The 69538-nt window shown below is 47.7% G+C and overlaps 4 protein-coding genes across 6 annotated transcripts in view; 1 reads left to right on the top strand and 3 right to left on the bottom strand.

The window, feature by feature from the left end:
* Positions 1–314: 314 nt before the first annotated feature.
* On the bottom strand, positions 315–5356 carry Dok3 (docking protein 3). The gene is made up of 5 exons (XM_051194201.1): positions 5246–5356; positions 3872–4177; positions 1567–1666; positions 1297–1469; positions 315–1189 (listed from the first exon to the last, which is right to left on the bottom strand). The coding sequence occupies exons 1-5, from the start codon at positions 5309–5311 to the stop codon at positions 500–502; spliced, it is 1335 nt and encodes a 444-aa protein (XP_051050158.1). The 5' UTR covers positions 5312–5356; the 3' UTR covers positions 315–499.
* Positions 5357–7072: 1716 nt separating this feature from the next.
* Positions 7073–12600, bottom strand: Ddx41 (DEAD-box helicase 41). Its single transcript, XM_051194200.1, has 17 exons — positions 12441–12600; positions 12256–12366; positions 11890–12049; positions 11736–11810; positions 11561–11621; positions 11325–11461; positions 10703–10775; positions 10437–10590; positions 10222–10358; positions 9280–9442; positions 8751–8882; positions 8443–8514; positions 8229–8325; positions 7942–8091; positions 7784–7855; positions 7550–7660; positions 7073–7380 (listed from the first exon to the last, which is right to left on the bottom strand). The coding sequence occupies exons 1-17, from the start codon at positions 12465–12467 to the stop codon at positions 7244–7246; spliced, it is 1869 nt and encodes a 622-aa protein (XP_051050157.1). The 5' UTR covers positions 12468–12600; the 3' UTR covers positions 7073–7243.
* A 3369-nt stretch (positions 12601–15969) lies between these two features.
* Positions 15970–48695, bottom strand: Fam193b (family with sequence similarity 193 member B). 3 transcript variants are annotated; one of them, XM_051194197.1, is made up of 11 exons: positions 47417–48064; positions 42181–42241; positions 33330–33572; positions 31498–31732; positions 30102–30489; positions 27189–27372; positions 26081–26320; positions 19722–20727; positions 19497–19572; positions 18432–18529; positions 15970–16348 (listed from the first exon to the last, which is right to left on the bottom strand). In XM_051194197.1, the coding sequence occupies exons 3-10, from the start codon at positions 33441–33443 to the stop codon at positions 18433–18435; spliced, it is 2340 nt and encodes a 779-aa protein (XP_051050154.1). In that variant the 5' UTR covers positions 33444–33572; positions 42181–42241; positions 47417–48064; the 3' UTR covers positions 15970–16348; position 18432. The 3 variants fall into 3 exon arrangements, with proteins under 3 accessions (XP_051050154.1, XP_051050156.1, XP_051050155.1); XM_051194199.1 differs by lacking the exons at positions 42181–42241; positions 47417–48064 and adding an exon at positions 48421–48695; XM_051194198.1 differs by lacking the exon at positions 42181–42241.
* Positions 48696–69168: 20473 nt separating this feature from the next.
* Positions 69169–69538, top strand: part of Tmed9 (transmembrane p24 trafficking protein 9) — a 4570-nt gene continuing 4200 nt past the window's right edge. The window contains exons 1-2 of the mRNA XM_051194206.1: positions 69169–69379; positions 69533–69538. The exon at positions 69533–69538 is cut by the window's right edge and continues 95 nt beyond it. Of these exons, the coding sequence (XP_051050163.1) occupies positions 69196–69379; positions 69533–69538 (190 nt within the window). The 5' untranslated portion in view covers positions 69169–69195. The remainder of the gene's footprint in view (positions 69380–69532) is intronic.

Genomic DNA, 69538 nt, shown 5'->3' with positions numbered 1-69538 from the left:
GGCTCACAGCCTGCCTGGTTGGACCATGCTTACCCTTCTGACTCAGTTTAGGGCACTTCTGTAAACAGATCTCATGTCTCTCCTAGTTTGGCTATTATTTCTGCTGCACAGAACCACATATAGCCCACGCTACCTGTCTCCTGTCCCTCTGCTTAAGTAGGTTTTAGCCCAGTGGTAGCTAAAGTCAGGCTCAGGGCCCAGCATAAAGGCCTGGAGGTTGCTATGGTGAACACAAGGGTGCCGTGTGCCGGCAGGGACCCAGGAGAAAGTGAGGTAGTGTGCACTGTGGGCCACAGGAAGAACCCAAGGCAAGGTGGAAGACAAGCTTTATTATTGGTCAACCTGTACACTGTCAGATGGGAGTGGATAGGGCAGTGTGCGGCTCCTCTCCGGGCTGCCTGGCTTGTCCCTGCTTGTCAGAGTAGGCAGGGATATGTTTGAAGTTGCTCCCTCTGTTTCCTGGGACATCACCTCTGCCCTGCTGCCCCTGCACAGGCCTTCAGGGCCGGTCACAGGGGACAGGGCCCTTCTTCCGTTCACGAGTCAGCAGGGTCACCAGCTTGGCCTTGATGCCTGCTTGTGCACCAGAGCGGCCGGGGCCTGCAGCCTCATCTAGCTCCAGCTCTAGCAGCCTCCGGTACTGGGCTTCCAAGCTGCTGTCATGGGCCGAGCCGGGCCAACTCAAGTCCTCGTTGTTGTGATAGATGGGGCTGGCCAGGGGGCTGTGGACGCCAGAAGGGCCCTCTTGGGACTCGGGGCCCCCATTGGACAGCCCAGGACTGGCCTCCAGCATGCACAGGTTCTCATAGAGGTACTCCCCAGAGGCCATGGGCCTGGTGGTCTGCTTGGACACAGATGCATAGAGACCGGATACAGTTTCTTCTTGTGTAGGGCCGAGCAGCAGTGGCAGGCTTTGAGGCCCAGGGTCAGTCCTAGGCAGCTTTCTGGAAGTGGCCAGCTCAAATCCTGGGGCCACCTCCAGAAGCTCTCCAGGGGGCTCTAGGGAGGGTAGGGAGAGGGCCCGAGGCAGGGGGCAGGGTGGGGACATGGCCAGCTCTGGAAGCCTTTCCCGCTGGCGGGAAATGGCAGCTGCCACTGCCCCACAAATGTCTGGGGCACGTGGGCTGCTGAAGGCAAAAAGGCCCTCACCTGAATCACAACGGCGGCCAGCCTCAAAAGAAAACACGCCCTGCACACAAGTGACACAGGCAGGCAGGGTCAGTGGCTGCCGAGCCAGGACACTGACCACCTACCACTCTTGCCTGTAGGGACCCATCAAGTTGGCCAGCACCTCACCTTGTCAGAGCCGAACTTGCGCAGGAAGCAGTAGGGCCAGCTGTAGCAGGCCTGGGGGCTGGAAGTCTCCCGAAGCTGAATGTCATCTTGGCCCAGCACCAGGAGGTAAGGCCCTTTCAGGTGGCAGCGGGTGGTGGCCTCGGTCCTCTGCACCACCACTGGGAACTCACCCACTGTACTCGGGAAACAAGGACATTTCGTCGGTTCTCAGGAGCCACTGCTGGGGTGGGCGGACATGGAGCTGCCCTAGGGTGCCCCCCCCCCAGTCACCTTCTTGCCAGGAGGAGTAGATGGAGTTTTCCTCCATGGCAACAAAGCCCCGTTGTGGAGTCTCTGCTTGCCCTGATCTGGAAGAGCACTCTCCATTGCCCTGCGGAATGGATTACAGGCAGTTAGAGCTCACCCTGCTCTTCTGCCCTCTCTGGCAGGCTCAGCAGGCCACAGCTTCCCTACACCAGCCACACACTGTCACTTGCCAGCTTTACTATGGGCAGCAATCCCCACTGGGCTCCCCTGAGAGCGCTGGTCTTAGAGCAAGCTATCCCTGCAGTGCAAGGCTATTCCTTATGTTCTAAAGCTCAAGGTAACCTGGGGGGGGGGGGAGATTGGATGTTTCTATAGCCCACGTGTGGCCAGGGGCTGGGTTGGCTTCCACGTGGCTTTGATAGCCTGCAGCAATGAAGACGCAGGGGCAGCAGCATGTAAAACCTCAGGCTTCGCTCCTGCAGGTGACCCCTGACCTTCCCGACCCCACCCCACAGCCAGCCCTGTAATTCTTTCAGGTCCTGATACTTTGACACAGGAGCATGGCCAAAGCCAAACCCCAGCTCCTTCCATTCTGTGCATTTAATCTCAAAACACATGATACAAATCAATATTACTATTTTAAAGTACCCAACTCAGTGGCTTTTATATATTCACAAGGTTGTGTAGCCATAACAGCATCTAATTGCAAACTCGTCATCACAAAGGACAGCCCAGTGCTCATCAGCTGTCATTACCCGTTCCCTCCCACAGCCCCTGGCAACCGTGCACCTGCATTCCGTCTGCATGGGTTTGTTCGCTCTAGATATAGCATGTGAATTAAAAACTGGCAAGTGCTGCCCTTCGTGTTTGGCTTTCCGGCCATATGTCGTCAAGGCTCCTTGTTTTTGGGTTGTTTGTTTGGGGGTTTTTGTTGATGGTGTTTGTTTGTTTTAGTTTTTGAGACAGGGTTTCTCTGTGCAGCCCTGGCTGTCCTGGCATTTACTCTGTAGACCAGGCTGGCCTTGAACTCACAAAGATCTGTCTGCCTCTGCCTCCCGAGTTCTGCTGGGATTAAAGGTTTGTATTACCACATCCCAGCTGGCTGTTCCTTGTTTTTTCTTTTCTTTCTTTCTTTTTTTTTTTTTGGGTCTCAAATAGCTCAGGCTGGCCTGGAACTGGCCATGTAGCTTCTGATGACCTTGAATTGCTGAACCTTCTTCCTCCACCTTCCAAATGCTGGGGTTACAGGCCTGGGCCACGCTGCCCAGCTTAAGGTTTTTGTCTGTCTTCATCAGGGGTAGTCCTGTGTTGTTTCAATGGTGACTAGTGCTGCCATGAGCGCTGGTGGCCACATTTTGCCTGGACATCTCTTTTCTTGGTTACACACGAATAAGGAGAACTGTGGCCACATGGTAACTCCATGATTGGTTTTAAAAAAGTGTTTATAGCCGGGCATTGGTGGCATTTTGTGAGCCTGGTCTACAGAGCTAGTTCCAGGACAGGCTCCAAAACAACACAGAGAAACCCTGCCTCGAAAAACCCCAAAAAAAAAAAAAAGTGTTTATTACTTATTGCTATGTGTATAGGCATTTTGTGTACACGTGTGTCTGTATACAGTGACCATGGAGGCCAGAAGAAGGTGTCTTATCCCCTAGGACTTAACAGCTGTGTCATGTGGGTGCTGGGAATTGAACCTGGGACCTTTGCAAGAGGCAGTGCTCTCAATTACTGAGCCATCTCTCCAGCTGCTCCATGATTAACTTTCTGAGGAACCAGCAGAGTTAACTGTTTTTCCTATCATGAACCCTTAGTCTTCACAACCATCAGTCTCTGGCTTTAATACTCTAAAACCTCTCCTCTGATTCAGTATAAAACCTCCAACCCACACATGGCCCAAGGCGGTCCCCACAGGCTCTCACTGGACTCCCTGAAGTTATTGACTCTTGCATGCCTCAGCTTTTGTTGGCTGACCTACTTTGTGCCCCTTAACATTCCATGTCCTCCTGCCCCAGGGCCTTTGCCCATGACACCAGCATCACAATATTTGGCAGTGTGTCTTTGACACCTTTCTCAAGCCTCTGCCTGGTGGGTCCTCACCTGTGTGACTCAGGGCTCAAGCCCACTCTCCTTTTTGAAGGTCTCTTGATCTATCATTTAACTTTCTCTGTAGCATGCATGGGGATCTAAGATTCATGGATTGACGAGCTGTTGCCCGGATCTGCCAGGTTTTGGCAGTGCTTGCCAAGTGGCAGAATCTGATTAAATAAGGGCAGGAGTAAGAGGGTGAGGTGGTCCCTGCAGGCCAGTGCACTTTGCACTCACCACTCACCGGGAAGGCCAGCTGGCAGATGGGGCCCATCCACGACTGGCGGTGCTGTGCAGCCAGCAGGTGGCTTCGTTCAGTGGTGGTGATCAGGAAGGCACCCGTGTCCCTGGGACAGCTCTCACCATCCACAGGCAGAACAGACACACAGTCAGCCAAGCGTATGACCCGACGCTCGCCTCGACGGCCAGGTGCTGTAGATCTTTCGCCTGCTGGCCCCAGGCCACCGTCACGAACATCCCAGCTTTCCAGCCGAGCTACACCTGACGGGCTGCCGGCATACAGCAGAGCCCACACTTTCCGCCAGCATTTCTGTAAAGAAGAAGGCTCTTGGGAAGAAGGTTCCCTCTGCCTCTTGGCTTTTTACAAACTGCTGAGCAACTGGTCACCTGACTTCTGCCTCTCTAAGACTTTAGGGTGCAAAGGAAGGAGGAGGCCTTGCTAGGGCAAAGGTAAGCAGGAAGAAGTCTGGTTTTAGGGTTGGTCAGCCTCAAGTTCAAATCCCACCCTACCCTTTTCTGAATGACCTCATAGTATTAACAAACAAATAAAAAAACCCCAAACCAAACCAAACCTTAAGCAATCTCTCAAGGCCGTGGGATATGAGTCTGGGATTTCCACTGGATTGTCTGCAATGTATCTAGTGGTTGGGGCAGGGCCAACAGACACTGTTGCTATGCTGTTGCCAACTCCCAACCAAAAAGGTCACTTAGGCCATGGGCTGGGTGCAGTGGGAAGGAGGCCTTAGCTTTAAGCTGGTAAGGAAGGAAGACATGCAAATGATAGCTAGCGAAGGAAACAGTTTCCTACCCAGGGAGCAGCTGCAGCTGTCTGATGCTCAAGGAGGAAAATGAGCCCTTGACCCCTCTCCTCCCAAGTGTCTGGGAACCCAGTTTTCTTCTGCAGAGGGCTACTCCATGCTGGGAAGGCTCCTGCCACTCCGGCCTTGACCTTCTCCAGCTTTGGGGCCATCACACACACACACATGTAGGTTTTGCTTTTTAAGACCCTTCCAGCTGGGAGTTAGTGGCTCATGCCCTTTAGTCCCAGCACTCAGGAGGCAGAGGCAGGCAGATCTCTGTGAGTTCTAGGCCAGCCTGGTCTAAAGAGTTAATTCCAGGATAGGCTCCAAAGCAATACAGAGAAACCCTGTCTAGAAACAAAACTAAACAAACAAACACACACACAAAGACCCTCCCATTGTCTTGGCATCTTACAAAGGAAGTTTCAGCCTTAACCTCAGGCCAAGAACCTCTGCTCCCAAACTCCCACGTATCAGCCCACCCAGACTCCCTTCCCAGTTCACTCAGGTCTAGACAGGCTGTCTGGCTAAGCAGAGGTTTTATTCCCTGCCCGTGGCTGGCAGCCTGCGGTCCCCACCTTGCCAAACTTCATGTGCTGTTGGTAGAGGGTGCCGTCCTTGACAGGGGTCTCCACAGACGCCATGGCCACGGCTGCTCTGTAGACCCGAGGAGAATGGTGAAGGGCTGGACAGGAACCCTCTCACTTCCCCTTCTGGCCACTTCCCTCTCCCTCCGTCCAGAGACAGCTGCAGGGTTAGGGGGAGGGGAGCCCGAGCTTCACTGAAGGGATGGTAGAACAAATCTCTCCCTTAGGGTTCTGGCCTTTCCAAGGCCGCTGGGGGCCATTGCCTGTTGCGCATGTACCTAGATCAGCTGGGCGTGAGTGTCTGACCACAGGATGGATGCCCTGAGTCACGAGCTCTGAACCCTCCCCCATCCCCAGGCAGCTGTGCACCCCAAGGTGCCCTGGCCCCATCCTTAAGACACGTCTCTCCAGATCACTAGACTCGACGACTCGTGGTTGGCGTTCTGAGGCCTACCTGCCTCTCTGGCAGTACTGGATTAACCCAGCGCCTTGGGTATGCTAAGGCAATTGCTCTACCAGGCAGTTATATTCCCAGCCCAATCAAATATTTTCAAAGTTCCCTTTCTCCTCTCCATCCTCACTCGACTTGGGCCCACCGACCCCCGAGTAGTAGTTCTTGCCTTTACTTCCTGTGCTGTTTCTTCACATCAGTCCCCTCTGGGCAACCCTTTCCACTGCTCTTCCTGCTACGGGAGGGAGGCTGCTTAGGGCGGAGAGTGAAGCACCCCGCAGTGCACATGCTAAGCCGCGGTCCACAGGGCTCCACCCGTCACTCTGAGTGTGGGTGGCGAGCCCCCAGTGGACTCCCCAGGGAGCTCACACGGTCCTCGAAGCTCTGCTTCCTGCCACGTCTTTCTCCTACCTTGCCTCCGTTGGGGCTGTGCATGAATATGAATTATGGAAGTATCTTGTCACTTAAGTAACGTAACCTTGGGAAATGCTGTAACCAGGGTAAGGAATACTCTTTAGCTGTCACCAAGTAGACAGGTAATACATTCAAGGGGCCCTTTGGCTCCTGGCTCCTTGTCCACTATGGTCCAGGCAGATCTGAGCTCAGAGTCTGATCCTATCCTTTATATTCTCATCGACATTTCAACAATGAGGAAATTAAGGCTCAGATATGTTAAGTAACTTGCCACAGGCCTCACACTGAGTGACAAACACAGGTTGAGCAATGGCTGTCTTTGCTGAGTCAGTATATGCCTTACACACAATGTTCCCGGTGGGCAGGAACCGAGTACCTGGCTTCTACTGTGCCGGTTCTTTGCCCCTCATGTTGCAAGGTGAAGTCCTGACTGGTGGGCTAGCCTGGAAACAGACATCTGCATGTATGAATCTTACTGTGGCTCCCCAGTTATGGCAGCCCCTGCCTGGCTCATTTCTGTCCTTCTAGCCCAGTAAAGAGCAGGACAGAACAGAGGCAGAGGGTATCTATCTGACCAGAATGGTGATGTTGTGGCATCTACCACTTCCTCAGCAGCAGATGGAGCAGAGGGTTTCTGGCAGGAGGCTGCACAGGCAGGGAGGGGTAGCCAGAGGCTTCGGGGGCCCTGGAGTAGTCACAGGAAGAAAGACTAGCATCAGTGTCGGGGGCAGGGAGACCGGGGACACAACCATTTCCTCGTGACCCTCAACTGTGGCTCCTGAGTGACTGGGCATTCCTGACCAGATCCTCTTGAGTCCCCAGACAGAACACTAGCTGGCCAGTCCCGTCTACAGCAGGCTGGCAACTCTGGCAGATGCTGGTGTCTGTTGGAGCAGAGCTCGTCCAGGAACCAGGAGCCAGGTGAGCGACGAAGAGGAAGAGCTGGTCTGAGATAGAAGGGAATGTGCTTTAATGGCAGCCAGGGGAAGAAGAAAAATAGTACTTTTGGGGGCACCGGGACTGCCCAGGCCAGCTGGGCCAAGGGGGCTGGCTTCTTGTCTTGAGGGCTGGTGTGTTGCATGGCTGGAGCCCTGCGACTCTTGTGAAGACAGAAGAGAGACGGCTCAGAAATCCATGGAGCTGTGGGCCAGGTAGTCCTTGCGGCCAATGTTGCTGACCTGCTTGGTCTGCATAGCTTCGAGTTTGGGGCAGTCAGTGATCCGATGGCCAAGGCCTCCACAGAAGGCACAGCCACGCTCTCCTGGGGGTGGAGAGAAAGGTCAGCAAGGTCGTAGGATCAAGTTTCAGGCCCTAGATAAGGACCCCAAGCTGGCTCTACCATCCTGGACTCATCTCTTGGTGTTTCAGTCAGCTTGCCTTCCCAGTCCCCAGCTGTGGACTGGAGACGGGAGCTCCTGCCCAACACCTACCTCCGATGTCCAGCATGGACTCATCCCCACAGTGCAGCACTTGTAGAACAGGTGGTACTTTCTGCTTGGCCTCCAGCAACAAGGCTTTGAGATCCATGAGCACTGACTCATCTAAGGAAGAGGAACAGTGGGGGGAAAGTGGGGGCCATCAGGCTGCACACTGGAGCTAGAACCTGGGTAGCTACACATGAAGGACCCAAGTTAGAGCCAAGGTAGCTATGGTGACAGACTCACCACAGGCCTTGTTGATGAAGGTGGTAGCAATGCCTGTGTTTCCTGAACGCCCAGTACGGCCAATTCGGTGCACTGTAAGAAAAGAAACAGTCTGTAGCCTACTAGTTGGATGCCTGGCCCTCCTCCTGTCCAGCCCACCAATATCCCAAACTCCTTACCATAGTTCTCGATTTCTTCAGGCATGTCGTAATTGATGACATGCTGGATGGCAGGGAAGTCCAGGCCTTTAGAGGCTACATCTGTGGCCACTAACACATCCTTCTTGCCTTCTCGGAATGCCTCGATGGCCTTGGTCCGCTCCTCCTGGTCTGGGGTGGGTGAGGTATGAGTCAGAACTATAGTGGAGTGTTGAGAGTAACACAGGCTGGCTAGGCAGGGGCAGGGAATGGGAAGGCAGGGAGCTGTCATGGCAGCAGGCCTATACTAACGTAGTGACCAGTCTGACCTTTGCCCCCATGAATAGCCACAGCCTCAACCCCCTTGAGCAGGAGGTACTCGTGAATGGCATCCACATCTGCTTTCTTCTCTGCAAAGATGAGCACCTGCCCAAAAAGGCCAACTCTAGTCAGAGGGTGTCACAGTGAGTGCGCCAGCATACACCCCTGCCGCCGTCTCTCACCCCGGGAGCTCTGGGAGCAGCCTCGCCCAGCGGTACTCACAGGCGGGGGTGTCTTCTGCAGGCACTCGAGCAGGTACACCATCTTGGCCTCTTCCTTTACATATTCCACCTCCTGCCACCACAGGGGCCAGGTCAGGTGACGCCAGACCAGGCTGCCCAGCCATGGCCCTGACACTGCAGCTGGGCTCCCAGTCCGGGCTGCGTGACCAGAGCCTCTTGCCATCGAAGGCTGGGCAGCTTAAGAATGGCCTTGGCTAAGGTCACAGGTGGACTCTTCGGTTAGCATCGGGGAGCAGGGCTAGCTTCAGCCTGTACTGGTAAGACTGCCCATCAGGAGTGCCCGCCTACCTGGATGACATCGAGGCTGGCTGCCCCAGCACGTCCCACGTTGATGGTGACGGGCTTCACCAGGGCACTCTTGGCAAAATTCTGAATCTTCTTCGGCATGGTGGCGCTGAAGAGCAGAGTCTGCCTCTGGCCCTGAGAGGGTGGAGACTGGGGCTAAGGCAGGGGTTCTCAACCTGGGGGTCAGGACCCCTTTGGGGTTACATATCAGATACCCCACCTACAAGACATTATGATTCACAGCCGTCTAAAAATTACAGCTCTGAGGTAGCAGCAAAGTAACTTTATGGTCGGAGGTCAGCCCAGCATGGGGAACAGTGTTAGGGGTTGCAGCATTAGGAAGTTGCGAACCGCAGAGCTAAGGGCACGCAGGGCTAGATGGAGGGCGTTTGGGGATGGGGTCTGAGGGTGCTGCAGAGCTGAGACACGGACCTCAAAAGCAGAGGGTATGACAGTGCACAGGCCCTTTGCAGACCAACACGAGTGCAGAGTACACGAGTGTGTACGTGTCTGTGAGGCAGGGGTCGGGCACCTTGAAGTAGGAGAAGATGGTACGGATGTCACCCTCAAAGCCCATGTCGATCATGCGGTCAGCCTCATCCAGGGCCAGGTAGCGACAGATGTCCAGACTGACCATTTTCTTCTGCAGCAAGTCCATGAGGCGTCCAGGCGTGGCTACCATCATGTGCACACCACTGAGGAGGACAAGGGAAGCCTGGGGTTGGGGCTCCCTGGCTCCCGCCAGCTCGGGCGCTGCACCCCGCCTCTGCTCTTCTGCCCTCCCCCTCTCCCCCTCTCCCCTGCCTCCTGCCATGCTCCCATGTGCACTCACGCTGTTTCCTTGGTAGGGCTGCACCATTCTGACCTGCACTCACCCTAACACACCTTCCCACGAGGGCTGTCCTGAGCCTCTAGAGACCCCTGGCTCCTGCAACCCTTCACTGGCCTTGTTGGACTCAGTTTTCGGATAAGCTGACCGTATCTTTTCTGTGCCCACACCTCCCCTGAGCCTGCAGAGACCTCAGACACAGGGGTGGGTTCTGGTATGGTATGACTATGACCTCAGGGACGTGTCTAGACAGCTGGAGATGTCTGCTGGGGACTGTACTGCCTGGAAAGGCCAGGCGTGCTACCGGGGTCTGGCCCCACATCAGTACCTTAGTCTCCCTGGTTAATCAGTTCTGTTTTTTCTGGGCACCCTAGGTTTCAATCCCTGAGCTTTCTGCCTGAACTGCCCCTCTGCAAAAATGCAAATGGTTCCCTACAAAGCCTTCTCTGACTTCTTACATCTCAGAGAATGGGACATCCCATCGGTTACATTCCCACAATACCCAGCCACCGCACCCAAACCCATTTTCCCTCAAAGGCTGGACGCACAGAGCTCTGGGAGGATCATGCACTAGCTAAACTGAAGGGTTCTTTTGCTTCTCTGGGAAAGCTGGGGATGCCCGTGAGACAGGGTGTCTGTACATACTGTCGGATGGTTTCCATTTGCTCTTTTACAGACATTCCCCCGATGCAGAGAGCACAGCGCAGCAAGGGTGAGCTGTCCTCCTGCAGCAGACGGCAGTAATACTCCAGGATGCCATGGGTCTGCCGGGCCAGCTCTCGCTAAAGGCAGAGATAAGAATGCTGGTACCAGAAGTCAGCCCTAGTCCTTAGCCTGACCCCCAGGCTAGCCTATCTTACCGAGGGACAGATGATGAGCCCATACGGCCCTTCACGCTTGGAGAAAGGCAACCGCTTCTCTTGTTCCAGGCAGAACATGATGACAGGCAGGGTGAACACCAGCGTCTTGCCTGACCCAGTGAAGGCGATGCCAATCATGTCCCGGCCGGACAGACTGTTGGGAGAGGACAGCTTCAGGGCTGGGCCCAGCAGAAGAGAGTGGGACAAATGGGCACTGCTTCTCTGTTGTAGCCCTCCAGGGCCCTGTGCCCACAGCTCGTACTCACATGGTAGGGATGCCCTGGATCTGGATGGGTGTTGGGTGGAGGATGCCCTTTTTTTTCAGACCTCGAAGGATGGCTGCAAAAAACAATGGGTGTTCTCTTAAAAGTCCTGAATCCTGTAAAGCCAGCTCTTCCTTGTAAGTTGCAAGTCTGGGTCCATATCTGTCCGAGCCTAACAGTGTTCTCACTAAAGCTCTGTCCAAGCAGCAGACAGTGAACATGTACAGCTGAGACATCAGAAAACAAGCTTAAAGAAACCCTTTCCCTAGCCAGGTGGGGTACACTCCTGTGGTACAAAGCTGGGAGACACAGTTAAGTTCTGGGACAACCAGGTCCCCATAGCCACACCTGGTTTCAAGCCTACCTCCACACAGGGCATGGTAGGTCATGTTGAGAATGTTAACACTAGCATTCAGCACGGATGAATGTGAGGTCAGCCTGGGCTGCAGAGTGAGACCCTGTCTCAGAAGAACTTCTCCTCCAGAACTAACCACCACCACCACCACCAACCACAAAGGGAAGTCCCATCAACCCTTCCATTCCTACTGCTGAGCTCGGCTGGGGCTGGGACAATCTCACAGAGGCTCGGGTATAAAAGCATGGCGCCTCCCCTCTCCTCACACACCGGCAGGGAACTTCATCTCCTTGAAACTCTTGATGGGTGGTGGGATACCATCTCCCTCTACTAGGATGTGGTACTTCTTCCGGACTCGCTCATGACGTTCTTCAGACATGCTCAGGACATAACGTGGAGGCGTCCAACTGCAAGTGGGCAGCAGAGGTTAGCCCAGGCTGCTGGTGTGGCTGCGCCTCCGAATCGATGCCAGTCTTTAGCCACATAAATTGATTGGAAAGACATACCTGGTTTTGATTGGATCGTCATACGTGATGCCTTTGGCCATTTCCTTCACTGACATCAAGGCTGCAGGAGACAGACACAGCTCAATTTGCCTCAGACCCCTTGGGACACAATGTGCTTCGGGCTGGAAGGAGGCGGCTCAGTTCACCTCCTTGCACCAGCTATAATCAATCATACCTCGGCCTTCCGCCACACTCTCTAGAATCTTTTCTTCTTCCTTCAGTTGCTTTTCCTTGGCCGACTCCTTGCGCGCTGACAAAGGAAGCCAAAGATGTTAGAGAGACAGGAGCCCTGCGTCGCAGGCTCAGCCTCTCCTTCCTGCTCAGCCTACCTTCAGCCTTCTCCTTGAGGTGCTGGTGCTGATCCAGGAGGCTGACATTGGACTGGGGGCCCAGCGGGATGTCGTCCTCATCTCCTCGGGGCTCACTGCCACTGTCCTGCTGCTCTTCTTCTGCAGCTCCCTTGCGTCTTCGTTGCAGCAGCTTCTGGAGCTGGAGTCCCACCAGTGCCCCTCAGGGTCAAGGCCAAGACTCGGTAGATGGGGTGGGCGGGGGGCGGGCGGAGACGGCACCCGGAGGGTCGGCGTTTTCCGGGAAGCTCACGCCCGGCCGCCCGGCTGCCCAGCCCGCCCCTCCCGCCCCTCCCGCCCCTCCCGCCGCGGACACGCCCCCGTTGCCCCTGGAACTCCGGCCCTCACCAGTAGCTGCCGGCGCTGCCGCAAAGGCACATAGGGTACGTAGTCCTCGTCGTCTTCGTCCTCGTCCTCGGAGCGGCTCCCTCCCGCGGCCGCCTCGTCCGCGCGAGCCCGCTGCAGAGACCGGAGTCAGCCCACGGCCCCTCCCCTTCCCGCTCCCCCTCGCGTGGACCCAGCCTCACTCCCACCTTCCGCTCGGGTTCCGACTCCTCCATCGTTGGTCGCACACATGCGCAATGCCAGGGCAGAAAGCCACGCCTCCTCTGAACTCCAATGAGACGGGGGAAAAACTGTCGTCGTCGCCTAGCAACCGCGGGAGCGCCGGATCGCGTATTGGGACAAACTTTCTCCAGCGTTATTGTGGGCGGGCGCCGGAGCCTATCGGAAGCTTCCGGCGAAGCCTTGTGGGTAACGGGAGGACTGGGAGCATGCGCAGAAGACTCGAGTCGATCAGCGAAAGGATGAAGCCGCTCAGCAGTGCAGAGCGAGGCGTTCTTCCGCTTGTTCTCGGGGAGGACGCTGCGCCCTCTAGTGGCCTGGAGCCCCAGCCCTGCTAGACGGGTTCCCTAACGCCCCGGCCCCAAGGGGTCGCGAGTAAAACAATGGTCCTGGAACCCAAGAGATCCGCCTGCCTCTGTGCAGGAGTTAAAGGCGTGCGCCTCCACCGCCCGGCAGTCAGTGTTATTTTAGTGGAAGCCCTGTATGTGTAAATGACTCAAATCTCAGAGACCGCCTGGGAATCTGTGGGGTCGGTCAGGAGGCGCTGGCTTTGGGTTTATGCGGAAGTGAAGGACTCAGCACGGTAGGAGCGGGGCTGAAAGTGTCAAGAGCAAGTACACAAATTCCTCAGGGCACAGACATCTCGGGGCTGGAGTGAGGTACAGGGAAAGGTTGTCACTCTAGGGAGGCATGGTAGAACTAGTGCTGGCTGCCCCGTCCTACTACAGTGTCCCTAATAGGAGCATTGATCACCACGCAGTAGTTTCAAAGAGGGAGTGGAGGGACAGGACATGGTGTGAAGACAACCTATTTACTTGCTTTGAGATTATGAGAAATGTAAGGATTTGTTTTTCTAGCCGAGGCTGGCCTCAAACTTGTGATCTTCCTGCCTCAGTCTCAGGAGTGCTGAGATCGTGTGGCATAATACCAAGCATAGAATCATCACAAGGTAATGCAAATCGATTCTCAAGATATTCATAGCAAATGGCTTCTCTTGTAGAATGTGAACGATGAGCAGGAATTAGGAGGAGGGAGAAGACGAAAGAAGAAAGCTAAGTGTGGCACACCTTCAATCCCAGCATTTAGGAGGCAGAGCAGGCAGCTCTCTAAGTTTGAGGCCAGCTCTGAGAATTTATCTTAAGGCAAACAAACAAACAAACAAAAAACTGGAATTCATAAATGATAAGTAAATGTGGAAGTCAGGAATGTGACCAAAGTTAGAACTAAGGCCACCAAGCCTCCCTGGTGACTGCATAGTCTAGGAGCAAGTGCTGAATGACGGAGACTTGTAGTACCCGACCAGATCTTCACTTATGGCACAAGTGGAATTTTAGATAGCTGTTAGGAGTATGAAAAATATAACTAACAAATACAGAGAGAAAGTCTGCATCTGCTTTCCCTTCCCTGGGGATTGAATGGGCTAAGAGGCAGGAATCCTGCTCCCTTTCTTTAGAAGGAAACCGATGCCCAGTCCTATGGTGGGACCTGGGTCACAAGAGGAATGGTCCGTTTGTGGAGGGCTCTTGGCCTGCAGAGTACACCTCTAGACACTGTGCTATCCATAGAAGCTCGGTTAAGAATGGCATTTAGGGAGAGATGGCTCAGGGGTTAAATGTTGTAATTTAAAACCGTAGGAGATAGAGTAGAGTCATACAAGCGGGGAAGTACACGGGGACCTACAACAGAGAGAAGGAAAGCTGAGGTGGGCAAGGCCTGCCTGCTTGTTCTTTTCATGACAAGGTTATCTCTGTGCAACAGTCCTGGCTGTCCTGGAACCCACTATGCAGACCAGGCTAGCCTCTAACTCACTGGGATCCACTGCCTCTGCTTCCCCAGAGCTGGGATTACAGGCATGCCATCCAGCTAAGGCCTCCCTGTTATAAAGGAACACAGTGAATTGTACCTCGTCGGGACCCCAAGGACAGATGTCTCAATACCACCATACGAGCATTTGCTCTTGCAGAAGACCCAGTTTTGATTTTCAGCACCCGTATAGCGCCTCACAAACATTTGTAACCCCAGTTCTTTGGAATCCAATGCCCTTTTCTGATCTTGGGCACCAGGCTCACCGTGAGTAGAACACTCATTTCCTTCCAAAAAAAAAAAAAAAAAAAAAAAAAAAGAGAGAGAAAGAGAGAGAGGGAGAGAGAGGGAGAGAGGGAGACAGAGAGAGGCAGAGGGAGAGAGAGGGAGACATTTAGGCCCGGTGAGGTACTATACACCTTAATTACAGCTCTCCCAAGGTTGAGGCAAACTCACTCTCTGTGAGTTTGAGGCCAGCTCTGTCTACATAGCAAGTTCCAGGACAGCTGGGACTACATAGATCTTGTCTCAAAAATCAAAAAAGAATGCATTTAATAGGAAATAACTACTCTAGGGCAGTTGTAAGCATGTGTAAGGTATTTTTAGCAAACCTGTTGCATTAAAAATACAAATTGGGAGGATGGAGGTGGATCCCTTTACTTTTTGGATGTTCATTATCTGTTTTATCCTCAGGTCTGTGGGTACACATTTCATCCCCACTAGGCAATCTGGTCTAATTCACGAAAGTTCATTTTGCCCTTAACTGCTCCAGTTGTGTTGGGTACAGTGTGGGTGGTTCTCAGCTGGCCATGGCTATAGGCCATGTTCTCATGCACATGGCCATCTTGAAAGGAGAAAACTAAGTGTAAGGGTTAATACTGGAATAAACTAGCAGATACACATACAGCTTGGAGTGGGTCTGTACGGGCATTTACAGGAAGGGTTTACTGAGGGGTGAAGACCTGCCTCCAGAATGGGAAGCACCTTCCAGATGATTGCCTGGACAAAAGGGATCCAAGGGAAAAGCCCTTTTCCTGCCCGTTTTCACCTCGCTGGTGAATGCATCTACTTTGTCACCGTTACCACTGCTGAATATCTGAACCTAACTTCTTCAGCCTTTCAACGTGGACTAAAGATCAGGAACTCTTATGGGGGCTGGAGAGATGGCTCAGTAGTTAAAAACACCGTCTGTTCTTCAGAGGAGCCAATTCAATTCCCAGTGTCAACATGGCAGCTTACATCATGTGTAACTCCAGCCCCAGGGGAGTCAATACCTCCCTCTGGCCTCTACAGGTACTGCATGCATGTAGCACCCAAACATACATGTACACAAAAACTAAAAACTAATAAAAAGAACCAAAGATCAGTGGCTGTCCAGGAACCTTCCAGGCCTTCAGCACTTCTCAGCCCATGTAGTGTTCCAGGCTCATGTACTTGCAAGGGCCTGGGCAGTGAGTCACAGCCTTGTACTTTAGCCCACTTAACCAGACTGTTTGTTCACTAGTCACTAGTATCTTAGCCTCAGTTTCCTCGTCTTTAAACTGGGCTATCAGTCACATTTAGGATTAAGTGAAAATATGACGACTTGTTTGTACAGAGTACCGCTCCACAGTGATGACCAAGACAGATCCTCTTTCTGAGTACATAGATCCCACCCGCTCCCCATTCAGAACAGCAAATCACCATCACACTAACTGTGTCCAAATGTTGCTTTATCTTTCTGCATGAAAGATATTCACAGTATCAAAAGTAAAGAATTAAAAAAACAAAACAAAACAAACAAACCAAACCAAACACAGAGAGCAGTGTTGGGCCAGCAGTACCGTCAGCCCTTGGCTCACAGGCCAGCCCATTCCCTGGGCTCTGAGTGTGGAGGCTGCGTAGCACCAGGAAGCAGCTCTGCTGAGGTCCTCAAAGGCCCCAGCGCAGCATGGCATCCGTTCAGCTTTTGGTTGGTCAGGGTGGTGGGAGCTGGGAGGGTCAAGACGGGTGGAAGGGCACACGGAGTAGAAAGTACATCTGCAGCTTGAGTTGGTGGCCTCGAGATGACCTGGAGAAGTCGACCTGGGCACGGCTGAGGGGGAAAAAAATGGCAGAATTGCAGTGAACACCAGTGCCATACCCCCGCCCCCACCCTGCCCTTCTTGCCCTGGGTTGGGGTGGATAACAGCACCAGCCTCTCCTCCACATCCCTGCTGGCTCTGGGTCCCAAATGGAAATTTGAAAATTTCCAGTGGAAAATGCAGTTTAAAACTGTTGAGGGACAGAGCCCCTGTCCTGAGGTTCTGTCAACACATGGGAGGGACAATCTCCAAGAAACCTGAGGCCCTTCCTACAGCACATCTATCCAGGTCAGGGCTGAGAGCTTGGTTGCTGGTTCTCTGACAGATACTGATGAAGGCCAGTCCTATATTCAGACTCTTACTCAGTTTCCAAGGAAACAGACTGGGCTGGGTCCTGAGTCTGCCAGCCCTGAAGGATCCTAACCCTGCCTTTAAGAAAACGAGACACTCTAGGACATGCACTCATGAGGGTGGGGAGGAGGGTAGTGGCCTTCCTATTTTGGAAGAGATCAGCCCAGATAGTAGAAGATGTCTGAATTAGGTTTCCCAGGAAACCAGGGAAATTGGGCTTATGTGAGGAGGTGTGACCCTTTTTCCTTCCATAGGGCAACAGTGCGTGGGGTCTTGCTATTTCTTGCTCTTGTAGTGGTAGAGAAGAGAGGTAAGAGGGTGAGTGCCTTAGCCCTAGAAGATACCTTGGGGTGTGGTTATCAGGTGTAGCAGGCAGAGGATCAGACTCCGCACAGCACAGGGGCCACAACTCTGAAGACTGTCCTAGCCTCAGGCCTCTGTACTGCCTGGGGACTTGGTCAGGGTCCAGGAGGCTGACTACTTTTTAAAGAGCAGAGGAGCATAGAGACAGATGGGGACCAAGAATACACATACAGAAATGAGGCCACCTGTCCAAGCCTCCCACTGTATTAAGGGCAGCTTTGTAGTAGCTGTCAGACAAAAAGACCTGATCCAGGTACACAGAACAAGATTACTACATGGAACTGTGGGGTGGGACAGACGGATCAGAGGTTAGGAGCACTGGCTGTTCTTCCAAAGGAACTGTGTTCAAATCCCAGCACCCACATCACAGCTTATACCTATCTCTAACTGCGATCCAACACCCTCTCATAGACATACACAAAGGTAAAGTACCAATGCACATACAATAAATCATTTATGCTATGCTGAACAGTGGTGGCACACACCTTTAATCCCAGCACTCGGGAGGCAGAGGCAGGCTGATCTCTGTGAGTTCAAGGCTAGCCTGGTTGGTCTACAGAGCGAGTTCCAGGGCAGGCTACACAAAGAAAACCCGTCTCAAAAAACAAAAAACAAAACAAACAAACAAAAAGACATTGAACTATTCTATTCCAAAAGTCCCCCAAGCTTCATCTCTCTTCCACAGTAAAGCTCCTTGCCTGGAGGCTTTCTCCAGTCTTGGGCACCCAGCCCCAAACATTATCCAACAGGTCATTAGTTCAGATAAAAGGATTAGTGCAGATTGGCTGGAGGGTAGGCCAGAGCTGCTTGTGGGACAGATTTTTCCAAAAAGCAGCTTAGCTACTAGTTCCTCAGGCAACTTGCCCTTCTGGGGAAACCCTCCACTAACCCTCCACGATTACCAATGACCTAGCTGGTCTTGCTCTAGCTCGCCTGCCCCTCACTGCTCCTTGGGGCTAGTCTCTTATACTGCTTTAGGTGGACGTCATTCAGATTGTAGAACTGAGGAGCAAATGGGACTTAAGCCCAATGCCCAAGCGTAGTGCACTTCCATGAAGTCTACTGCTGCCTGCAGGCTTTGGGAGGGAGGCTGAGCCCCATTGATACCATCCTAACAAGCAGACCTCCAAGAGAAGCGGCAGCAAGATGGGGGAGGAGGAGAGGTGGAGACGGAGAGGCCTTGGGTGAGCAGGCACACAGAAGGCAGCGCAGATCAGCAGCAAGTGAGCCTGGACACATGGTTGCTAGGGAGGTGAAGAAAGCAGGGACAGCAAGCCCTAAGCCCTAGTTCCCAGAGCAGAACACAGAATGGCTACGTGGGGCACAGATGTGGCAGGGCATGGGAAGAAGGGAGTGCAAGGACCAGGTGAGGGTCTCTACCTCACTGAGCTGTGCTAGGAGTGGTTTTCTTGAGGCTGAAGTTGGTCCAGTTCACAGCAACTTTCTGACGAGTTTGCTTTGCAGAATCCAAACAGAACCTATTGGGTTTAGGAAAATACGGGTAAAGCACAGTCCTTTCCTGTCCTCACTGGACCCCACCTCTAGACAAAACATGTCCTATTCATTGAGAAACCAGCTGGAAGCCCAGGCTGGTGGTATACAGTGTAATCCCAGCACTCGTCTGCCATGAATTTGTGGCCTGGGCTACAGTAAGCCTCTTTAAAAAACAAAAGGAAAGAAACACACTCTAAGTAGGCACCATAGCCTCCAGGTGTTTGGGTTTGCTGGGCAAGAGAATTTCATTGGTTGAGAACTGCCCTCGAGGCCAGGAGCTAGGACACGAAGACAGCTGCTGTGAGCCAGACTGTCCATCTCCACCTCACCCTCACTGCACTAAGCTGGGTCACCCTCAGACTTTTGTACATACTGCTCCATGCAGTGTGTACCCGACGAGCTTAGCTCAGCCTCGCTCTTCTCCCAGAAAGGCCTCCTCTAAGCCCCAGGCTGGTGTGAAGGCGTCACCCCGAGGTCCCATCACGTGAGCCTTTAAGCCTCTAATGGCACCAATCAGTGTGTTGTGTCTTGTAACTCTCTCTCTGTCTAGACTGTTCCTATAGCCTGACCCACAGGAAGACAAGTACAAGAAAAACCCGCACACTTGGGAATCAGAGAAAGGATCTGAGTTTGAGGTCAGCCTAGTTTATATAATGAGTTCTAAGGCAGCCAGTGCTGCACTGAGACCCTGTTTAAAACGAGTAAGAAATAAAAATGGGTAAAGCTGCAGAAAGTCCTAGTTTTTCCATCCCAACATGGCTCCTCCTCCTTCTACCTTGCACCTTCTGAGATGCTCTGCCATGCCAAGCAGCTCCGTGGGTTCAGGCTACATGCAAGGGCCTGGAAGGGTGGTGAGGCCCCCCTACAGACTTTCTCAGGTCTGAGACATGACATGGGGCTTGGGTATGGACATAATCTGCCCTCAGTTGGAGGAAGGCAGCACACACCTACCTCTTGAAGTACTCCACCTCCCGGTCTGTCTCATCCATCTCCACCCCATCCATGTCCTTGGGCAGGAACACATCGTCTAGGGAGACACAGCCAGGAAGGCTCAGTGCCCATGGCCAGGCCTCCGGGGTCATGCCGGGGGCAGTGCTGACCATACACGGGGACTGCCCTCCACCCCGTGGCTTGGTTGGGGTGGGGGTTCAGCCACTTGGTTCCTGGTGCACTCACCCAAGGAGGAGGCTGACTTCTCCTGTTTGCGGCTCCGGCGGCTGCGGCCCTTGCCCTGGGACAAGCTCTGTGGCCTTGCTGGGCCTGGGGTCTGCACAGACTCCTGCTCCTGAGTCCGTGCCTTGGCCTCATTTGGCCAGTTCTGACAGGAACTACCCTTCTTCTCAATTTTGGGGCCATCGGCCCAGCTTGGCCCTGGCCTGCTGTCCCGGCTGGCCTCTCCAGGTTCTGCGCAGTTACCCACTTTGGCCGGCTCTGGGCCCTCGCCTGGCTGCTTGGGGCTAGATGTCTGGCTCTTGGCACTGGGGGCCTCTAGGCTGGCTGGAGGCCAGGGGGCCAGGCCTGCCTCACTCTTCTTCGCTTGACCTCCCTGTCTCTTGCTCTTTCTTGGCTTCCCACCTGTGCCCAGCGGCTCACACACCTCCTGTTTGCAACTGGGGACTTCCTTTGAGCTCTCCTCAGGGCTAGGGTTGCCTGGCTTGGGCGTCTTGACCCAGATCACCCGAGACAGGTTGGGCACAGTGTTGAGTCTTCTCACGAGCCCATTCTCAGGGACCCCAGGCGGGGGGCCCCTCACCTCTGTCCATGGCGGGTGAGGGTCTCTTCTTTCTGCCCATGCTGCGACCGGCTCACTTGGAGCTTGTAACGAGTGGCTCTGAAGGGAGCCCAAAGTCAAAGGGGACAGGTCAAGGTTGATATCAGGCTGCTGCTCAGAGGAGCCATTGAGGTCTGAAGGGGTTAGAGTCTGGGGCTGAGGTTCCACAGTCCCCTCCTTAAAGCCCCTGCTCTCCGTGTTGAGCTCCCGAGTGCTGAAACCGGCACAGAGGGGGTCTTTGGCGGTGCTCTTCATCTCCTGCAAGCGGCTGCTCAAGAAGCTGCTGACCCGGTCCAGCTCCTGATCAGGCCACTGGAGGAGCCTCTCCCTGGCAGGCCTTGGCTCCTGGCTTCCAGAAACACGGTTCACCTGCTTCAGAGCTTCTGGTGCCAACCGGGCCCTCTCTTTTTCCTGCCAATAAAAGAGGCAGTTTCAGCAGAGGTCTTGCAGCAACCAGGTACAATGTGACACCTGACACGTTAGCCTGGGACTTAGCTTTGCCACTCACTTGCTGAAGGCAGAGATTAGTGATCTCCACATGGTCTTCAGCCCTGTAGGAATGACGGGGCAGTGACACCAGATAATATCAAGTCTTGGGGGTGGAAGCACAAATATGCCCCCAAGGGTAGGGTTTTGACAGTTTATCCATCAAGAGCCTGTGCCAGTTCTGGGTCTACAAAGACTAGATCTGTTTCCTAGGCATGAGTTAGCATGAGCTTGAGTAATTCACACACTCCCCAGTTAGGCCCCAGTAGACTCATCTGCAAAGTAGAGACAATAATTCTGGAATAAAGAACAAAGTGGGGATGCATGGCCATAGAGAGGCAGTCTCTTCAATTTTATTATGCAGTCTTAAAGGAAATAAGGTATAGGGATTGAGCTGCCGAGTGGCTGACATGCAAGCGCCTTTCTGATGCTCTATTACTGAAGTGGGGCATCTTTTAAAAAGGTCTCTCATCGCTCAGCCAGATCCACATACCCCAGCCACATCTAAGGTGTGTCCTATAGCATACCATCATGAGGGACAGGGCCCTCACAAGATCTGAAAGCAGCCCCTCAGTACACGTGAAGACTGGGAGGCCCCACCCAGACTTGAATCTGGAGAAAGGAAATCAGTCTGTGGGTGGAGTTATCCACATTTGTCTACCCAAACCCAAGGTACCAGAGGCTAACAAGTAACAAGGCCTTCGAAGGGAGCTGGGAGTCAGATGGGAAGGGTGTGGCAGAGCCCCACCTCAAGCATTTCCAGCTGACTTGCAGATTAAGGGGGAGAAAGAGGAGAATGAATCTGGAGGAGAAAAGACTTGCCATTACCACAGAATCAGCAAAAACATTGTGATCCTCTGGCCCAGATGTGTTCTCATCTTTTCTGAACACTGACTACATACTGAAACTCAGAGCTCCTTGGACAAATCACTTACTCTCTTTGAACCAAGTTTATAATTTAGGAGAAAAAGTTGCTCTGCAGATGGCTATAAGGGTTGGTGCCAAGACTCCTTCCCATGTGTTAGGACTCTGTCTACTCAGGTGAGCAGCAATGTGGCCTGGAGGAATATTTGCAGGTGTACTTGAGACCGTAGGGATGGTCTCTCCTTGTCTCCCTGAGTCAGCACAGCCTGGCTTCTGGTTGTTATGGATAAGAAGTTTTTATTTCCTCACAGAAATGTTTGCTCTGTGTGGATCAAGTCTGAAAAGTACTGGTGTGGGCAGCACCTCCTCATTACTAACATCGGCAATGAAAGGAGAGTACAGAAATGCAGCGTGGTTCCATGCAAACACCTGACTCCGGGCAGCAAGTCACTTTTTAACCCTAACCCTGCCCTTGTTGCACCTTAGTGCCTAGTTTACAGATGATGAACTTCGACTTTGGCAAGAATATGAGATTGGCTCAAGCTTTGGTGGCTACTAAGTGACAAAATCAGGACAAGGTGCCAAGGATGACTCAGAAACTGCAGACTTTTCAGTTCTATTTGCTCACTGACTGTGAGGCAGTGGGCTAAGCTTTGGGAGGTCTCTGTTTCCAGCTTTGGTTAGTCAAGGAAGAGACATATAAATAAATGGTCTGTTTAATTCAGAGTGACGGGGTCAAACCCTACGGGGCACAACGTACAAGGTGCTTCTAACCCAGCCTGGGTCATCTGAGAGTGTCCCTGGAGGGGCCGGAAGGGTGGGGGATTACCCTGGAAAAAACGAGACAAGTACATTCTAGGTAGAAGGTGGAAGAAGCAAGTGTAAAATTAGGGGAATGGAATAGCACGCCAATAGGAAGCAAAAGCTGTGCTGAGGTACAGCTAGAGCCTAGAGTTTTGTTTTACTTTTTTGTGGGGGAAGGTGTGGTGTCTAGACCTTAAGAGACAGGTAGGTTAAAAAGTGAGGCTGAAAGATGGAGCTGGCAGGCTACACTGTGGCTGGAGCCTAATGAACTCTGCAGGCTGTGCAGAAGTCTGGGTTGGAGCCTAAGGCAATCAGTGATTACCAACTGAAAGCTTGAAAAACAGATGCCGTGGGTGGAGAAAAGTGGACTGGTTTGAGCTGGGGGTGCGGGATTATCATGGATAGGTATTTTTGTGCGTAGGCAGGAAGGAATATGACACTTGTTCAGAAAACATTACCAATCACTATAGCTGCTGCAGTGGCCCCCATGAACCAAACAGGGTGCCAGGCACCCTGCCCAACCTCCATGTACCACCCATCTCCTTCCACCCTCAGGACAATCTATTACTTAGGGTCCTATTATTCCCATTTTATAAATGGAAAAACTGAGGCTTAGAGATGAAGTGATCTGACCAAGGTCATATAGCAAGTGTGATCAAGCTGAGCTTCAAACCAAAGGCCAGTTCCAAGGCTCACTGCTTCTAGTCACAATGTACTTCACCATAGCAGTGCCCAGGGCTCAAGGTCAGGCAACTGGGTCAGGCCTCTTCCGTGATAGACTGAGTTTGAGGTACCTACAGGATATTCCCAAAGGACCAGTTATTATCAGAGATGCCAATGTCAAGTATGGGGTAAAAATACTATCTAGCGCCTTCTCTTTCCCAGAGAGATGTGCTCTACAAAGTCTAGGTGAGGGGCAAGAATTCACAAAGGAGAAAGAGGTCAGAGAGGCAGGTAAGAAATATGGGGATGATGGTAACCCCAATTCCTAGGCCCTACTTGCCTGAAAGTCAAGAAGCCAAAGAGAAGGTTTAAAGGGGCGCACAAACAAAATGCCCAAGGTCACTTGGCAGACAACCCTGACAGACAATAAAGTGGTGATCGAAGGATGTGGACAGCAGTCTTTGGTCAGGGGACAAGTAGGAAGTGACAGCAATGAACATGGATGTAGAACTTCCAGAAATTACAGCTATGATGAAGGAAGCAGACAGGGAGAGCAGGAAAGGCTGGCTATAGCTTCCAGGAACTGTCTGCCTTTGAAACTCAACAGTGGGCACAAAGATGTGTGATGGGCGCCACACCAGAGAGACTTCAGATCTCTTTGCTAGAGTCTGGGTTAGGGCCTGAGACAATGATTACCAATCAAAGACTTTGAAAACAGAGCAGGCAGCCTAAGCTGGGGAAGCAAAAAAGGACTATATGGCCTGGGATGGGAGAAGTACAACTCTTCCTCTAGGTGAGGAGGTTTATCCAATGGCTTCTTGCTTGATGAAAATGGAAGTGAACTTGTATTTGCTAAAAAACCGGGGAGAGCAGTTGAGAGCCTCGAGGCTGGAGAGTCAGAGGTCTGACAAAAGGGTTATATGAATGGGAATGACAAGGAACAAAAGGACTAGGGAGCTACAGGTCAGCCAGCCTGCACAAAAGCTCAAGCAAGTGGGAGAGCACTTAGTCACACGCTGTCCTCTGGGCGCAGAAGGGGACAGATAGGATTCCGTGTCTCTGAGCACATGTGACAGAAGGGCAACAGGCAAGGGGCGGAAGAGAACCGGTAAGAGCGGCTGAATGATGGGCCCTTCATTTACTTGTTACCAGTATTTACTCCAGTGAGTGAGTGGCCTGGGAAGAAGAGAAGGGTCACAGTAAGTGGACAAAGAAGAATGGCTGTGAGGTCGCTGATGACACAATAAGGGCTCAGGGAGTAATGTCTGCCAGTAGAACGAGGGACCAGGAAAGCCCTGTTTTCACCCACCTCCCAAGGTGGTAGACAATAAGCAGCCATCAGTACATGCCTACCAGAGAAGCGGGATTTTTGATGGCAGCTAAACTAGTTAGAACCAATGGGACCTCAAGAGGGTCTAGTAGACAGTGACTGTACAGGGAGGGAGCTTGAGATCAGAGGGGTGTGATGAATGGCAGCCTAGAGGGACATACAAGGTTCAGGGAAGACTTCTCTGAGGGTGTCTGCAAAGGAGGAAACACATGAACTGAGTTCTGCAATGACTGTCTTTTAGGAAGGGTGCACAGTAAAAAACACACCAGACCTGGGAACTACTGAGCATGCACTCTGGGGACTGCTCAAAGAGGTCAGAGACACAGTAGCCTACTGAAAACCTCGCGAGGGGAACTCTGAAGTTACAGCAGGATCTTTTGGTTCGCTACTTCAGGCTACAGAAGGATCCTGGTTGCCCCTGGGCTGGAAAGATGGAGAATCACTTCTCCCTCCAGAGCTTTAGGGTTATTTAACCACCCAAGAACTGGAATTAGCTGGCTGTCAAGCCCAATCTCTTCAGATGGTGGTTCCTGCGTGTGGCACTGTGCAGACACAGCTGGGGTAGGCAGGCGAAGAAGTAACAAAGCCACAGGTGACAGCCATCAACGCCAGGGTTCATCCAGTAGCAGGACTCTCCAGGAATCAATCATTCCCTGGGCGCAGTCCTCAGCGCTGAGGACCGGTTCACTCCCATGGCTTCAATTACACCGCCGTGCCAGCAACTGCTACTTTTACACCCTCACTGCACTTGAGTGTTTCACAGGAGCCTCTGAATCAATGTGCTCCAACTGCATCCAGCCTTCTGCAACTGCCATGTTGCCTACCACTTGGGAGACCCCCAGACAGTGTTGTCATGCTGTCATTAGAACACCCAAGCTTGTCAGTCCCCTCTGCTGCCCTGCAGTCTCTGGAGCCCCACCCTCAGTCACCCCCACCCTTGGGGATCAAACTTTTCTTGCCCTCATCTTCCTGTGTGCCTTCTGCACCACCACGCGACAATCAAAACAGACCTGGCGTCAACCGTGCGTGACACCCTCTCGCCTGACCTTCAGCAGGGCCCGAGGCTGGCTTCTACCCCCACTCCCTGCCCCTCTTCTCTGCTGTCTTCAGCTTTGGCTTTAGCACACTGCCTGTGAGATGCGCTGTGCCTGCTGCCAGGAAGGCCCTCCTGATCAATCTGTCCTTACTCCCCGGGACTCAGATGACGAGCCAATCTCTTGCAAAGACACTTCTGGGCAACAGAGAGTACCTCCCTCAGTCCAGCACCTGTCACACCCTAATGTGCTTGCCCAGCTTTGTGTCAGTCTCCTCACTGGACTAAGCTTCTCTAGGATGAGGACTTAACATTCTGGTTCCCAGTATTTGTGGAAGTACTTGCTGAATGAACAAACGACCTCAGCTCGGAGAACTGAGCTTGTGGCTGAGCCATTTCCTTCTCCAATTACTTGCCCCCGGTTTTCCCTGACTCTGACGCCTCCCAGATTCATCCAGACCTTCCCATAGTGGTTGAGCCTTATCAAGGCTTTTGGTAGCCAGCACCAATCATGCCCCAGAGGTCTCAGGATGAGGGACCCTCTGGGAGGAGCGGCAGTAGAGTTGGGCTCCCCCCACACCCACCTTCTTTTTCAGCTTGTGCCGGGCCCGCTTGGCGGCCCTGGCGCTGTTGGGGACTTTGGGCTCCGTGCTGTTGATGAATTCCAGCAGCTCATCCACATCTCGGTGGTCCACCGCAGGCTCCCCAGGGATCCCGCCCAGGGTGCCCCCCTTCATGGGCGGCTCCTCTTTCCGCCTGGTCAGCCTTGAGCGGAGCTTCTCCCGGATCTCAGTATAATTCCGACTCGTCGGGGCAGCGGGTGGCTGGGGGAGGGGAGGTGCTGATATTATACCCTAGGTTGGGGAGGCCCAATGCGCTCCCACCCACTGGCACCAAGTATGTGGTGAGAAGCCAGACAATTATTCTCTCTAGCATCAGCCACCAAGGCCCAATGACTTCATCCTCAGGAGGCTCTGAGCAGAAGCAGTGGTAGGTAAGAAGATGAGGGCAGAGCTCGGTGATCAAGGACTGGGGTGCCAGGGAAACAGGTTTGAGTCCGGGCTTCATCACTTGGAAGCTGTATGACCTTGGGTGAGTCACTGAGTCTTTGTGAACCTCAATTTTGTCACCTCTAAAATGAAGATAACAATGCCTAGCTCAAGGTGACTAATAATTCTGAATTATTTCCATGTTTCCTATCCTCAACTGCTCTGCCCTAGCCAGCAGCCTTCCCCTTTTCTCCTTCTGAGACTTCTGAATCGCTTTCCTGCCTAGAGGCAGCATATACCCTGGTCTGAGTCTCCTCCTTGGTGCCATCTGTGCTCATGGCCTGTACCTCGGCTGGCTGCCACACTTGGGGAACTCTGCTTCCACTCTGCCTTCATCATGCACAAGCGTTCACTTCTCTGGGATTACACATGTATACATACTCATCAGAATCATAGCTTTCTCTCTGCCACTTCCTTTCCTTCTGCCTAAAGAAAAAAAGTCAATCTTAAGAGAAACCACGAGAAAAACACAGCCAACAAAACGTTAAGAAAACTCGACCTCACATATATGGCTCGAGGCTGAAGCAAACAGATGTAGGTGCAAGGACTCTCAGTCCCAGTGTGGCAACCGCTGCCGTGAGCAAGGGGTCTGTCCTCTGCCCCCTGGCTGCCCAGCCCTCTCTGCCCAGGCAGGCTCACTCACCGCATTGTGGCCGAAGAACTCACAGTAGCAGCAGTCACAGAACTTGCCATCGCGTGGGTGGGTGGAGGACGAGGTGCAAGAGCTGCGCTCAGAGCTGCTATCCTCTTCCTCGCCCAGACCCTCATCTGCCTCACAGGCCAGGCCACTGTGTGCAAATTTGTGCCCCTTGCACCCAGGGTCCCTGCTGCAAGGGAGAAGGGCCCAGAGGTGAGAGTAAGTGGTGCAGGCACAGAATACAGCAGGAGCCTAGAAAAGTGTCCCGATCCCAGTTCCATTGCAACTGCCCCTCACCTGCCATACCAGCGCCTCTTGTGAAGAGCAGGACCCGACAAGAGCCCCTGCTGCCTCCTAGGGCACCACAGATGCCAAGACTGACTCTGGGAAGCTTGAAGGCACTGTGTGGGTACCTCCCTAGCTTGCTGCTTTATCAAGCCTGTAATAATGGGCTGCTCATCATCTGTCTACTTAGGTCCTGAAGGAGTCCCACTGCACAGCATGCAACCTCACACAGCAAGTGCTTGGTGAACAGGAATCTGAATTGACTTATGGACTGATGGCGCCTCTGGTATAGCCCCAAACATCAATGAAAACAATTTTGCTTCTACTTTCTCAGGGTCCTCACAGCACATTTGCATCTGGTATGTGTGTCAGCAGGTAGAGCTTCCTTAATCAAGAGCTCTGTGATGAAAAGAAGCAGATGTGTCTCCTGGGGGCTATAAACTACAAGAGCTACTGCCTAGGCCCAGAAACACAGTCGGCACGTTATCTTGCCATCCTTGAAGTCCTGCAGAAATCAGTACCACTCTCTGAATCTAATAGTTGTAGAGACGGAGGCTCAGAGCACTTTACAACAGGTAGTATAACGCAAATCCGGGTTCCCTTGTGTACACAACAGAGTTAATGCTTTCTCCACTTACACTCTGCCTGAACTCTGGCAATAAGCCGGGGCAACTTATAATATACATGTTATTTTCCTAGAGAAAAGATGAGACAAGCTGACTGGTCCCAGAATCAGAGCTGGGAAGAACCAGAGCTGTATGATGGGTCAGCCACAGCTGGAGTACTGCAGAAGCTGGTCCCATGTTTCAGAGGAAATAAGAATAAGGTGACAGTCTAGGGCAGGCCAGTGTAGCCCCTGAGTCAGCAGAAGTTACCAATGGTGCCTACAGTTTACTCCAAGTTCACAATCCTTCTATTACATTAAACAAAATTCCTTCTAGGAAAACTAAAAACATTCAGTGTTTCTGAAGACACAGACAAATCACTACTCTTTACTGCTGCTACATGGATCTGGAGAACCCTATGAAAAGCAGTCCCTCCACCTAGTCTCTCTTACTGCTAGGGATTGACCTCCGAGACGTCTACACCTACCAGAGGGAAGCCCCAGCTCTCTCACACTTCACTATACACAGATGAGGCTGGCCTTGTATTATAGATCCTCCTGCCTCTGCTTTCTAATTGCTAGGGTTATAGGTGTGCAACACTATGCGTGGGAGAAGGCAGTTTGCCAATGTGTGAAAAGAACCCTCCCAAGCATCAGTGATGAGCAAGTCTAAATAAAGAAAAAGCTTTAGGCCAGTACATCTTTAGATGTTGGTTATAATGTTATAATGATGGAATTACCTAAATGTTCTGTAACTGGAGAGCAGCAAAAATGAACCACAGCTATGGTTCATAATGAATTCTCTAGCCCCAGACCCTGAGCATTAAGAACAAAACAGGAACACAGCACTACTAAGTGAAAACTGTACTGACAGCATCATCAACATGTGAAAGACATTCGAGATGACAGGTTAAGAGTGGTGGCAGCAGGACAGTGACATCTCAGGCTGGAAAATACAGATGTGTAATAGGCAGTGTCAACCTAGAAAACATATGCCTCTAATACATTCACATTCAAATAACTCCAAAAGAATCACAGAGTTCTTCTAGGGCTCCAAAGGGCCCATACCTATTCAAACACAGGCGTAGGATGCTTATCAACAGTAGTTTCCTTGGTTAAAAACTTGGAAATGAAAGGCAGGCTGTGGTGGTGCACACCTTTAATCCCAGCACTTGGGAGGCAGAGACAGGTGGATCTCTTGAGTTTGAGCCCAGCCTGGTCTACAGAGCAATTCCTGGATAGCCAGAACTACAGAGAGACCCTGTCTTGAAAAACCAAAACCCAAAACAAACAAACAAATAAATAACTATAGATGGATACTTAAGTTTTAATTAGGAAAATGGTCATGATATTTAAGAAGTGTTGCTACACAGGCCAGAGATGGTAAGAAAACCCTGTAACCCCTACAATAGAAGAAGGCAGGAGAATCACAAGTTAGAAACTAACTGGGCTGCACACAGCAAGAATCTGTCTCAAAGTGAAGAAAATAAAAAATTGCTACATTAAATCTTTATCAAATGTAGACCAAATTATTGTCATTTATATACAGAAGTATCTTCAAGAAAACAGACCACAGTTCTAGAAGTTTCTCTTTAGGTTATGAAGATCCTTTTCCTTTTTACACCTAATCTTAAAAAAATTATAATGAGCCGGGTGGTGGTAGCGCACTTGGGAGACAGAGGCAGGTGGATCTCTTTGAGTTCAAGGCCAGCCTGGTCTACAGAGTGAGTTCCAGGACAGACAGGGATTTTCCACAGAGAAACTGTGTTTCCAAAAACCAGTACCCCCTGCAAAAAAAAAAAAAAAACCTATAATAAAAACTCTCAATCTAGAACTTATTTATTTTGGTGTTAAGGGTCGAACACTGAACCTTATGCACGCTAAGACTGTGTGCATACTGAGCTATCATTGAGCTACTTCTTCCAGCCCAATCTACACTTGATTTCTATCCTCAAAGTGCTCTTGGCAAGTTTCCCACAACTCTTGGCTCCAGTGAGAAGGGAGTGGTGCCTTCCACGCCACTCACTTACCTGTGAGTGCTAGGGAGTGGCTGAGAGCTTGATGGTGGGAGGAGAGGCCCACCGCAGTGCCCACCGCAGTGCCCGCTGCAGGGGTGGCTGCACCCAGAGAATGGTGGAGGCATCTTCAGGAGTGGCATGCTGGTGGAGGGCAGATGGGGGCTCTGACAAGGCCCTGGGGGGTGGGTGACGGTGGCAGCAGCCACAGGGCACTCTGAGGCCTGGGCAGGGGAAGGTGCTGCCGGGGCGGTGGGCAGCAGGTGTGGCTGAGAGGGTGAGCTGAAGGAGCCAGGGTGAGAAGGAATCAAAGATGCTGGATGTGGGGGGTGGCCGGTGGGGCTGTTAGGGGGAGCAGTGAGGTCTGAGTGCTGGTGGTGCTCCGAGACAGGGAAAGCCTCACCTGTAGGTGGAGGGGAAAAAGAGGGGTCAGACCTGGGAAGGAAAGCCCACAGGCCCACTGCCACATCACCCTGCCACTGTGACCAGAGAGCACAGCCTCTCAGCACAAGGCCCCTGAGGAGGCTATGGAGAGCAGGTCTAATGGACAGGTTTGAGAAGCCAAGCCCAGGGAGGCTGTGGCTCAACTGTGGTGTGGACAGAGGGTAGCTCTGCTGTTTTTCTGGAATCCTCTTGGAGCTACTTACACATAGGCATTCTTTAGGTCTGGGAAGGGAAGTCATAGCAACCTTGGGATCTGTCTCTGGGCCACATGGACCAAAGCAGACAAGGTATGCCTGGCTCCTGGGCGGCTACCAATCTCTGACTGAAGGTGGAAAAAGCTGATGACTCTCCTCGGCACAGACAAGATAACTGGAGCTATGTATTCAGTTTACATACTTTTACAACAGTACCATTTCGAAGAACCCCATCCTCCATTTACAACTATGACAGTAACAATCCGAAGGCCTTCCCTCTGGGTCTCTGAGCATTAGTATTGAGTTTAAGGAAGACTCCTGTAGTCTGCCTGCTGACCTGCCAGTCTCCTTTGGTGAAGTACAGTGTTGTACAGCTATCCCTACGGTAGACAAGCAAAGCCAGGGAGGCTAAGGAAGCAGAGGTGGCCAGGTTGTCAATGGTTTAGAGGGCAGGTGTACATGATCAAAGTCTCACTTCCCTAAGACTTTCCCAGGCCACCTGCTCCTCAGACAGTATGAGGACTCTCCTGACTCCAATGTTAAGCCAATGACAGCTATGAGGGCGTTTCCTCTCTGTGGGAAGTATTCTATAACTTCAGAGTCTTGCAGGTCTTCCAGAGGTAGTCAAGGTCTAAGTTGTCCCTGTTGCCATCAGAACAGGTCCATGTTTACTTTAATAACCAAATTTCTCACTGACTAGACTGAAGTAGAGAGGCAAACAGTTCTAGCTACGTAGAAGGGGACCCAGAACTTTCCAAAGCTTAAAGACTCACCAGGGATGGCAGGAGGACTCCCAAGCGAGCCGCCTGGCACAGCCCCGCTGGAGTGTGGGGAATTCCAGAGGCCTGAGAGCTTATGAGCTGACAGGAACGAGCTGGGGTCCCAGTCCCCTGAGTTCCCATGGCAGGAAGAGGAGGAGGAAGATGAGGATGATGAAGAAGAGGACGAGGATGAATGAGAGTCACCCCCACAAGACTGTGATTTGCAGGATGTGTGTGACAAGGAAATCTGGAAAGGAGAAAGAAAAGGCTCATGGTCAAACAGTGGAGCTGACCTTCTGCTCCTGAATTCAGGCCCTTAGGTCATGACCGAAGTCAATCAGCGCAAGTCACGCTGAATTATAATCAAGGGCCGAGTAGGTACTTGGAAGAGACTATGGTGGCCCCAGTTCCATGTCTGTGTGGACAGTGGGCAAGGAGCTGCTCCTCTGTCTATGAACACGGGCACTTGTGAGTGTGAGGAACTGCCAACAAGATGGAAGGTCTGTGAATCCGAGGTGTGGGTTAGCACTGACGCTCTCATCCCCGTCTCCCTCCCTCCTTCCTTCCATGTATTTTTCAAAAGTTTTGAGACTTTATTTTTTACTTTATGTTTACGTCTGTTTGTCTGAATGTATGTCTGTGCACCACATGCACATGGAGGCCAGAAGATGGCATCGATCCCCTAGGACTGGAATTACGGCAGGTTATGAGCCACCGTGTGGGTACTGAGAGTCAAACCCCAGTGTTCTGAAAGGGCAGCTAGCGCTCTTAACCACTGAGCCATCTCTTTAGCCCCAGCCTGTCATTGATTTCTTTGGGTTTCTGAGACAAGGTCTAACTCTCTATGGAACCCTGGCTGTCCTGGAATTCACTATGTACGAAGACTGGCTTCAAACTTACAGGGATCTGCCTACCTCTGCCTTCCAAGCACCAGGACTAAACGTAAGTGCACCACACCAGCCCTTTCTTCTGTTGGTGAATATCTGTGTATGTGTATGATGTGTATACACGCATGTAAGTGTAGGTACACATGTGCCATGGTGTACTAGTGGAGGTCAACCTTGGGTGCAGTCCTTGCCTTCCACCTTGTTGGTTAGCCATTGTGTAAGAAAGGCTAGCTGGCCCAGCAGCTTCTAGGTCCTGTCTCCACCTCCCACTGTACTGCAGGAGCACGGGGATTACAGCTATGCACTATCAGATGTGGCTTTATGTGGGTTCTGAAGACTCGAACCTAGGTCCTTAGCTTGTGAGGCACATGCTTTGGTGCTTTTACCCACCAAGTCATCTCATTAGCCTGTCTTCCTTCCTTCCTTCCTTCCTTCCTTCCTTCCTTCCTTCCTTCCTTCCTTCCTTCCTTTCCTTCCTTCCTTCCTTCCAGCACCAAGGAATGATTTCAGAGCTATGCACACACAAGACAAACATTCTATCACAGAGCTACATTTCTAGCCCAAGCTAGAAGTCTTGAAACTAAACTGATTCTGGACAAATGAAAGTCTACCAGGGAAGGAAAAGTGAGGAGTCGGACTGACATTACTCACAGTCAGCAGGCTTCCATGGCTCTTAGCTATGACTGATGTCTCCTGACCCATCTGTGTCATAGTAGTGGCCTTTCAGTCATCGGACTGAAGGTATCAGGTAACAGGATAGATCAAGCTCTACCTACGTCCACTAGCAGGCCCATGCCTTCTTCCCTCAGATCTAACCCCAACTTGTAACACTAAGTACAGCCGGATGGTTCCTCAGAGCAGACTGGGTAGTGCTTCCTGAGGCCAGGGCAAACAGCCTGACCTCCTCAGGGAGGAAGCAGCTCTGCACTCAGGGGTCACCTGTCAACTGTTACCTACCGCCACTGCATGTTCTCGACCTGTCTGCCTTTCATCCTCCTCCATGCTCTTTCGGCAACTCTGGCAGACCCATAGAGGCATCTCGCCTAGGAGGTTCTTCACGAGCTTTGGCATGAAGTCAGGGGGCAGCTTCTCGCCCTGCAACACCAGTCCATTTTGTGAAGGGCCTTCTTCCCAGCCTTTGCGCTCGCGGTGACACAGCAGGCAACAAGTCTGCACAGACTGGCTGGAGGTGGGGGGCACCTGTCCAACACACAGACACAGGGGTTCCCAGGAGGGGGAAAGGCTGTCCTTAGAAATGATGCTAACAGTATTCATAACACCACTTATTACGTGCCAGGCACTGGGATAGGCACTTTATAAACATAATTTAGCTTTAGTCCGTGTTACAGCTCTGCAAACAAGGTGTTCTTATTCCCATTTTTTTTTTTTAAAGATGAAGAAACAGATTTCAAGAAGTTAAATGAGTTGCCCAAGGTTACAGAGCTAGTGAATGGTTGAATCCCAGTAAATCTGACTCCAAAACTCATGCTCATGTCCTCAATGTCAAAGAATAAAGAAGAGGCTTCTCCCTCTCTGAAATGCCTAGGAAGGGCCACAGTTCTATGCAGGTTATAGACCAGTCCTCACCTGGAAGGAAAATGGATGTGCACTTTCTGGAGAGACGAACAATTCCTTTAGCATTGCAGTGGGGTTTTAGAAGAGGGTTTGCAGAGCTAGTAAACACACAGGAAGACAGACCCTGCTGCTCTTTTGAGTAAGGATGGTTGAAAACCCTAGACTCTGGGGCCAGACACGTACTCTCATCTCAGCCTCAACACAAATCAGTTATTTAACTTCTCTGAGCTCTGCTTCCCACCCACCTTGCAGAGTTGTACAGAATCCATAGCCCAGGCCCAGATCATTACTGACTTGTTTCTTCCTCCTACAACATATCTGATCCAGGCATTTAAGTTTGAAAGTTCCCTTTCACATTGGGGTTCTAACTGGGAACCTAATTACATTTATAGTCTCAAGTAATAGTTTTTCTCTATTTTCCAACTCTAGTCTCCTTCCACTGACACTGCACATGGCCTTGTCACTTCCTGTGGGCTAACAGGGTGTTAGCAGACACACTGGCAGCACCAATCTGAATACTGTGTATGCACTTCTAGCATTCTTGCATGGATGGCCTGGCATGATCTTAAGCCTCTAACACACCATGAGGGAATGGCCAGACTCCTGCCCATATATGGGACCTGGAGAAAATGGGAGTATTCCTAACTCATCAGTCAGCAAATCAGATCTGCGAGTGAGCCCAGCTGAAATCAGATAGGTCTGCTTAGAGCAGCAGCAATATCCATCAAGCAGTAGATTCAGGAGAAATTTACTCTCCACTAGGTAATGTGTTTGCAAGGGGTGCCTCATGTGACATCACCTTCTCACAATGAGCTGGGATCAGCGTATCCTTAAGTATGCTATGTTGCCATCATACTACCCTGGGCTCCTGGTTTCTCCAAAAAGGAAAGAAGCAGAAGGGACACCAGGAGCATAATGAAACACTTAGGAAGCACAAGGACTATGGAGAAGAGTGCCAGAGATAAGGACATTTTACAAATGGAATGCACAAAAGACACAGCCAAAACACTTTACCAAGGGGCTGTCTCAATGCACAAGGCAGCTGCTTAATGTTAAGTGTGGACGGAACTCATCTGTCATGTCACAAGCATGGAAGGTTGATGGAGAGAAATGGTTTGAGAAGTTAAGGTAAAGGAAGATTTTTTAATGTATTTATTTGTTGTGTGTATGTGTGCATATCTGAGCACCTGTGTAGAGGGAGGTCAGAGGTCAGAGAACAAGTTGCTGGAGTTGCTCTTTCCCTCCACCATGGGGTCCTGGGGCTTGAACTCAAATTGTCAAGTTCGGCAGAAGCCCCTGTACTTGTTAAGCCATCTCATAGGCCCCAAAGGGGGACTTTCTGGGAACAGTACTTAGGGCATTTCTCAAAGCTGTAAGGTGAGCTGTAGTAATTGCAGGTAGAAGGGGAGGCCACCAATACACAGGGCTTTGTTCCTAGAGTGTAGGACCACCACAGGCAACACCAGGGTGAGGGTCTTCGTAACAGCTCTTGCTTCACTTGGGTATGAGGGTCCTACCATCATTACATGGGGTTGTAGTTGGTGGGTTTTTTCACCTTGTTTTGGTTTTTGAGACAGGGTCTCATGAAACTCAAGCTGGCTTTGAACTAACTATGTAGCAAAGGATGGTTTTGAATCCCTCATCTTCCTTCATCTACTCCTAAGTGCTGGAATTATGGGCATGTACATGTGCCAGCATGTCTGCCCATGAAAATATTTTGAAAAGAGTAAAAATCTTTAAACCAATCTTTTCTCTCTCAGTGCTAGAAATCAAAACCAGGACTTGTGTATTTAAATCTTTTATATAGCCTATAAAGTAGAACATAAAGAGTTTTTTTTAAATGTTTTGTTTCCTTTTCTTTTTCTTTCTTTTTTTTTTTTTTTTTTTTTTTTTGGAGACACAGTCTATGCAGCCCTAGGGTGGCCTGGAACCTAGTATGTAGGTTTGACTGGCCTTGAACTCAGAGATCTACCTGCTTCTGCCTCCCAAATGCTGAGACTAAATGTATGTGTCATCATGCCTGGCTAATTGATGGTTTTGAACAATAATGCAAGTGCATAAACATATATCTCACAGTACAAAGAACGCCTTCTCCGAGATCTCACAGGGCTGGAGGGATGGCACAATGGTTAAGAGCACTGGCTGCTCTCCCAGGGGATTTGGGATTGATTCCCAGCACCCACAGGGCACACAGTCACACATGCAGGTAAAACATCGATACAAATACATTAAAAGATGCTTTCTACATTCTCTTTCAAAGCAAACAGAATTCTTGTAATCTGAGTGTGTGACAAATGTGATTGTACCTAGTCAAAGTAGCTGTGGGTGGCGCTGGGTGCAGTGAAGACACTGGTGCTAGTACTAACCCTGAGCTGCCATCGCTTAAAGCTGTGTGACCCTGGCAGGTCCTGCCTACCCTCTCTGCTCATCTAAAACGGGAGTAAGCCCTAACTTGTAGGGTCAGTTTTGAGAATGAAATGTGATGAAGAACCTCCACCAGTGCTAAACAGGAGGCACTAATTCCATGACGGGAGCTAAGGAACAATACAATCACTGAATTTTACACCAATAAGAACTTGTCATATACAACGAATGCAAGATACCTTGTTAGATACTGTTTTTCTTTTTGGGGGGCTACTGGGGGCTGAGACGTCTCATCCTGCAGCCAAGGCTGCTCATGCAGCAATCCTCCTGCTTCTGCCTTCTAAGTGCCAGGATTACAGTCATAACCCTCCATGCCTGGTCTCTCTTAAACATCTTAACTTCTGCCTCTAACCCCACAACATCAAATGTTTAAGTCCCCCAAATACTCTGTACTTCATTACCTCTTCCTTTGCTAAAAGAAGTCTTCTACTTAAGACCCTTCTATCCCCATTTCCCAACAAATAACTGAGCAGGCCTTAAAGGCCCCATCCTAACTCCACACCCCTCTAGACAATCCGAGAGAGGTCTTCTTCCCTATGTCTACCTAGTACATCATGCTATTTATTTTGTTTATTTCCCTGTCTTTTTTTTTTTTTTTTTGAGACAAGGTCTTTCTATGCTGCCCTATCTATCTTGAAGTTTGATATACAGACCAGAACACCCTAAGACTCACAGAGATCCTCCTGCCTTCTCAAATGCTGGGATTAAAAGCGTGTGCCGCCACGCCCAGCTCCTTTTGTCCTTTCTTTGGATGCAGACACTGAGGGCAGTAGAGGCTGGCTCAAGGCTAACTCATTGGATCTGTGAAGCATCATCATAGCATTATAGCTGATGAGACCATCCTTGAGATTACTGCTTCCTGTAGAGCAGGTCTCCACCTCTCTACCTGTATGGTTCCAATTTCAAAGAGGAAAAATGCGAGCCTGCAGTCTTCAAGGATTACAGTATGCTGCCATCCAAGGAAATAATGTACCTCTAGAGCTAACTTAAGCCACAAAATAAATGAACTAGCCATTAATGAAAGTCACTCTATCGGGCAGGCCGTCTTTCCTGGAAGAAGGAAGAAGCAGACATGGAAAGCTAATTAAGTTTTAACTGACACAGGGACACCATCTGCATTGTACAGAGTTGCCCAAAGGTCTAAGTGACGGTAGAAAAAAACGTTCACCTAAAGGGATCAAAACAGTAGGCACTCAATTTACAAACCAGGCTCTTTGCTCTTTGGTTGTTTTGTACCTAACAAGTCTACAGTAGGGACTGGCTATCCACAGTGCTCTCTTAAGGTTAGTACACTTACGTCATGCTTTTCAGAACCATGCAGTTTGGAGGGGCCTGTGGCACGAGTTCTAATGGGTCTTATTAATAAAAACTCAGAGGCAGACATTGGAGTTAATGCTGAAGATGAGAGAAGCAAAGCGGCCAGTCACTAGAGAGTCCTCACCTCTACCAATGCTCAGACCAAAGGGGCGACCCGTCCTCAGACTGCATCTCTCTCTCCTCCCGCCTTACATTCCTCTCTGCCCAGCATGTCACTCCTGCCCCTACCTCCTCAGTGCTGGGGTTAAAGGAATGTCACTCCAAGTGCTGTGACCACCTTTACATGAGCTCTATTTCTCTTTTAGACTAGCTGAGACTGCTTCTTAAAACAAGAGGCCAGGTGGTGGTAGTGTTGGTGGCACACACCTTTAATCCCAGCATTCAGGGGGCAGAGGAAGGCGGATCTCTGTGAGTTCGAAGCCAGCCTGGTCTATAGAGTGAGTTCCAGGACAGCCAGATCTACACAGAGAAACCTTGTCTAGAATAGGTCAGGCTGCCTTTGAACTTATAATCCTGCATCAGCCTCCTGAGTGCTAGGATTACAAATATGTGCCACTATACCCGACTGTCTCCTGACATTTCATCTCTGCTTTAATTTTTTATTTTTCAAATACTTATTTTTTATTATTTTTAACTATGTGTACGTGTCTACAAGTGCTTTTGGAAGCCAGAGGTATTGGAGATAAGTTATATGCAGTTGTAAGCCACCCTAACATGGGTGCTGGGAATCAAGCTCGGGTCCTCGGCAAGAACAGTACGCACCGCACTCTTAACTATTAATTTTAAATTACATTCAGTGCACATGTTCCTGTTTGCATGTGTGTGCCTGTCTATGCACACAAGGCAAGAGAACATCTTTCAGGAACAAACTGTGTGTCTACTATGAGGTCCAGGAACCCAGCTAAAGTTATTGACCTTGGCAGCACCCATCTTTTCGGCTGTGCCCTCTTGCTGGTGCCTCAACTCTGCTCTAGTTGCTGACGATGGTAAGAATCCCACCGCCTAGACAATGCTCCAGGGCCTTCTAGTTAATACTGTGGCTGAGCACAGCTCTTGGCTTGGGTTCCTTCTCACTGTGACCCCTGTTATTTTTCAAATTCTGGCAAACATGGCCCCTTATACCTTGAGTCAGTGAACCTAGGCTTTCAACTTGCTGTTCTCAAAGCTGTATTGCTATCTTTGAACAAAAACCTGGTCATCAAGTGAATGAAAACACCCTGTACTTTTTCTTCACAAAGGCTCATAGAACGAATTCTAAAACCCAGAATCCCAGGGCAGCAACTAATTGTTCCCATTCACCTTAGATTAAATTTCAGAGCCCCTGGGGTATAGGTATAACATGAAGAAGGAAAAATTCTAGTGGTTCTGTTGATTTTTAACTTGTCAAAAAGACTTCAGGATAACAGTTTCACTCTTCAAGTGAAATCAGAATCTCTGAACAGTGGTACTGCTCACAGGGAACCCATGCTATAGTGCGCATATTACCAGAGCAGAGAACACCAGGGTTGAGGAGCTGATATTTGTAGCCACTGAAACCAGCGCCTCTGTTCCCTTACCAGCCCAACGATTTCTGCTTGGTTCAAGAAGCACTAAATTAAGGCAACCAGTATTTCCTGGAAAAACAGACCAAAGGGGAAATTGTTTTTTCTTCTTCATGTTAATACCAGTCAGTATTACCTTGAAAGAATGCCTTTGTTATTCAGACATGAGAATTAGCAGACATTGTCTCAAAAAATAAACACATAAACAAAACAAGCCTATTACTTCAAGAAAAACAGCCACATATTTGTGGCCAATGATAAAAATTCAAGCTTTCAAGCAAAAAATCAAATTTGAAAGTTAGGCATGGTGGCTCACACCTCTAATCCTAGCACTCCCAGAAGCTGAAGCAGGAGGATCACCATGAGTTTGTGGCCAGACTGGGCTACAGAATGAGAATCTGTGAGTGAGAATCTGTCTAAAAACAAAAACAAACAAAAACTTAGAATTTGGAAAAGCTTGCATCACTTACCGTGAGTTTTAGTGTTCAATATTTGTCTGATGGAAATCAGTGGGTCATTGACAAATGATATTTTGTTGGCATGATAAATGAAACTCATTTTCCAAGTGACTAAAGCATGATTTCACAGAATCATACATTGGTAAAGGATCTATCTGAAATGTACAACAGAATTTTTCTTTCTTTTCTTTCCTTTGGCTTTTTGAGACAGGGTTTCTCTGTGTATCCCTGGCTGTCCTGGAACTCACAGACATCCACCTGCCTCTGCCTCCCAAGTGCTGGGGTTAAAGGTATGCACCATCACCACCTGGCTCAAATTTTATTTTATTTTATTTTTTTACTTTTGTTTAGAGACAGGGTCTCACTGTGTAGCTGGCCTCAAAAATCAGAGATCCGCCTGCCTCTTCAATTAAAAGTATGCACAACTATGCTAGGCTCAGATAATGGATTTTTAATGTAAAATTAATACAAAGACGTCAACATTGGACTTGGCTTTGTGTAGGCTGAGCCAGTACCCTACCAGCTGAACTACATTCTCAACCTAAGAGTACAGCTTTATTCTACTTGTACGAGTATGTGTGTATGTGTGTGTGTGAGTGGGGGGGGTAATATGTGTGTAACCACAACCATTCTCTGCCTTATTGAGCTTGTGTCTCTCACTGAACCTAGAGCTCATCGTTTTTGGCTAGGCTGGCTGGTGGGCTAGGAATTCAGCAACCCTTTTGTCTTCACATACACCCACCTCTAGCTCTGTGTGGGGTTACAAATATATATAACCGTAATAGCTTTTTATTTGCGTGCTGAGGATACAAACTCTAATTCTTGCACTTACATAGCAAGTCTCCTCCCCCAATTTTACTTTATTAAAAAAATCCACAAAAATGAAAACAGGAACATTCTTCTATTCAATGTACAAATTAAATATATAATTATTATTTTAAAAGCCAGCACGTTTATTTATCTATTTATTCACTATGTATATGAGTATACTGCATGGGACACATATGCTGTATTGTGTGTGTGGATATCAGAGGATAACTTCCATGAGCCTCCCTCTCCTACTATGTACATCCCAGGGATTGAGCTCAGGTCCTCAGGTTTAGCACTAAATGCTTTACCTACAGGGCCATCTCACTGGCCCCCAAATAATCACTTTTAGTAAAAAGCTGCAATTTATGTTAATGTGGTAACTTAAATATTATCAGTCTTTTTACCCCCAGTCCTGGAGATCAAATCTAGGACCTACTATGTGTCAGACAATAATTCTTATCAACAAGTATATGGCTGTACAGCTTTTGGGGCATGACTCAACTTTTCATATTGGCCTTTCTGTCCACAGTTTAGCAAGTGTCAGAGAATAACCCTGATCACAAGACCAGACAGGTGCCAAGATCTTTCCTGAAGCTGGACTGACTTTCAACATTTAGCCTAGTCTCATTCTCCTAGGAGTTCCTCCCAGTCCCAAGAGCTCGTGCATGTTTGCACCAGATTTCCCAAGACACATCCTGTATCTAGCCAGCTGCCCTGCAACATGTTCTAAATTCTATTCTGAAACAGCCCATGAGAGTACTTGCCTCTCAAGATACCAAACACCAAGAGCTTCCCTGACTCCAAGGCAGAGTAGCTGACACAGCAGCTAAAATTTCTCATGTCAACCAGTGTGCTACACACTGGGAATCCCCTTGGTAAGTTCCTAACATCCTGTAAGACCCTAGTCAAAGGTCATGGAAACTCTGCACTAAGCTAAATTAAGGTAATCCTAGTCTAGCACCTGTCACACTGTGCCATACTCCTGGCAGAATGCAGCTCTCTGGAGACGAAGTAGTTGGTGATCATTTACATATGTTCAGAAACCATGTATGGCTTGTTGACTGTCATATAGCAGGCGTTGGTTACATGGGATTTGATGGCCCTTTGGCTTACTGTGTCAGCTATTTAACATCTAGAATAGATTTAAAACAACAAAACTAGTGCCTTTCCTGAGATGTTGTGCTGAAGGCATGGCTCTGCTAAGAGCTAAGACTCTTGGAATTCTAGCAACCACAGCTGCAGCTAATGCTCTGGAAATGGACCAAACCCCACCTCAGTGGTCTGGAACTTTTGCTGTCTCTTAATCAGTGTGGCCCTTCCAGGAGGCAGAAAACAGGTTCACTTCATAAGGCCAATTGGTAAAGAACCTTCTTTGGTGTGCAAGCCTACCCAATCCACTCAATCTGTTTCAGAACAAGTAGCCAAGGGAAGGCCCAAGTTCACTTAACTGAATCCTTGGTCAACTGCTGTTTTACTACTCTTAACTTCAGGACAGGTTTCTCACAGGGAAAAGAGCATGAACTTTGGAGACATGGTTCTAAGTTCAAATTGTGGTTTGGCCATTTCCAGTATGTCTGAGCATTACTCAAATTCTGAGTCTCAGGTTTCTCGATTTATGAAATGGGAATAACACCATACTTCACAGAGTTGTGAGGACAGAAGGAAATAAATTATGTAAAGTACCTGGCCTGGGTCTGGCACACAGTAGGTGCTCAATACCCGTTAGTTTCTTTCCTCTTCTGCCCTGGAAGAAATGATAGGGAAACTTACTAAGTGAGACTTGCCCAAACCAAATTTATTACTTGAAGCACAGGACAGAAGACTAAACAGTGATCTTCAAGGCATCTTTCAACCCCATGCTCCACAACACGGCCCTCTTTTCCTAATGAAGATCTCCAGCGCCTGCAGTTCCTCTGGCCCTTTTCTCCTGCCTTAGTTTCCCCACATTCTTTTTCAGAATAGAAATAGCCACTTCTTTCATCCTCAGAGGGGTGGGGATCAAAAGGGAGTCAAGAGCTTTGGCTAGAAGATAAAGGAGACAAACCATTTATGAAACTGCAGCTTGTCCCTCATCCTACTCAGCTAATGGCTACCTAACATGACGTATGAGGATGATAGAAAGGACACAAGCTTGCCTTTCCTGAGTTCTTACCTGCCCGTGAAGAACCATTACATACTCCCCCAATTGCATAATGCACTGCCTTTTCCCTTTTTTTCTAATGATTCAACTTGGGTATCAGATCCTTCAAGGGTACAGTCAGGATGAATGAGCTTCATTCTGGACTACTCTATGCTCTCATGGTTCTCTAAAATAGAGGCAATCTCTCCGATTAAACAGACAAACAAACAAAACAAAAAACAGGGCTCACAGAAATCCACCTGCCTCTGCTTCAAGTGCCAGAATTTCAGGCATGCACCACCATGCATGGCCCTACCTCACATATTTTAACTGTTTAAACCTATTATTTCTACAGTACCATGGGATTTCCAAGGACATTTGCACTGTTCCAGAACCATGTATTGTAGTCATTCAGCAGAGACACACAGCAAGCTGATATACAACAGATGACTAGCAACTGAATATCATGAATGAACCAACAACTGAAGAAGAGGAGGGCAGGCTGGCTCGTCTGTGTGAGTGTGTACCGTGTCAATGTTCTGCCTGCATGTGCACCACATTCATATCCGGTGCCCACGGAAACCAAAAGAAGGTGTTGGATTTCTGGGAATCCAGTTTTGAATTACTATGAGGGTGCTGGGAATTGAACCCAGATTCTCTGAAAGAACAGCAAGTGTTCTTAACCCCAGAGCCAATTCTCTAGCCTGTTTTAGTTTTTTTTTAATGATGTTGGGATCAAACCCAAGTCCTTACACCTTAGGCAAGTTTTCTACCATTGAGATATACCCTCAAGCCTCCATACCATTGAGATATACCCTCAAGCCTCCATACCATTGAGATAATACCCTCAAGCCTCCAGCCCCTTAAAAACCAACCCCCCCCCCAACGTCAGGCTTCCTCAGTGCAGCAGCTCCCAGACCCAGCCACACTCAGAATCTCCTAGAATAATCCAAAAGTGGATCCTGAATGGGCTCCCGCCCTCGTTGGGTAGGTCTGGGATGGGGTTGAACAAAGAACAATGGATCTGTCTAGGCTAGGGTGAGGGAGACATGACTAGAGACAGCAATCACAACTGCCTCTGCCACAAAGAATCACTTCCTCACATGGTACCAAAGAGGGGTCACAAGGTCAAGTCTGCCTTCCTGCTTCACGTCACCCATTGCCTCCTCAATGCCCACACGCTGCAGTGGAACATCAGCCCAACTCATCCCTGCTCTCCAAATGAATCCAGGCAGGGCTCGCCTCCCTTGCAGACCAGTGGTCCTCAACCTGTGGGCTGAGACCCCTTTGCGGGGAGGAAACCCCTTTCACAGGGTTCAAATATCACATATCCTGCATATCAGATATTTACATTAGGATTTATAACCAGCACAATTACAGTTATGAAGCAGCAACAAGAATAATTTTATGGTTGAGGGGACATTTCAACATGAAGAACTTTATTAAAGGGCTGCAGCATTGCAAAGGTTGAGAACCACTGCTGTAGAGGCTGCTTGCTTTCTCCACCCCATTCTCTGGAAATAGTCAATCAAAAGACTAGGTCCTGAAGAGATTCTGTCTCAGCTTTTCCCTGGGTTACCATGTTTTGGGCACCCCAAGAAGCAAGCACCTACAGTAATAGTTACACTTGTGTGAAGTGCTTCACAGGTAGGAATTGTCAGCCTCCTAACCCTAACCTGGTATGCCTGGGTCACATTGTAAGGGTAAACAAACCAAGAGGGCTGAAACTTCCAGAGGCACTTAAGAGGATGCAGGATTTACAACTTTATTCAAAGGCAGCCAACACTGTGCCTTCTTCTGGTACTACTGCAGTTACTACACATACATCCTGATCAGTATACGCTCCTTGAAGACAGGAACCAGGTTTCACTCATTTCCAATTTGCAACCAGTCCAGAACCTGGCGTTGTGGGGTCCCTTAATGTTGGCTGGATAAGTGACTGCTAGGCAAGAGGACTACTGGGTATGACAGTGTGTGCGCCATAGCTGGCCTAAAGGAGTGCCAGTGAGTCTGGCATTGTGAGGTATGCAACAGTCATGCATTGAGTAATAAAGATCATGTATAATATCATAGTCTGATGTGATTTAATTAAAATGGTCAGTGCTCTAAAAAAATCCTAGATACAGTAAGTGAAGGTGTTAGGACCTTAATCATCCATCTATTATCAGACAGTAAGCTAAGATCTCTGAGAACAGTTTAAGGAAATTAATTTTTTTTTAACTGAGTGGACAAGTCTTTGTTGTCAGAGGTCACTGGCCTTTTTTGCACTGGGATTCTGGCTTATAAAGAACTAGCTGGAAGGGTTGCCTGCTCATTATCATCTCCTCCCACAGGCCTGAGCCAGCAGGGGAGGGCCTCAAAGGAGAGGAGCTACCTTGGCCTTCTGTGTACCTCAAACAAAGGCCCTGGTTACAGAGATCATTTTGAAGCTTGCTGAGTGAATTAAACACAACAAAATGATTTCAATAAAGATACTGACTGATCACCTTGGCCCGTTCCTCGAGGGAACAGATTTACTCTGAACAGTGGCAGAGCCAGGTCTCTTGAGATCCTTTACACTAAACTGGACTGTCCCAGGGGATGCAGTAGAGACAAGAGGAAAAGGACAGGATGAGCTCATGGCTGGTTTCCTTAGCAAGCCTCATGGCGTGAGACTAAAAGCAGCTGCTAGCAGTAGCGGTAAGGCTGGCTTTGGCCACTCAGCACAGCTCCCGCCACCCAGAAGACTGCGCACAAGGCTGCTCCCCATTCCCTTGATGACGAGGCTCAAAAAGGAAAGACAGCAGCTCTGAGACACAATGCAGGAGGGGAGTCAGTCAGAGTTCTCACCGCCTCCTGGGACTGCTTTTAGGCTCTCTGGGTTGGCCCGCCTCTACCTTACTGCCATCCTTTGCTCATTAGACGCACCTGCTTCAGCTCTATCTTCAAGTAAAGGAGGGTTGGGGGCGCTGGGTGAATAGACAAGATTTAGTGGGCTGGGACGACTGAAAGACTATTGGGAACCCAAATAATCTTAAGGCCTAGTGTCTAAAAGTGTACAGGTTATGGGAATGCATAAAGAGGTGTGAGAGGAGCCAAGAGGAGCACAGGGAAGCACACCGCTCAGAGACTAGGAATGACTGCATGGAGAGACTTTACGGTTTTAAGAGACACAAATCAAGTATGAAAAAATCTTTTTCCTATTGACTGAAACAAGTCATGTAGCCTAGGCTGGCCTGCAACTTGCTGTGTAGCTCACACTAGCTTTGATTCAAAGCTATCTTCCTATCTCAGCCTCCCAAGTACTAGCATTACAGGCACAAATCACCACACCTTGCCACACATTTCCTTCAGAATAGCAGCGTACATTAAGATTAGAAACAAAAATAAAACGGTATATGAGTTGGGGACCTTAGAATAAGTCTATGGACTGAAAATGGTCTCATTTGTCACCCGTGGACTTGATTCAGTAGCTAACATTAACACTGAACTTCACCTTCCTTATCCACTCTACATCCAGACAGAACTGTGTGCAGTTAAGGAACCAAGATCCTCAGGAAAGGCCTGACAGTGAATAAGAAGCAATGACCAGTCTCTACCCTGACACCAGGTACTTCTGACCAGGGCACAAAAAACCTGTTTCTTGAACCTCATCTCTACCCCCCCCCAGCAGAAAGTGGGGAAAATCACAGCAGAAGTTTCTGATGTTTGCAAAGCCTTGAGTGTCTAAGACTGAATTTTTATTTGACTGAACCTTTGCCTTATATCTTTAAATGGGAATCATTTATATAAATATTTAGTTGTTGTGGGTTTCTGTTATTCCACCTGAAAACCATGGAAATTGTAGTTATACCTCTAGTTTGCTTACTAATTCTGTTAATCACTAGGAACAGGGATCTGATAGTGATTGACAAGGCTCTTACATTCTAGAACTTATATAGAAAAGCAGACAAAGAACTGTATCAGTGGTTAACACATCTTATTAGTGCTAGACACTAGGAGAAATACAAGAGCGGCAGAAAGGTTAGAAGTAAGGCATGTCAATCACCTGGCATGAGTAAAGGAGTGAATTCTTAGGTCAAGAATTAGATTAGATGAGACTCTATAAAAACCTGATCAGAAGAATTTATGAAGGCTATAATTTTGGGGGAAATCTGTATTTCAAAAAAACTAATGTTAAGATACCATCCCAGCTTTCAGACATGTCTATGTGACAGGTACCCTAAAGTACTGTTTGTCTGATGGGAGAGGATGAGGACAATAGACATCTCCATGACTCTCTCTTCTAGATAACAACACTCTTGGTGGGGGGTGGTAAAATATGTTAGAGAGGGAAGTGACCTCTGACTGGAAGCTAGACCCGGCAGGAGGAGTCTACACTGTTAGTATCATTTTAAACTTCTCACAACCTAGGCTACAAGGCACGATGATGGCGAGGCTCCTGACATTCAAGAAGTTGTGAGATTTCCCTTAATTAAAAATCTTCTCACCGTGATACAAGACACAAAGGAGGGCAGCAGCAAAACTGGGTTACGGTAAGTACTGGTTCTGGTTCTGGGCTGACTCATTCTTTCTCCTTCATCTAGTTAGTTCTACACCGTCAAGGCAAAGCCTGGGATAGGTATGGAGGATCACAAAGTCGGCATGCATCGTCTGAGTCCCTTGTGTTTACAGTTCAGGGCTTGGGGCAGACATCCATCACAGGGGTGGTGCCACCAGAGGGAAGCAGAGAGGGTGTGGGCAGAGAGGACACTTGGTATAACTTGGGGAGGTCAGGGAAAGCTTTCCAGGAATGGTACCCCAAATGACATCCCCACTCACATGCACAATTCCAGAGATTCTACTAGAAGGCTGTCAAGAGCCATGCCTTCAGGCTGCACCAGCCTCCCAGAGTCCCCTGCTGCCCGATGCAGTGTCTGCAGAGCCAAACGCATCTTCCGCCACGCCTCATCCTCATCCGGGCGCTGCATCCGACCCTCCAAGACTCCTGCAGGGGCCTGCCTTCCTCGGCAGGCTCAGCCAAAAAACCAACTCAAAACTCTTTTGTCAGAGCAAGCTTAGGGCAAGCCACCCAGCCCCGGGTGCCACAACCCTCCCTGAGCAACTGTGGCTCCCGCCACCCCACGCCTGTTCTCTCTTTCGCTCAAAAGAAAGTGACCTTCCAGGTGGCAAGCTGGAAGCTTTCGAGAATCCTCCCGTATGCTCTTACTCCCACTGGGTTCACCAACTAGGGGCCTGGCGGGGGGTCGGGGCGGGGAGTAGGAGCCGCCTTATGGGACGGGAGGTGGGGAGGATACCAAGGGTTTCCTCCTTAGTGGAACTGTGCTCAGCCTTTGGGGCAGCCTGCCTGTTTGCTGCAACTGTTCTGCTGGGTGGGGAGGGGGGAGGTCCCAGAAGGCAGATGCGGAGGTACAGCTGTTGAGGGCAGCGGCAGCAGCGCTGGCAAAGGGATGAAGCTGCTGGGGGCGGGGCGGGGCGGGGCGGGGCGCGCAGAGGCGCAGCCCCGAGGTCCCGGCGCCCCAGGGGAGCTCTCAGGGGACGGGGGAGTCGGGTGGGCGCAGAGGGACGTGGAGGGCGGAGAGGCAGGCTGAGGTCTCAGGACCTCAGCCAGTCCCGGCGGCCGGAACCGCAGCCCGCGAAGGGCGGCCAGAGGGCTGGCGGGCCGCGGCTCTGGAGAGGGGTCCGGCCTGCGCTCGCTCGGCACGGGCGTGGAAGCGTCTGCTCCGGGCTGGCCGCAGCCCGACGGCCGGCACGCCCCCGCCGCCCCCGCCCGCTCCGGGGCGTGAGAGCAGCCGAGCGCTGGGGGTCGCCTTGCTCGCTCCTACCTGAGGGCCTGCCGCCAGGGTGGGCTCGTCCTCCTGCCGGGGGCCGTCGCGATCCGGCTCCGCAGGCGCCTCCGGGGGCCCCGCGCCCGCGCCCGCTTCCAGGCTCGGCGGCGGCTGCGGCTCGGGCGCCTGGGGCTTCTGCAGCCCCGCGGCCCGCGCCCGTTCCCGCCGGCCCGCGCCGCCGCCCGGCCTGCTCCGCCTCCGCGTCATGCTGCCTCTCGCGCCGCTCCCCCGCTCGCTGGCTCCGCTCGCGCCGCCGCCGCCGCCGCCGCTCCCCTCGCAGGACAACAGCCAATATGGCGGCCCCCGGCACCCCTCCCCGCCCGCTGCCAACAGGTCAGAGGGCGCGCTGAGTCCGCGCCGCCGCACTCGCCGCCGAAGCCGCCGCCGCCATTTTTAATAAGGGCACCGCCCCGCGTTCCGTGGGAGACCAGCCCCAGCCAGGGGCGACGTCCTGCCCCGAGCGCTCGCCCCGAAGGCCACGAGCTGCCGGAGAGACACGTGTAGCGCTGTGATAGCGGGCCTAGTAGCTTAATTGTCCCTTAAATGATGAGTGAATTAACTAATCTCTGCTGCGATGCTTTCACACTCATCGCCTGGCTCCTCCCTGCAGCACTAGGAGACAAGTACGAATTATTCCCATTTTGCAATGGAGAAAGATGCAGGAGAGACTGCAAAATGACTACGGGAGGTTGCTTAGATATCATCCAGATACAGACGATGGGCTCGTGGTCAGCCTGAGGTGAAAGACACCAAGGGTACGTGCGTCTTCACTTGTAGTGTTGTTCTGTGTTCGGAACTGCAGGACCCAGACCCCGGCCTTCTTGAGTCCCGTGGGGAAGGTGATCACTTAAATACACAATTAAGATAAGTGCGACAAGGGTGAAATGATTAGGGCATATACTAAGGCAGTATGAGCAAGAGAAAACTTTAAGAACACACAAAGGAGAATTTGAAATATTTAACAGTTAGACATTTAATTGTTAAAATGTCATCTCCGCCCATTTTTGTGTGGGAGAAAAATACAGGCACATAGGACAAACATTTTTTGGTTTTTTTTTTTTGTTTTTGTTTTTGTTTTTTTTTTTTTGTTGTTTTGTTTTTTTAAGTTTCCAGTGCTATCTGTCTCATGACTTGGCCAGTGGAACTTTGAAACTTTCTGATAGTTAGATATGGAATTTATGTTGGTTTCATCAGCCAAGACTGAATCTGGAACATTAACTACCAAGAAATAAATAAAAAGTAAACATTATTATATTTTATAGTTTCAATAGTGCATATGTGCAAGCGCATGCGTGTGTGCACGTGTGTGTGTGTTTGTGTGTGTGTGTGTATGTGTATGTGTGTGTGCACGCGTGTACCACTGAGTGTATGAGGTCAGAGGACAACCTTTGAGAATCTGTAATTTCCTTTCACCATGTGGCTCCTTGGACTGTCCGGCTTGGTGGAAAGTGCTTTTATCCACTGTTTTTGTGACAGTGTCTCATTAGGTAGCCACCTTGGCTGTCCTCCAACTTGCATTGATCCTCTGGCTTCTACTTCACAAGTGTGTTGATTACACTTGGGTGCTACTGTATACAGATAATTGGTGTCACTATCAAATTATTAAAAGATTCAGATTACTGTCATATAACCATTATGTCAGTGGTGTGGCCAAGATAAGGTGGCCTTTAAAAATGACAGAACCACCAGTGTTCGAAGCAAGGGGGGAGGACAGTGAGTTCAAGGTCAGGCTGAGCCGCGCGCGCGTGCGCGCGCGCACACACACACACACACACACACACACACACACACACACACAGTATGATCCTGTCTCAAAAAAACTAAGGGAAGGGGACAAAATTCAATTGCAGAGTACTTGCCTTTCATTCTGGAAGCCCCGAGTCCAGTGCTTCGAACCTCCAAAGGAAATGACCTAGCATTCTGATAGTTTTGTTGTGATAAAGACTCCAATGCCATGCATTGAAACAGGTTTGCTGTGGAATATTCCTTTTTATGTGAATATATGTCACTGTGATTGGTTTAATAAACGAGCTGAATGGCCAGTAGCTGAACAGGATAAAGTTAGGCAGGAAAGAGAATCCTGGGAAGGAGAAGGGCCTGGTGAGGAGTCGCCAGCCAGATGCAGAAGGAGCAGAAGATGAATGTGCAATGCTAATAAAGGAATATGGGTTAACTTAAAACGTAAGAACTGGTTAGGTTAGTAATAAGCCTGAGCTATTGGCCAAGAGTTTTAAAATAATATTAAGTCTCAGTGTGGTTTTGTAGAAGTGGCTCCCAGGACAGGTAAACTCTGTCTACATAGAAGGGCAGGTTTAGGATTCTAGAACAGTGTAGTTGTCCATGTAGCCGTCGTCTAGTAGATGCCCCCCACACACCTGTATAAAATATTGCTTTCTGGAATAGATACTATGGTAGCATATGTCTTTTTTAAATTAAGTAAATAAGGGGCTGGGGAGATGCTCAGTAGTTAAGAGCACATACTGCTTTTGCAGAGGACCTGAGTTCAAGTCCCACCACATTGGATGCCTCATAGCCATCTATAACTCCAGCTCCAAGGGAATCTAACAAAAAATAATAAATCTCCAAAAGAAAAGGAAAATAATACCAAAGTACAATTATAATATTATAATGATACATTGTAATAAAGTTGCAATTATTATTGCTCCTGTTTTGGAGCCATTAATTGTAGTCAGACTTTTCTTTGGGCTGAGCACACAAGTAACAACATGGAGACTTAATATTAATTATGAAAACATAGCCTTTAGCTTAGGCTTTTTTTCCAACTAGCTCTTACAACTTAATTAACCTACTTTTATTAATCTGCATTTTGCCATGTGGCTTGGCTACTTTTCCTCTGTACAGTATGTCTGATTTGCTCAATGGTATAATCCAAGTGCAAGTGCCTAGATTCCTTCTCTTCCTCTCTCTTCCTGGGAATTCCACCCGCCTACCCATTGGCCATTTAGCGCTTTATTAAACCAATCAGAAGGCGCCTTGGCAAAGGCACATCTTCAGTGTACAAAAAGGTTATCCCACAACTGGAGATGGAACAGTGATTGGGGGCACTTGCAGCTCTTCAGAGGACCCAGTTTAAGTTCTCAGCACCCACAGGAGGCTCACAACCGTCTGTGACGGACTGCAGCTTCAAGGATCCTGTGCCTCCTCCAGCCTCTGTGGTTTCCAGACCTAAACTCAGGCAAAACACTCACATGCAGAAAATGAATAACCCTTGAAAGAAAGTCCTGATCCAGTGTAAGAGAATGAGTGACTGCTACTTCTCTGCCAGGTGAGTAACCTTTGGAAACAGGGTCTTAGCATGTTGCCTGAGTGGCCTTGAACTCCTAACTCAGATCATCCTCCTAACGCGGTAAAATAAGGATCAGGATAAACAAATAGGTCGAATAGATGTTTATTCAGGGAGAAATAACTTACAACCTAGACAGATGAACACCAGGAAATTCAACCCGATCCTCTCCTGTCCGAGTCACGCCAGAAAGAGAGCGCCTTTCCTGGCCCCCTCCGACCTCCTTCCACAGGTCACTCCGCCCATGGCTCCACCCCCAATGGGCGTGGTCAGTGCCACAGAACTATCTCACTACAATTCCCCTTTTAGTCTAAAGAAAAGATTTAGGCTTAATACAAAACTATATACAAAACAGTGAATAACAAGTGTGCTCTAAGAAAAGGAAAATCGAGAACAAAATGACCTACATATCTAGTCCTAGGGTGAGGGCATAATGGAGTTTACAATAGAGTTGTCCTAAGCTGGAAAACGTAAGTCTAGTACCTAATATATCTAACTAGGAAGAGAGAATAATAGTTGTGATAGTTTAATCTTCAACCTCATCAAGACCTGAGAAGGAAATTAACAATACTAGAGTAGACAGGAAATGCAGATGAACAACTTCCAAAATGTGCAGCAAGGACAGAAACAGCAAGCCACCTGAACAGTCACCCTAGGTCTCACAGCCACATTGCTCCTTGCAGAATGTTTGACACTGCTTCCCTGGTTGTAAATTCAGAATTGTACTGAAGTATACTTCATAGCAATGTACTGTGGAGTAAGTCAACAAGTTTAAAAGTGGCAAGATGTCTCAGAACATAAAAGTACCTGCTCCCAAACTGACGACCTAAGTTCAATCCCCAGGATCTGCATGATAGGAGAGAATGGCTCCTGAAAGTTGTCTTCTGAGCTGTGTGTAACCAGCACAGCTTGCGTAATGGGAGATGTCATTTTGTAAATATGTTTCTCTTATTGGATAATGAATAAAGAACTGTTGGCCAATAGGAAAGCAAGATAGGCAGGACTAGGAGACAAGGAGGAGAGAGGAAGGAGTAGGGAGGAGATTCAACATGGAGGACTGAAAGAACAGAACGCCGGCCCCTCTCTCTGGTAAAATAAGACCACGTGGAAATATTTAGATTAATAGAAATGGGTTAATGTTTAAGACAGAGCTAGCCAGTAAGAAACACTAGTAACTGGTCAACAGCTTTATATCTAATACAGCGTCTCTGTGTGTTATTTGGGGCTGGCGAGGCTGTGGGACCAGGCCAACGGGAAAACCTACTTTTAACACTTGTGTGTGCCCCTTCCCCCAAATAAATTAGTAATGCTTTTAAAAATAAAGTAAGTTCGAAGAACAATGCCTACAGCAATAAAAGCGCCACCACCAAAGGTTGCTTAGGAAGATGATGAGGACCTACCATCGCAAGCACTAGGTATGGGCAGGAGTTTCTGTCCCATCAGCCAGCTCCCCAGTAACTGGCACAGAGACTTATTAATTATAAATCCTTGACCAGTAGCTTAGGCTTGTTACTAACTAGGTCTTACACCTTAAATTAAGCAAACTTTCTTACCTAGACTCTACCATGTGGCTCGGTGTCTTTCTTTAAAGCAGCGTGTTTTAAAGTCTCTCCGAGCCTCCTGGCAGCTCCACCCTTCTTCTCAGTGCTCTTTCAGCCTGGCTCTTCTGCCTAATGTCTTCCTGCCTAGCTATTGGCCAGCTATCTCTTCATTAAGCCAATGAACGCAACACATCCTCACAGTGTACAAAAGGGTTATTCCACAGCATTTCCCCGTTTTTATCTAATTAAAAAGGGAGGGTTTAACTTTAACATAGTAAAAGAAAATACAATAAAAACAGTTATCAAGTGAGAATTATAGTTACAGTATCCAGCCATTTATATTTGGTAAAATTAGAGGAGGGGGGAGTGGTGGGAGCAGGACAATCTTACAATCTTTTCCATTTCAAAAAAGAAACATAATAATGCAGGGAATTAGGACTGTGTCTACTGCGACTATGGACCAGATGAAAATAGAAAAGATAAATGAAGGGATAAACAACATAGCTATGTTATTCATAATTGATAACCTACATTTTATTCCTTAAAATGGTTTGGTAACTGCCAAATATGAGAAATTGATAAGATAAAAACATTTAAAAAAACTTACTATTCATGAGATACAAGCCTTAGAAAATGTAACTACTGCTAATATACAAGCTTTACAAATAATTACCAATGGAAATAATAAAAATTTGACTGATATGATATGAGCCTTGGGAAAACTTATTGATAAAAATTATAAAAATAGCCAGGCAATGGTGGTTTAGGCCTTTAATCTCAGCACTTGGAAGGCAGAGGCAGGTGGATCTCTGTGAGTTTGAGACCAGCCTGGTCTACTGAACGAGTCCCAGGTCAGCCTCCAAAGCTACAGAGAAACTCTGTCTCAAAAAAAAAATTATAAAAATATTTACACAAAGCAGAAGAATTTGGAGCAGAAGCTACTGGACCATTGCTCTATGAAACTGAAGAGGAACAGCTCAGGCTTATTGGAAAACCAACCTTAATTTATCCAGTTACCATTCAAGAATGACCACCAGATGTTAGGCACCCCTAAGGGTATTCAAAAGTTATCTGGGAACCTATGGAAATGTTAGATTTGAAGAGATTTAAGGAAATAAGTGATTAATATAATGCATTCACCTTTTGTGAAGTGTATGTTAAATTCATGGGCTACTTGGAACAGAATTATTTCACAAGACTGGAAAGATTTAGTTACAGCACTTTCAGAAGCTGGTCCTCAGTTAAAATGGAAAACATGATGGAAAGTGGAAACTAGGACCGTAGAACAAGGTAGTGCTAGAGCTTATGAGATTTCCCAACATCAAATTCTTGGTGAGGGCCATTATGCTGATTTGGAAAGACAGATTATATTTGGTGATCATGCCTTGACTCTATGCCATACCACAGCTTTGAATGCTTGGGACCAAATGAAGAATCAGGAAAGAGGAATGAATCATTTGCTAAAATCATACTAGGTCCAGAAGAAGCCTTCACTGACTTTTGGAAATAATTCAGTTTCCTCAGTCTATAATTGACCATTATATGGACAGCATTTTACTAACTGATTCAAATGCAGATTCCTTGGGGGGGGAATATTTGAAGAAGTACAAATTAGTCCTGAAAGAATACAAAGAGGAGATTCTATTAATTACTTAGGATATGGGATAGTTTTACAAAAAAAAAAAAAAAATTCAACCACAAAAGGTAGAAATCAGAAGAGATCAATCTCAAACTCTTAATGATTTTCAGAAATTTCTGGAAGATTTCTGTAACAGGTTACAGCCCACAATTGATGAACAACTCAAGAACTGAGTAATTTATTTCAAACCTTAATATATTAAAAGTATTTAAATAGTCCAAGAAGATTATCAGCTGAAGCTGAGAGAAACTTGACTATGGTAGAAAAAAGCTTACAGGGTGGACATGTAGATCACATGGATGCCAAACTTGATCGCTTGCCAGTCATTCTGACTTCTACTTATTCTACTTTTAGGAGTTCTTATGCAGAGAGAAAATCTTAGAATGGATATTTTCATCACACAAACAGAGTAAAAACTTAAAGATCTATGCAGAAAAGTTTTCCGTATTGGTTCTGAAAGAAAAATTGATACTTTGTCAATTAACAGGGATGGATCCAACAAAACTTGTAGTATCTTTTACTAATGACGAAATATTCCCATTATGGGCAGAAAATGAACAATGGCAAAGAACTTGTGGTAAATTTTTGGAAGAGATTAACAACAAATATCTCAAATCAAGAGACTTCAATTTATAAAAAGAGCTAATTGGGTTCTTCCTCACACTGTGTGGGGAATACCAACATCTGGAGCCTCCACATTTTATACTGATACAAATAAATCAGGAAAGGCAGGCATTAAGTCAGTCAACCTAACTAAAATGGCTCAAAACCCTGAAGATTCCATTCAAAAGCCAGAATTATACACCTTTCTCATGGTATTATTACTTTTTCCAGAACCTCTTAATATAGTTATTGATTCTCAATATACAGGAAGAGTTGTTTTGCACATGGAAATCACTACATATTCCTGATGGTTCAAAATTAACTTCATTATTTATTCAATTACAGGAAATAGTCACAAATGGAAATCGTCCCTTATATATAACACACATCGGATCCCATACAGGACTACCAGGCCCACTAGCAGAAGGTACTGATGAACTTGATCAGCTATTGGTAGGAAATGTGCTAGGAGCCTCAGAATTTCATAATCATAATACACATGATGTTAATAGCAAATGTTTTTGTGTTAGCAAATTTTTTTGTGTGTTTCTTTGTTGTGGTTTGGTTTTCTGAGACAGGGTTTCTCTGCAAAATAGTCCCGGCTATTCTGGAACTCACTTTGTAGACCAGGCTGGCCTCAAACACTTTGAGATCCACCTGCCTCTGCCTCCCATGTGCTAGGATTAAAAGCTTGTACCACCATGGCTCCCTTGCCAAGTCAGGGTAAGACAGCCATTCTATTTCCCTGCTGTTGTTGTGGTCTGTCAAGTTCTCTTGGCCTTAGCCAAATCTGGGTGTACCAACGTCGCTGTGAGACCTAGGGTGACTGTTCAGGTGGCTTGCTGTTTCTGTCCTTGCTACACCGTTTTGGAAGTTGTCCATCCGCATTTCCTGTCTACTCTAGTATTGTTATTTTCCTTCTCAGGTCTTGATGAGGTTGAAGATTAAACTATCACAACTATTATTCTCTCTTCCTAGTTAGATATATTAGGTACTAGACTTACGTTTTCCAGCTTAGGACAACTCTATTGTAAACTCCATTATGCCCTCACCCTAGGACTAGATATGTAGGTCATTTTGTTCTCGATTTTCCTTTTCTTAGAGCACACTTGTTATTCACTGTTTTGTATATAGTTTTGTATTAAGCCTAAATCTTTTCTTTAGACTAAAAGGGGAATTGTAGTGAGATAGTTCTGTGGCACTGACCACGCCCATTGGGGGTGGAGCCATGGGCGGAGTGACCTGTGGAAGGAGGTCGGAGGGGGCCAGGAAGGCGCTCTCTTTCTGGCGTGACTCGGACAGGAGAGGATCGGGTTGAATTTCCTGGTGTTCATCTGTCTAGGTTGTAAGTTATTTCTCCCTGAATAAACATCTATTCGGCCTATTTGTTTATCCTGACCCTTATTTACCGCAATATGGCTCAGCAAAGGTTTTAAAAAAATATTTTTCTATCACTTAGAAACAAGTCAATAAAATTATAAGAAAATATCCTACTGCCCCCGGTATAACCAAACTCCATTACCTCAAAGGGATAAAATGTGTCAAATGGATGTGTCTGATTTTGTGGAGTTTGGAAAATTAAAGTATGTGCACCATACTATAGATGCATATTCAGGTTTTCAATGGGCAGCTGCTTTGAGCTCTGAAAAGGCTGACTCTGTAATTACATATTTATTAGAAGTTATGACTACTATAGGGGTACCTGTTCAAGTTAAGCCTGGCTGTCAATGCTCCAGTATGTTTCTAGTAAAATAAAACATTTTTTTTTGTTTTGGTTTTTTTTTTTTAATATTACAACATAAAATATATACCAAATAATCCTACAGGGCAGGCAGTTTTATAAAGATCTAATCACACTTTGAAAGCTACACTTGAGAAAGGGGTAATAACGACCTCTAGAGAAAGAGTGCACAGTGCTTTATTAGCTTTAAATTTTTTTAATGCTAATGAAAAGGATCAACAGCTGCAGAGAGACAATGGATGATAGAAAAGAAAAACACTGACTTAATCAGCCTGTATAATTGAAGAAAGTGTTGACCTCAGAATGGAAACCCCAATGTGTTACATTGGGGAAGAGGTTTTGGTTTTGTTTCCACGGGAGAAGAAAAGATAAGGATTGATAAAGATTTGATTTGAATATGAGAGAACACTCGATGAAGAGAGGCAATAGTTCATCAGCATTTCACTTCAACCTAGCACAAATTAAATCTGCCCAAAATTAGGGCATGGGCAGGGTTTTGTTTTTGTCTTTCTAGGAGAACAAAAACATCCAGCTAAGTAATCTAAAGACCTTTGGACAAATGTGAAGCAGGAGGTTTCTTGACCTGCCCACCAGTTCCCCCAATAACCACTCTAAGGCTTAATATTAATTATAATTGTTTGGCCAATGGCTCAGGCATATTACTGGCTAGCTCTCACAATTAAATTAACCCATTTCTATTATTCTGTATTTAACTACAAGACTCATGACTTGTTATATCATAACTTGCTTCCCTGGTGACTACATGGCATTTCCCTGACTCCACCTTTGTTCTCTCTCTATCTCTGTGATTTCCCACCTAGCTATATTCTGCCCTGTCATAGGCCAAAACAGCTTTATTCATCAACCAGTAAAATCAACTCATATTCACAGCATACAGAAGATCATCCCACATCATCTCCCCTTTCCTGTCTAATTAAAAAGGAAGGTTTAAACTTTAACATAGTAAAATTACATATAACAAAACAGGGGGTTTTGTTTGTTTGTTTTTTAAAGATATATTTATTTATTATATATACAGTGTTCAGCCTGCATGCCAGAGGAGGGCACCAGATCTCATTTGAGGTGGCTGTGAGCTACCATGTGGTTTCTGGGAATTGAACTCAGGACCTCTGAGCCATCTCTCCAGCCCATAACAAAACAGTTATCAAGCAAGAATTACAGTTACAATATTAGTCTATTTGTATTTGGAAATATTAAAGAAAATGCTCTATCATCATTCTATCTAAAGTTTTATGTCTATTTATCTTTTATCATAACTAAGGAAATCTTTATAACTGTCTTCAACTCCATCAAAGATCCCAGAAGGATATAATATTACCTAAGTAAACAGGAAGTTAAAATACTATTCAAAGGAAGTTAGATTTCAGGGATGTCTTTCTGAGAAGGAAAAAGGGGGTATAGAAAAGATGGTGGAAAGGTAGATTATTTTAACCCTAAAAGCAACTATTAATCTTAAAAAATCTACTTTGTTATGGATTTTTTTGTATGGTGATACACATTTATAGTTATTCTTGCTATACTCTATGTTTCTACTCTTGGTTAAGGTATTTTTGTATATTGATACAAATACGGATTTTGTTATACTGTAAATATGTTTCTACTTTTTAAAAAATTCTTTATGTTTCTACTTTTGTTTAAGGTATTGTACCCATGCAGCTCATGTAATTTTGCAATGTAAATTTTTAGTCCTTGTAATTTAGGATAATAAAGACAGGTTAATAGTCATCCATAACTATCAAACATATAGTCATGTTAGAGATGTTTTCAAGGTCATACAGAGATATATTTTAGATAGATGACCTTCAAATACTTCAAAGATCTACAGAATATAGTATTTCTTTTTGTACATTATTGTTAGATCTTAGACCCACTGCCAGTGGCCTCATACATTGTCCCAGCCACACCATTGTCACTTGTATTGAGAGAGTCCAGTTCGGTCTTATGCAGGTTCCCCATTGGTCAGACTGGAGTCTGATCTCTCACTAGCTGGGGTCAGCTGATTCTGTGGGTTTCCCCATCATGGTCTTGACTCCTTTGTTCATGTTATCATTCCTCCCTCACTTTGATTGTACTCCAGGAGCTTGGCCCAATGGTTAGCTGTGGATTTCTGCATCTGCTTCCATCTATTTCTGGAAGATGATTCTAGCTTTTCTGGGGTTGTGGATTGTAGGCTGGGTATCTTTTGCTTTATGTCTGATATCCACTTATGAGTGAGTACATACTATTTTTGTCTTTCTAGTTTTGGGATACTTCACTCAGGATGGAGTTTCTTTTCTAGTTCTGTCCATTGCCTTTGAATTTTAGGATATCATTGTTCTTAATGCTCCATTGTGTAAATATACCACACTTTCTTAATCCATTCTTCAGTTGAGGGGCATCTAGGTTATTTCCAAGATCTGGCTATTACAAATAATGTACATAGTTGAGCAAATGTTTTTGTGGTGTAAATGTGCCTCCTTTGGGTATATACCCAACAGTGGTATTGCAAGGTCATTATATAGGTTGATTCCTAATTTTCTGAGAAATTGCCATACTGATTTTCACAGCAGCTGTACAAGTTTGCAGTCCCACCAGCAATGGAGGAGTGTTCCCTTTTCTCCACACCCTCTCCAGCATGAGCTGTCATTGGTGTTTTTGATCTTAGCCATTCTGATTGGTTTAAGATGGAATCTCAGAGTGGTTTTGATTTGCATTTCCCTGACGACTAAGAATGTTGAGCATCTCCTTAAGTGTCTTTCCATCATTTGAGATTGTTTTGTTTAGAATTCTGTTTATATCTATATCCCATTTTTAATTGGATTATTTTGTAATTTGATGTCTAGTTTCTTGAGTGCTTTGTACATTTTGGAGATCAACCCTCTGTTAAATCTGGGGTTGGTGAAGATCTTTTCCCATTCTGTAGGAAGCTGTTTTGTCATATTAAAATAGACTTTTCTTGACTATGAAAAATTTCTGCTCCAGGCAGCACCAATCTACTTCAAAATAAAACAATGATGGACATTGAAGAACCTCTGTGTTGGAGTTTACTTTCTTTGTGGCAAAAGCTAGCCATTTGGGTAAGAAACTGCCCTCACCTTGACTGCTGAGAGTATGCTGTCCAAACTGGACAAGCAGGACACACAAAAAAAGTGACTGTTGAACTTTCAAGTCAGGTGAGACAGTCCTTCAAAATTGCTTGCTTCCCAGAAATGTCTTTCAGATATTGTGGGCCTGTAGACTGAGATGGATACCCCAATGTTACAGAGGAAACTTGGGTGACTGTTCAGTCAGTCAGCTTTTTCTGTCATTTCTTGGTTTTGGAAGTTGTTTGCTCTGTATACCCTGATTACTCAGGTACTATTATATCCTTTTTGAGTCTTTGATGGTGCTGAAGACTTGACAGTTACAGTGACAGCTCTCCATAATAGAAAGTAAATCAGGTATGTGTACCATGTGCATGCCTGGTGACTGAAGCTATCAGAAGAAGGCTCCAGATGCCCTGAACTGGAGTCACAGTTGGGTTTTGAATCATCATGTAGGTGCTGAGAACTGAACCTTGGGTCCTCTGTAAGAGCATCTGTGGGGCCCTGCATGGACCCCCAAGGCACCTTGAGCAAGCCTGAGCTGTTGGTGGGAACATTCTGCAGGTTTAGCTGGAAATGTTGCACCAGAGTACTTGGTACTCTCCTGATTTGCTGACATATATCTGCTGGGGAGAAGCTAAGCCCGAGAACTTGCATGCTTGACCCTTGATTGTTTTCCAATGTGCTGTAAGTCAGTTTCTAAGCCCACTCCTTCCCCTCGATAAACAGCATTCGGCATTCCAGAATTCCTGTTGCACAAATGACCTACTGTCTTGTCTTTTATTTAAATCTCTAGGCCTTCACCTGATTAGTGGAACAGATTGTAGCGCGGGTGCTACAAGCAACAAGTGCCCCCCTTTTCTGAGACAGGGTTTCTCTGTGTAGTTCTTGCTGTCTCACTTTGTAGACCAGGCTGGCTTTGAACTCATAGAGATCTGCTTACCTCTGCTTCCTGAGTGCTGGGATTCAAGGCGTGTGCCACCACCACTGAGTGACAAGTATTTTTAAACCCTTGAGCCATCTCTTCAGCCCATTCAGCCATTCATTTGGTTGGCACTGTCTTAGTTGTTCAGTGTTCTGTCTTTTGTTAGTCAAAGAAAGAGGTCATTCCATGGTGAATATTTTAGGCCTGTGTGGCAGCAGGAAGGTCCAGCCTCCGATGGACTGAACCTCGAACAGCCATACAAAGGCAGGTCAGGGAGACTGGGAAGGAGATGTAGAGTCAAGGAGGAAAAAGAATTCTTTTCTGAAGGGTAAAAGCTTCTTCTTTTTTATTTTCAGACACCCTTTTTATATTCCCCAGACCACGAACCATTGAAAGAGGATGAGTTTTTCCACAATCAAAAGTTTCACATAATCACTGTAAAAAACATACTTTTCTAGAACAGGTTAACCCTATTATATTTCTAACTGTATTCTTCCACATTTCTTAGAAACCCACACTGAATTAAACATTCTTCTTTCAGACTTCTCACAGATCAGGGGCCCTTCAGCCATAACCATGTACACAGGCAGTAATTTTTATAATTGCCAGAAAAACAGGTTAGTTGTTTCACTTTTCACATTTTAGATTTCTTGCTATTTATCTTAACCATCTACTTCAACGCTATATATTTATTTTTAATATATGTATTATTTACACCTTTACTAATATTAATTTTCCCACTAAACTAACCTCTATCATAACTCCTTATGACATTTGTTAAAAAAATCCTTAACCATTAAAATTCTATCAGTCTATAAAATCATTACTTCAGTTAAACAGTATTGCTTAACAGGAAACCATTTTCATAATAATCCACAGGTAAAAATGCCTCATAGATCTGGGTGCTGGTGGTGGCATACACTTTTAATCCCAGCACAGAGGCAGGCGGATCTCTGTGAGTTCAAGGCCAGCCTGGTCTATAGAGCGGTGACACAGGGAAACCCTGTCTTGGAAAAAAAAAATGCTCAGGAGAACAGGAGATTTCCATGAGATAATCACATTACACTGTGGGCAGTGGGCCCCCCCCCATTAATTCACACCATGCCAGGTGGCAGAAGAAAGTGGCAGCAGCAACCACGAAAACCGTGGCAAGGGACCTTCTACCACGCGCTTTTCACCCGACCAGATGTAACTAACTTGCAAAGACAGAAACTGCCCAATGTAGGGTTGGGAAGCATTTTTGCTTTTTGTCTTTCCAAAAGCATCAAGGCATCCTACTAAAGAATTTGAAAACCACTGGACAAACGAGACATCTGAAGAAAAAGGACAAGTCATCTAGAGAAAATGTCCCAAGAAAAAAGGAAATTGGTGTACTGGTATATCACATTTACAACACGATGAAATTTCATTAGTCTTCCCAAATGTTTGTTTCTGCTGTTCTCTACAGATACCTAATGCAAACAGTCTTTTTGTAGTCCCAGTTCAATTAAAACTTTAGAGGGGCTTTGGAATTGGAGCGTGGCTCTCTCCTTCTCTAAACCTAAGCATGCTTGTTAAAGTAAAATCCAAGATCTCTGTCTCATGTCAGAAGGGCCACCTGATATGGGACAGAAGAAAAAACAAAATTAAGGGACTATTGTATTGCCACTAATTTAATAATTTTTTGGTTTTATTTTGACTCTTTAACCCTTCTCTTAAGGTATAAATATCTCAAAATTTGTAAAATTAATATATATTTTTAAACTTCTTGTCATGATATTAATGTTCATATAGAGTACTAATTCTAGAAAAAGGTGTCAACTTGCTTCCTGTACATAATTTAAGGATTTAATCTTTATCAGGTAACTAGGAATTACGTTTTTGTACTCTGGATGTACATAAAGCTATGGTTCTTTTACCTCTTTGAGATCTGCTGCATATGACATTTTAAATGTTTAATTTCTCTGCAGTGGACGATGACCATGAGCATGCCTAACAGAGACCTGTGAAGTCTCCAAAGCAAGGATGGGGCCCCACAATGACACAGACCACACCCATTGGGGTGGGGACAGGGGCTGATGTTATCTGGGGGAACTAAGGCTGAGGAAGGGGCTCCGGGAGCTCTCTGGATGGCAGCCCAGGGACAGGAGAGCATCCGGAGGCATCCGTGGGACGGGAACCTGCTGGTGTTCATCTGTCTGTGTTGTAAGTTATTTCTCCCTGAATAAACATCTGTTCGGCCTATCTGTTTCTCCTGTTCCTTATTAAACATCAATAGCTTTGTTACAAGTTGTTATTGATAATGGTCAGGGAAAAAAGCTGAACAAAGGAGATTAGATTCAGGGATCTTGTTCTGAAAGGAAAAGGCGGGATGTAGAAATAATAGGATAAAAGAGTAGATTATTGAATCTATTTTTAAGCCAGAAAAGCAACTACTAGTCTTTTTTACTTTACCTTGGTATAGATTTTTGTGTATTGATACGAATTGGAGGTTATTTTTGTTATGCTGTATATATGTTTCTACTCATTTTTAAGATATTTTATATACCGATGCAAATTTAAGGCTATTTTTGTTAGAACATACTGTAGTTACACCTCTACTCTCGTCTAAGGTATTGTACCTGTGCAGCTCATTTAACAATGTAATGTGAATTTCTAGTCCTTGAAAGTTATTATTACAAACTGTTTAGTTTGTAATGCAGGTTAATAATTAGTCACTTATAACAATCTAACTTGTAGTCATGTTAGATATGTTTTTAAGGACAAACAGATATATTTTAGACAGATAGGTGGTCCTCAAATACTTCAGGGTCTACAGAATATGGCATTTAAGATGAGACAAGGCAGCTCCTGGCAGCAATAATCTGTGGTGATATTTTGTTTATGATCTAACAAATAAAGATTGCCTAAAGATCATATTGCAAAGCTAGCCACACTAGTTAGCCATAGAGGTGAGACAGTGGTGGCACACACATTTAATCCCAGCACTCTGGAGACAGAGGCAGATGAACTCCATGAGTTCAAGACTACCCTGGGTACACTAGATTGAATCTGTCTAAAAGAGTAACAGCTCAAACAAAGGTGATCCCAGCACTTGGAGTGACACAACCTTCATTCCAGCACTAGGGAGGTGGAGACAGGAGTGATAAATCAATCTGGGTAGAGAGAGGAGTATAAGGCAGGAGAGGACAGGAGCTCAGTGAGTCTGAGGAGCAGCGCGGTCTAAGCAGTCTGAGTTCAGGATCGCCCCTTCGGTCTGAGCGTTGGTAGAGGTGAGGACTCTGGTGGCCGCTTTGCTTCTCTGATCTTCAGCATTAACTCCAATATCTTGACTCTTGAGTTTATATTATTAAGAACAATTAGAATCCATGCTATATCACTCTACTTCAGAGAAAATGATGGGCACTGAAGAAACTCCATATGGAGTTTACTTTCTTTGTGGCAAAAGGTGGCCATTGGGCAAGCAACTATCCTTTCCTTGACCGCTGACAGTATACTGTCCAACACTGACAAACAGGACACAAAAGAAAGTGACTGCCGAATTTTGCCAAGACAAGGTAGGACAGTCCTTCAAAAACCCTGCTTCACAGAAAAGTCTGTCAGGCATTCTTGTCCTGTAGGGTGAAGATGGGTGCCCTGACGTTGCAGAGGAACTTTGGGCTACTGTTCTGGCAGCCAGCTGTTTCTGGCATTTCTTTTTTTCTTTTTTTTTTTTTTTTTTTTTTGGAAGTTGTTTACTCTGCACTTCCTGTTTACTCGGGTAATAAATCCTTCTCAGGTCTATGATAGAATTGCAGACTAGATAGTTACTGTTTTCCTCGATAACAAGTTTAGAAAAGAAACTCACAAAAGAAGTATAAAGTGTAAAAGGTTGAGAAACATAAAAAGATAGCTTTGGGTTGGTAATGCAAGTTAGGATAGAAAGTGAATTAGGTACAACACTTTGGACTCACCATGATAGGATTAGATAATGGAGTATTTTCTCTGAATTTGTCAAATGTGAATGGACTAGTCATTGCTAATATAATTATTGCCTGGGTATATTTGTATGGTTTTTGTAGTTATTGTATGTAGTTTTACTATGTTAATTAAAACCTTCCTTTTTATTTATTTAGACCAAAAGGGGGAAATACTGTGTGATATTTTGATTGTGTTCTGACAAATGCTTGGAATCAGAGGGTAGAGCTAGCCACTAGCTGACCATAGAGGTTTGGAGGACTGTAGACAGAGAGGAGACAGGAAGTAATAAGGTGGGGTGGAGAGAGGGTCTTGGCACTTTTTGAACTGAGGAATGGAAGAGGTGGTAAGCAACTGGCAGCTGCTCCCTTTTTTCTGCTCTTTGGGGTTCTTACTCCGTTTTAATCATGAAGATTAATTAGATTAATGCTTCATCCATTCACCCATCAGTGACTTGCATTTCGTCAGGCTAATCTGCAGCTCAGTCGCCACCTCCCGCTCCTCTGACATGGCCATGGCATTGATTGACTGTTGCAAAGTTGTTGTTTGAGTAAGCAAGTTCCTCATATGCCCTGATCTAACCTATATGTTTTCTGAAGGGGATCATCACACCACTGGCACTTTAGTCTTCATTGTGCACCGTTTGCAATACCCAGTGACCCAAGAGCTTCAGCTGCGACAGGGGTGTCTTGTGACCAAAGTCATGCAAAGGTTGTAAAATGCCCTTGGGAAGACAACTCTATAAATCACAGAAAACAATCAGCTTTTCCCACCACGATTTCTTCAGGGTTAAAGCATGTCTAGAAAATAACTAACTTTTCTGTTGAAATGTTTACCCTTGACACAGTGTCTCTGCTAGATTCCCACAACACTTATTACTTTTACATCTCTGTGACCAAATGCCTAACAAAGCAACTTAATGGAGGAGGCTTGTTTGGGGTGACAGGTCCATGGAGTTGGTCCATCAGGATGAGGGCAGCATGACAACTGGGGCATCTCCAATCAAAGAGGCAGGAGTGTGAGCCGATCAGGAAACGACATACCTGGGCTGTGACCAAGGGCAAGGCCCGAAGCCCTGCTTCCAAGGCGCTGCTCTCGAGACCCACTTCTGCCAGGCCATCACGCCCACAGTGCCACAACCCCCACAGATTGTGCCCACCAGGTGTTCAAAGAAATACGTTTGTGAGCAGCACTGCAGGTGAAAACTGTAGCAAGCACTCAGACCGTCTCATTATTAGGGGCTGCTGCAAAGCCTCGGGGATGATGCAATGTGCACTTCCATTGCTTTTCCGTGTTTACTTCTGAGACAAGGCCTGGCGGTGTAGCCTCGGACGGCCTGCAGCTTAACTGTGTAGACCAGGCTGGCCTCAAACTCACAGGGATCCACCCACCTCTGCCTCCCTAGTGATGGGCTTAAAGGGGAGAGCTACGAAGCTCCTGTCTTATATAATAAAAACTTCATTGTCTATTCAAAGTGCATCCCTGAAACCTTCTTTTACCCTCCAGGGTCACCCATAGCCGCTGCTTTGCATCTCTAGGTGAAGGGGTTTCTTCCTTCATGCAAGAGGACCTGGCCTCTGGTGACCCCTTGGTGACTCAGCCCAACTCACCCCCCACCCCATGTTGTCTTGGTCCTCCTCCTGTTTCCTTGGCCTCCCAATCTCATTGCCTAAATAGCTCTTGCCCTCCCCTAATTGGGGGGGGCTAATAACCACGCTTCATTGCTCGGCTGGCCCCCACTGTGCCTATCAGTGCAGTGTCGTGACACCCTTACTATTCTGCAGTTCTTTTAGCACCCCAACCACCCCCAAAAAGCTCGGTCCCTCTATGGCCAAGTTCACATCATGAGCTTGTTCCCATCTCTACCATCTCAGCTCCTGTCTGGGACAGTTGCCATACTAACTGCATAGAGCAACTCTTTCCCTGCCAGAGTCCTTACATCAGCAAGAGGACACCTAAACAACTTTGCCCCGCTGAGTTCTCTCGTTATCTAAGTTGGGGCTGAGAAAGCGTCTCTGAAGTACAGTGGGCAGCTGGGCTCACACTGCTGCCCCCAAGAGGCAGCTGCTGGGGGGGGCACGGGATGAAAGCACGTGGGACGAGGTTGGCAGATCGGGTGCTGATGGGACTGAGCGCCTATGCAGACTGTCCCTGTCCTGCTGCTACTGCAGCTGCGGGTTCTCATGGATGACAGAGTAAATTGCGTTGAGGCCCACAATTTGTACAGGCGCTTCATATGGGAGATCTTCAGTGGCCTTGTGGACCTAAGTCTCCTTCTCTCCTGTACCCCAGAGGCCTGAATGGGATCAGATCTAGTGTTTCTGTTTTCCCCATCAGCCTTTCCCTCTGAGCCTCCTGTTCCATGGAATCTCTCTCTCCCTGCACTATCAGCCTGTTTACTCTCCAAAGAGCTACAGTGTAGAAAGAACCCTCTTCTTGGCCCGTGGGCATCCCTGCTTTCCTTATCTCTATTGATCTCAGTCCTAGAGTGGGATGTGTGTCCTTCATGGGCATGACGAGATTAATTCAATCACAGCACTAGGGAGACAGAGGCATACAGATCTCTATGAGTTCAAGGCCAGCCTGGTCTACATATCAGGCTCCAGACCAGCCAGGCTGTCACAGTGAGACTTTGTCTCAAATAGAAATAAAGGATACTGGGGCTGGAGAGATGGCTCAGTGGTTAAGAGTACTGATTCCTCTTCTGGATCACCCGGGGTTCAGTTCCCAGCACCCACACAGCAGCTCACAATTGTCTGTAAGTCCAGTTCCAGGGGACCCGACACCCATGGCAAAACACCAATGCACATAAAATAAAAATAAATAAAATTTAACAACAAAAAAAGAAATAAAGGGTACTGCAATGCTACAAAGTATAAAATATTGGTGAGTAATAAATATAAGACATACGGAAATAAGTAACAAAATGCTGGCTATAAATCTAGCAATTAAATGTAAGTGATATAAACTTTACAATAAAAAGTAGAGATCGGCAGAATGGCTTTTGAGACATGATTTAATTATGTTCTTCATTAAGAGGCTTTCATTTTTTATACAGAGACATAAATAAAAAGATACTAATGGTGGCTGAACAGATGGCTCTGAGGTTAAGAGCACTGACTGCTCTTTCATAGGTCCTGAGTTCAAAACCTGACAACCACACAGTGTAAGGAGTACGGTTTTCCTCCTGCCGCGATAACACAGCGGCTCACAACCATCTATGGGATCTGGTGCCCACCTCTGCCTCAGCTACACTTTACCATTTGTGTCTTTTTATTTTTTAAAGATTTACTTATTATCGGCCGGGCGCTGGAAGCCCATGCCTTTAATCCCAGCACTCGGGAGGCAGAGGCAGGCGGATCTCTGTGAGTTCGAGGCCAGCCTGGTCTACAGAACAAGTTCCAGGGCAGGCTCCAAAGCAGTACAGAGAAACCCTGCCTCGAAAAGCCAAAACACAAACAAACAACAAATGGAAAAGTATGGCCCGTGCAAATAGTAACTAAAAGAGAGTGGGATGGCTGAACAGCGTTGCATGAGGCAGAGACAGGAAGATCACTACAATTTGAGGCTGGAGGTGTTTGGATCTTAAGTTCCAGGTTAGGCAGAGCTACAGAGCAAGCAAGACCTTCTCAAAAGAAACAATAGTAAGAGGGAGAGGGAGAGCTGAATTACTACTGGACTACACATGCTCGAATCTTGCCTGTGCTTATATTCGTTCTGCGCCCTCAAATACCTGCCTCAGCTTCACAGAACATCAAAGTCTGAAAACCATTACCAGTCATCTCGCTATTTAGCGGAATCAAAAGTCTCTTCCTTTTCCAAGACCCCAATCGGAGTCTTGCACAGACCGGCCCCAATCAGGAACTGCCGCGCGGAGGCGTGGTGTATCTAGGGACTTGTAGTCCAGGTGGCGGAACTCGCAGTCCCAGCAGGCCCCGCGGTGGCCTCCGCTGGGCTACGTGGCTCACAAGTCTGCGCCTGCGCAGGCAGGTGGGGCAAGATGGCTGCCGAGCGAGGCGTGCGGGTTGTCGGGACCCCACCCGGACTCTTGCTGGGAAGAGGGATGCGGGCCTTCCTGCTGCTGTTGTGGTTTGCAGCCCGCGGAGACGCGCTCTATTTCCACATTGGGGAGACAGAAAAGAAGTGCTTTATTGAGGAAATTCCGGACGAGACCATGGTCATCGGTGCGGGGGCGAAGGGGAGCGTTTGGGACAATCGGGGGTCTTGGGGCTGGGGGGATGCGAACCGACCTGGGTAGCTGGCCCGGCCCTGGCCTTTCGGCCGCCGACCCGGCGCCGCATCAAGCTCTTCTCATCTTCCCTTTTCCGCATCTGCAGGAAATT

This window comes from Phodopus roborovskii, unplaced genomic scaffold (genome assembly GCF_943737965.1).
Source record: "Phodopus roborovskii unplaced genomic scaffold, PHOROB, whole genome shotgun sequence".
Lineage (NCBI taxonomy): Eukaryota > Metazoa > Chordata > Mammalia > Rodentia > Cricetidae > Phodopus > Phodopus roborovskii.
Note: the sequence above shows the minus strand (reverse complement) of the source record. Positions and strands in the feature narration are given on the sequence as shown.

Coding starts and splice junctions, on each gene's coding strand:
- Dok3 (XM_051194201.1), bottom strand. CDS start 5,311: ATGGCGTCTGTGGAGACCCCTGTCAAGGACGGCACCCTCTACCAACAG. Junction 4,178..5,245: donor AGCACATGAAGTTTGGCAAG/GTGGGGACCGCA, acceptor TCTTCTTTACAG/AAATGCTGGCGGAAAGTGTG. Junction 1,190..1,296: donor GCAAGTTCGGCTCTGACAAG/GTGAGGTGCTGG, acceptor ACTTGTGTGCAG/GGCGTGTTTTCTTTTGAGGC.
- Ddx41 (XM_051194200.1), bottom strand. CDS start 12,467: ATGGAGGAGTCGGAACCCGAGCGGAAG. Junction 10,591..10,702: donor ATCCAGGGCATCCCTACCAT/GTGAGTACGAGC, acceptor CTCTCCCAACAG/TCTGTCCGGCCGGGACATGA. Junction 8,092..8,228: donor GGCTATTCATGGGGGCAAAG/GTCAGACTGGTC, acceptor CACCCACCCCAG/ACCAGGAGGAGCGGACCAAG.
- Fam193b (XM_051194199.1), bottom strand. CDS start 48,630: ATGACGCGGAGGCGGAGCAGGCCGGGCGGCGGCGCGGGCCGGCGGGAA. Junction 33,573..48,420: donor CCCTGGCGGCAGGCCCTCAG/GTAGGAGCGAGC, acceptor TGTGTTGGACAG/GTGCCCCCCACCTCCAGCCA. Junction 26,321..27,188: donor AGTTCTTCGGCCACAATGCG/GTGAGTGAGCCT, acceptor CCCCTCCCCCAG/CCACCCGCTGCCCCGACGAG.